Below are 71,112 nucleotides of genomic sequence, written 5' to 3' on the forward strand. Positions count from 1 at the left end.
ACATGGTTGTATATGGTGGGCATATGCAAAAATCTAGTGTTTTAACTTTTAAGTGCTAAGGTAAAACGAATCCTCATGTTTACTTGAACTATTGTGTTTGAATCACTACCAATGGTCGTCTTTGTAGGTCTAATTGATCGTGCAAAATGCGACCTTGAAAGAATAGCAAGAATGAAGAGATCCATAAGTCAGTGTTCCAATGTTTCGGAACCTGAAATCTCAGATAGAGAAGATGAATCAAACTCTAATATTACTACGTCTTCTAATGGGGAAAAGTCGGAATGTCTTGAGTACTTGCTTGAGAGAGTCTCTTTCCGTAAACAAAATTTTGTGGAGCGTGTGCATAAACACTTGGAGAAATATGATACTATTCTTTGGTATGTAGTTCCTCTCTCAGTTAGATTGTCTTTTGGTAAATATGGTCCCTTCTCCATATTTAGGACTTGTACTTATTAGCTTTCATTCTTTTTAAGGTCCAAGTACCCTTGGGACTTGCACTTTTGTGCTAAATCACAAAATTAATTCCAAAAATGATATATTAATAATGTGCAAACAATGCGAAAAATATTAATTTCACTTCGGCAATTCTTCTTAAAAAATTTCTAGTTCCAGATACCGATACTTGTGTACTATGTGTACTCACATTTACTTGAGGGTATTAGACTTTGTTTGTACATCTTGTGTGTCCTTGCATAAAAAACGTGTTAGGGCAATAAAATTTATAAAAAAAAGTTTAATGACCTAATAACTAAAACAAAAAAATATGAGTAAGCTGTACCACAGTAAAAGTCAAAGAAGGGAATGGAGGTTTGCTATATGACGTGTCAAATATTGACCACGTGACTGCAATTTGCGTTGCCTTTCAAGTGTAAAATCATGGTAAAATTAGATCTATGTAAAAGGATATCCGCGCAGGTAATGTTGTTGAACGCCGATAGGTCAGTTAGACGTAATGAATGGTAAAAGGTTAGTATGTGATGGTGATGCATTACATAACCATAAACGTATATAATCATATAATAATCGTTTCGGGTTATTTATTATACTTATGGTCCTTACCTGATAGTGTCCCAGTAAGAGACAAACAGACTTTACATACAATATCTCATGATACCAAGTTAAGTGATTGCATTTATGCAGTGTCCAACAAGGGTTTTCATGCGTCAGGCTTGAGAAAACAATAAAAATGAGTAATTGAGTATCAATGACACTTCGCCTAGATTAAAGAGGAGAATTTTTTGGGTTTTCATTGTGAAGTTGGTATGAAAGCCACGGGCCCTGCGACTTTACATACAATATCTCATGATACCAAGTTAAGTGATTGCATTTATGCAGTGTCCAACAAGGGTTTTCATGCGTCGGGCTTGAGAAAACAATAAAAATGAGTAATTGAGTATCAATGACACTTCGCCTAGATTAAAGAGGAGAATTTTTTGGGTTTTCATTGTGAAGTTGGTATGAAAGCCACGGGCCCTGCGACTTGTTCGGAAATAAGGGCTTTGAGAAGCTTTACATGGTAAGGGCCAAGACCAAGAGGGTGGAGTGCGCTTCTGCTTTCCCTTGTATTCAAGGAGATTTGACTTAATTTCATACTTGAGTTTAGATGTGCATTGGCCCGTTGAAGGGATGTTCAAGAACCTTTGGATTTAATGAGATGCATGCCTTGAACATGGCAATGGATCAATAAAGGATATAGATGTTGTTAGGTCAGAGAGAATGAGCTAGAAATCGAAGAGGATTCCAGCCTTCTCCCTGACCCTTACCCCTCGGTTTAAACTGGCTTGGAGTTTTTCCAAAGCATTTTCTCCAGCCAATGTTCTCTGCTTGAAATCCCATTATGAGATGTCATGGAAGGACTCTCCAGAGAATAGACTATTGTGGGTGTTGCTCTGTTCACTTGATCATATAATGTTATTGTTTCCTTCGTTACATCATTTGGTAAAGCTATTTAAATTCAAATTGAAAAATATAAGTACGAAAAACAAATTTCCGTTCATATATGCCTGCCTCTTGTGTTAAACTAGCTTTGGCCTGTATTTTGCAGTTTAAGCGTTTCAAAATGGATCCATCTGAACTGGGGTGACGAGGGATTGCTCACTTTGTTTGTTAACATTTGGAGACTACTTAGTCCGGTATGTCCTTCTCTATTATAAATATCCGTGGATATAAGAAATTTTCCAGTTCCATTGTGATGTTTGTTCTAATTTTTGGTGGTTCCTCTTATTTGTTTTGAATATCGTATTGTGGATAACAGGGTGGCATTTTCATTTTTGAACCACAACCTTGGAAGTCTTATAAGAGTAACTACCAAGTGTCTGAGGTAATTTTTTTGTCGGCTTCTCACGTTGTTCCTTTTGAAATCACCCGTGCTTGTTCGCTCCAGTAATTTTACTTAATGAACCATGTATTTTTAACTCATCAAGAAAATTGGGTTAATCTTCCTTTTGAATTGTAACTATTTCATCATTCTCTTATAATACTCATTTACCGTTAAGTTTAGCGGAAACTAAACCGAGGCATTGATTTCTGATCTTCTGCAGACAGCAACATATAATTACCACAACATTTTGTTCCATCCACGCTCTTTTCAGGAAATACTTATTGACAAGGTAATTTTGTGATCATCTATCTATGTTTTATGACAAGTTCATTACGGATGAATTTTAAGTTTGTGATTATACCTTAATATATATTGTTTTGCAGATTGGGTTCAGGACAGTGGAGAGCGTTGCATCCAGCTTACCAGGCAGTGCCACTGGATTTAACAGACCGATTTTTGTCTTTCGAAAGTAATTCACTCATCCTCAACATTTTCCTGCCACCAGAGAGATATACGGCATTGGAATCTTTTTTGCAGACAAAATGAGAATAGTGTTATAGAAAGGAAAATACAAGTCAGTGGCTAATGATCTTGCCATTTAAGTTCAGATCCAGGGAGTTGAAAACCTCAAGCAATTTCTATAAGTTGCTCTCGGGACTTGGAATCCTTTTGGTTCGGGTAAATGAGTATATGATCAAAATATATGCATAATTATGTCATTTTGTATAACACACCTGTGTTCTGTGTATGATGAAGAACTGCTCAACAAAATATGAAAATATAAATTTTGTTAATGGCTGATAGATTTCATTCTGTGCGGACATATTATCGAACTTAACCATCTCCCAAATAGCCTCGGCCTTGTCATAGCTTCCACCACGACATCGCTAATGGCTGAGAATTTTTTTTTTTTTTTATGGACATATCTTCCCTTAACATTAGGATTTTTTTTTTGTTTTGAGCCAAGAGCTACTCTTCAGTCATGCATGAAGGACAACTATTTAAATGCTTAAATATAGAAGAAGGTTGGGAACGACGAGAAGATGTGTATAGTCCATGAAGGTGATGGAGATCATGTGTAGGTAAAGTTTATTGTTCCAAGTATTACATGGTCTTTCTTTCAACAAAAAAAAAAAAAAAAAAAAAGGTATTACATGGTCTTTTAGATTAATTTTTTTTTTAAATTGGCTTTGGAAATGAATGTTATTTTTCAAATGGTAGCCAAGTGGATCCACACCCCCGGCCCCCTCCAAAGCCTTTTTTTATGAAAGCCCCTCCAAAGCCTTAAAAAAATTGTACCTCAACTTTTTTTATCTCCTAAAATATTAATTTAAATTTCAAGTGTTCATTTAGTTATTCTTATACATTAAGGTTTGAAGTAATCCCTGTCTCTTTGAAAAAAAATAGTATTAATTTAGTTTTTCTTATACATTAAGGTTTGAAGTAATCCTAGTTATGTAAAACATAAGTTAATAATATTATTAATTTTTTATTTTATAGTATTTAAGTTTTTCTATGATTTGAAAGACATGGTCCTAACTAATTAAACTCAACTCTCATAAAAAAAAAACTAATTAAACTCAACACCAATACAATAAAGTGTTCACCACCTTTTGGTCCAGTTGGACACTCCCTCTTAAACTTATGAAGTTGTGGGATCGAATCTTGGTGAAGTAGTTTATCATCCAAATTTTTATACCATTTAATTTGCTCAATAAATAAAATAGATATAGGAATAAATGGGCTTTCAGTCCCCCTTGGAAGGCCCTAAGGGTTTTTATATGACTTTTGCCCAAGATATCTTAATTGACTGTTACAATACTCATTCATACTCATGATGTATTATATTACAATTACGATGTTTCAATGCCATCAAATGTAACGACTCTTGAAGTCCAATCTAAAAAAAATGCAATAAAGTTACATATATTCAAATTGTTTATTCCATATTGCAAGTTCTTTTTTGTTACAAGATTCTATATCACAAGTGGAGAATAAAAACTTAATTTTGCTTTATTTCTTAGTTTCAAAAGTCACATAGAAATATTTTAAGTGAAAAGGTACGAACAAATCGTTGCGTAATTTAAGATACCTGATACTGGTTTGATAAACAATGACAAATAGAAAATAAGAACGAGAATTATAGGTCGAACTCGTTGATGATGGTTCAAACATAAAAAATATCCCTTTCTCTCTCTAAAAAAAACCTCACCTCTCCTTAGATCTGGTGAACCAGATCTAGAGAGAGAGAGAAAGAGAGGTGAGGTTTTCAAAATTTCTTTTTTTAGAGAGAGAAAGGGAATTTTTTTAATGTTTTTGAAGGTCGCCATCTGGAAAATTGGCCGATCGGCGACCTTCGCTGGTGAAGACGATGAGGTGGCAAGAAAGTGAGGTGGCAGAGAGAAATAATGACTGGTTAACGGTGTTATAATGGAATCTGAAAAGGGGACCATCTGGGTATTTGTGACAAAGTAGGGGACTAGGCAGGAAACCGATGACAAAGTTGGGTGCTATTTGGGAAATAACCTAAAAAAACGGTATTGATAAATCATGTAAGGACCTGATAAATCATGTAAGGACCGGATCTTAACATAAAAGACAGTTAAACAAGTCCCAAAACCAGTAACCGTTTCCTCCCCCTCTCTTTGGATTGAAGAAGAACAGGAAGAAGAACAGGAAGAAGAAGAAGAAGAAGAAGAAGAAGAAGAAGAAGAAGAAGAAGAAGAAGAAGAAGAAGAAGAAGAAGAAGAAGAAGAAGGGCTGGTCCTTTTTACTATTTATCAAGAGGGCTGGTCCTTTTTCCCTACTATTATTGTTTGTACTTAACATTAACATTATGTAGTTCCTCCAAGTTTATATTTATGTAACTGTAATGGTGTAGTTCCTCCATGTTTGTTTTATTTTATTTTATGAAGAAGAAGAAGAAGAAGAACATGAAGAAGAAGAAGAAGAAGAACCAGTAAAAGCCAAAAGATCCGAAGGAAGCGTAGAAGAACGAAAATAAGAGAAGAAGAACAAAAGGACGATTGATGAGGAAGAAGATGAAGAAATCATCAGGAAGATCAATATGATGACGATCCTAATGAAGACGAAGAAGAAGAAGAAGAAGAAGAAGAATAAGAACCAGTAGATGCCAAACCCATCTTTGGTGGCGGCGGTGTTCCGGTGATGGTGGCGATCCCGCGATGGTTTTTTAGTTCTTTTCAGTTATTTTTGTCGGATCTTTAGGATCCTTTTGTCAGATCTTTAGGGTCTCTTTTCTCGGATCTTTAGGATCCCATTAGTGTCGGTGTCTAGTCCAATTTCTCCCCCTTTAGGAGGCATTTGCATTTACAAGTATGTAAATAGCATGACGTATCCGAAAGAGAGAAATAACAATTATCTTCCTTGTATCATTGTGATTTATCACTATTAATGGATATGTATCCCTTGGATTCAAAAAAAAAAAAAAAAAAAAACATAAAAGACAGTTTTGTTCCAAATTGGGTACTTATTTGTCAAGTGCTATGATATTTTTTTTTGTTGCACTAGTATGATATGTGGGACCAAAGTTACTAACAAAAAGTTTTTACAAAATACCAAAATAACCTTTGTAGAGCCATAGATCAAAAACCAACGGAAGCAGCTCTCATTGGACGGCTCTGGTGAGAAAAAAACAGTATGTCCAATAGAAATTGACTACATCACTTTCTCCTGTGGTGAGTCAAATTTTTTCGAACAGTAACCAACAACCCAACCCAGGATTGGAGTGGTAGGAGGTTATAGTCTTCCACCTTCTAGATCATGGATTATTGGATTGGAGGCAGACAATAAAAATTAGTACTCCATAATTGAAAAAAAACCATCTTTGTCCAGCCGACCCCATAATGGACATTAAACAACATAACCCCACCCCACGAAAGACCTGTTCCAAAACTTGAAGCGACCCAAACTTCCTTCCTACTTGAACCAATTCTCACTCTCTCCTCTCTTCAATTAACGTCTTCTCTCTCTCCAACCCTTTCTCTCTCTGTAACAAAATGTCTGACGGAGGTTTAACTGTACTTGACGGAACTCGTCTAAGAGCCATCAATCTCCATCTACCACAAACAACTTCCGACTCTATTACTGGAGCTCAGCTCATTGAGATCGCTGAATCTCAAACTTCCTCATCGTTATTCGGCTTTTCATTACCGGATATTAGAAAATTCGATGCACTTAAACGTATAAACCTTGACGCCGTTACTGAACTCAACAAAGACCAAGCTTCTTCAAAACTCAAAGAGTACGTGATCGCTGTCGCTGATGGATTAAAAGGTGAATTTGAATCCGACAAATTGATTATGTTTTTGTTAGTGCTTTTAACTTTTAGTTTTGGGTTATTTATTGGGGAAATTTTGGTTGTTTTGGATTTAGATGAGCCTTTAATTATATTGGTTTTGGATGGAAACCCTCTTCGTTTGTTCTTGGAGGATGAAGATGATTTCGCAATGTTAGCGGAGAATCTCTTCACTGATTTAGATACAGATGATATAGGAAAGATCAGTAAGAGCAAAACTAAGGATGCTCTTGTTCATATGGGAGTTGAAATGGGTGTTCCAACTTTTTCAGGTTTTCTCTTTCTTTCTAATTCTTTTATTTTACTAATTTTATATAATGGGGTGAATCAGAATGTATTTTAAGATAGTATCTCTAATTTGTTCATTTATCTTAATGTTGCTTATAATTTCACCCATTTTTTTTTTGCAATAGAAAGAGAGGGTGAGTCTGGGGTACGTGAGAATAGTCCCGCATGGGAGAAGGGTTATCTAGCAACCATGAATATAATGTCTAGGTCCTCTCGCCCATTGTCAATTGGTTTTGAGTCGAATGACCACAAACTTAACAGGGTATAGTACCAGAATGAAGTAATGCTTTCATTTAATGAGAGCATTGTACTAAATGATGTTCATGTTTTCGTTGTTTTACTTTTACGTTCTGATTACTGTTGATTGGGCATGATTTATAAGTATACTTCGTCAAGTTATAGCTTCTGTGTTTAATGGATCACATGTTGCTTGGTCGCCGATAATGCATTTCCCATTTTTTATGTTTCATTAGCTCTAAATAGTTAGGCTTCATGTACCCTCTTCTCTAAGTTATTGCTCAAGCTCGCGAGCTCTTCTCTTTGGCGAGCTTCATTTACCTACAAAGTGTCTCCAAGTCCAAACTTCCATAATCCTAACATCTTCTTTTGTTATCGATTATTTATTGTGAAGGTCGTTTGGCTATAATTGTCTTCTCTTTCTTTTTAATTAAACCGGGTGTGTATGAACACTTTCTCTATCAAGCTGATGTAAACAGGGGTTCAAGGGTAAACTGGCACTCCCCACTCCCTAGCCTTAGGTCCTAGCAACCCTCATAATCATCGACACAAGCTGTATCCTTTTTAGGTTAAGGAGTTCTTAAATTAGTCTTTATTTTAATTAAGTTTTCTATATCTTCTATCAATATTTGTGGGTCTCTTAAATTAGGATTTACGGCTTTGTTTTAATTTGAAAAACATTTTGGAGAGGGTTTGTTCTCCTATGTGTAGAGGGTATGATCTCCATAGGAAGACGTTTTAGTTTGATTATTTCTTTCAGTAACGAGTTGATAGTTTAAAACTGTTATTACGAGAGAATGCCTATTCTCTTATCTCAGTCACTGGGAAAACCTCTATAGAAGCTCCTGCGTATAAATTTTCATGACAATCTGCTGTTTTTAGGTGTCACCACTGTCTGGTATTACTTCTAGATCATGGTCATTGAGTCCTCGATCAAAATAGATTCTCGCGAAGTCGAAATATGGTGACTTGTGGAGCTCAGTTTTATCCTTGAGTGAGATAACTTCGTTATTATATTCACAACTAACTTGTTAATCTCTGGATTGACAGAATTCCCTCGTCTAAACGACATCTTAAAGAAACACGGAGCTGAGGGGGGTGAAGAGTTAGGTCAGGCACAATTCGCAGAGCTACTTCAGCTTGTTCTACAAGACCTAGCCGATGCTCTAGCAGAAAAACCTATTGTCGTCATCCAGAATGTCAAGATCATCAACGGTTCAAAGCTACGAAAGGTTGGTTTTTTCATACTTACCTGTCATTTCTTTGCTTCTCGTTATCTTATAATAAAACACAAGGATGTTTTTCTGGCACAAGCGTTAGATCTGTATAGTGTAAATCTAGCCTTCAAGTTTGATCTTCAACTTGTAATCTTGCGGTTCTATGCTTCCATAACATTCTCTTGCACTATGTACTACAGTTGTATAATTAAAATCATTTTCGGATATAGTTAGTTAACTATTATGCTGATTTGACTATTTTTAATCCTTTAAAGTAGTATTTCGGACATTTTTTGGCTCGACAGTTGACACAATTACCACGCGCCAGTAGGACGCTGGTTATACCTAGTAGTTGTGAAAATAGAAAAGAGGGGGTGTTTACCCTTTTCTTTCATAATATCCCTCGAACTACAATATTTGTTTATAATATTGCTGTAAACGCTGCAGTTTTTGGCTGACGAGAAGCAATTGAACAATGTGATAGAGAAGATATTCCAGGATAAAGATGATAGCAGCAAAGATGGAAGAGGATACAAGCCAAGAATAAGAGGGTATCTTGAGAAAAATGGACAACAATTCGGCCTTCCACCAATTGAAGCCAATGAATCTGTGATTCTTCTTTTTGATCAGGTATTTTCTGATATAGGGAATAGCAAGAGTAGTTCTGACTTAGAGCAAGAGGAGTTTGGAGTACTTGTGAAGGATATTCTTGAGAAATTTGCAGAGGAACTTGACGAGAATCCCGTCCTTCATGACCTCAACAGTTAAAACCAGATTGTTATGTAGTTTATGTTGTTTGATTGACAGACTTAGAATATAAGATATCGTCGACTATCTATACTGTTATTTTAGTGTATTGGAAGATATGAACAAATTTGTAGTATTTGTATGAATTTGTTAACTTATAGTACTTACGTTGCTTTGACCTAATTATAGTAACATTACATTTGAATAAACGTGAGTTGAAATTCAGATTGCTATCAGAACAGAACTACCTCAGGGCCTGAGGCTGAACTGAATTTCCTTGAAATCAATTGAATATTTTTTTTTGGAATGTCAGCATACTTAAGGGGTATGACTCCGGGTCTTGAACCCTTGATCTAGAGGGTGGAAACCTACTTGATAACCACTCCGACCAAAAGTAGTTGAACAGACTCCACACTTGTTGCGCATCTGGCTTAGGACAAAAGAAACCCTAGATGCCTGGGCATATAACAAAAACGTCCCATGCATCCAAAGTTTCTTTTACATCATTAGACATATCACATATACTCATAAGTCATAACCACATCTTTCTTCTCTAAATCTCATTCATATTTTTTCTCTGCTCATCTATTTCATTCTTTTGTAAATCGTGATCCTTCTTTTTAAAGAGTCTTTGAAAAGATAGATATTTAACCGTCAAAATAACTATCCACTCCTTATAAACTCTCTAACTATTTTTCTTTCTTTCCTCTTTTCTCCCTTCAAACAACTCATTATAATCTCGGTTATTATTTTTAATATATTTTTATTACTTCAATATCAGTATAAGACCAAAATATTTCATAATTTTGTATAATATAAATATAAAAATTTCTGTGTCCTACGGGCACGGGCTATACCCTAGTGTTTGTACTCATTGTTTTTTTTAGAGGTGGGTTGATTGCTTTTGACTTGACAATCGAGGTCGGATAAAAATGTATAGCCCCTTACAATTTCGAAGATAATCCCTTGTGATCTGGAGATCATCTTCTGATCAACCATATGATTTCTCGAAAAACATCCTACTAGTGAAGAAGGGGTGAGAATCAGACAGGTCCATGGGTACACTTCCTAAGCTACACATCTGTTCTCTTGTGAAATTTTAAAAGGGGCTCTTCTAAATGTTAATGGCGCCTCCAAATTTGAATAGAAGTTTGTGAAGGAAACAACGCCTCTAAAACAACTTCCCACAGAACGACCAACGTCTTGGCATTTGACCGTTGTAATACTCACAAGTGGACAAACAGTCGATGTGGACGCCACGTCACAATTGTATTAAGAAAACGTCAATAAATACTCCATAGAGATTCACGTGAACAACTTATTCAACAACAATCCAACGGTTATAAATGTCATAAGATCTTCAGTCATTTTCTCGGTTATCCTTTCTCCTCTCCGATCTATCTGGCAGAAACTCGGAAATTTCATTTTCTTCTTCCCACTGTTTCCTTCATCCATCTTTGGTTGTTAAACTTAAACCGCTCCTCTCTAGTTTCTCTCTCTAACCTTCTCTCTAGTTTCTCTCTCTAACCTTCTCTCTTCTCAGGCTCGTTCATTTCTCTAACCTTCTACAAATTCCGGTCAAGTATCGTTTCTCCAGGTTTACAGAACGGATCTACCTTTCTCCGATAGCAATGGCGCAAGCTCTCCAAGTTTTAGTTCCTGTTTCTCCTCCATCGAATCGGACGTTTTATAACCTATCAGCTTACTCAAAACCTTGTTTATGTCCTTCTATTCGTCAGATTCCGGTGACAGTTCTAAGGAAGAAACTTTCGATCTCTGCAATTTCATCAGATCTTGAAAAATCTCAATCGTCTAGGGTTTTGGAGTCAACTAATGGGAAAACCGGTGTGCTTGAAGCATTTCAGACGGATTCAAGTGCGATTGAGGTAGATGCAGTGTCGGAGGCAGAGTTGAAAGAGAATGGATTTCGTAGTACAAGGAGGACGAAGCTTATATGCACGATTGGACCTTCAACTTGTGGATTTGAAGAGCTTGAAGCTCTTGCTGTTGGTGGAATGAATGTCGCTAGGATTAATATGTGTCATGGAACTCGTGATTGGCATCGTGAAGTGATTCAACGTGTACGAAGGTTGAATGAAGAGAAAGGATATGCTATTGCCATCATGATGGACACTGAAGGTAGTGAGATTCATATGGGAGATCTTGGTGGTGCTGCTCCTTCTGCCAAAGCTGAGGTATTTTACGATTCATTCCGTGATTTTAATTATGTTTGCTATTAAATGTTAAATGAATCGAACTTTGAAGCATGTGCTCGAATTGACATGATAAATTGTTTCGAAAATTCAGATAAGATTGGTGGTTTGTGAGAAATTTACTACATGGGTGTTTTTTTAGGGTTTATTGTTTTTAGTTTTATGTTAATTTTGAAGAAATTCCTGCCTAATTTTGAAGAATATGCTGTTTACATGGTTTAGAGAGTGGTAACGTGTTTGTCAGTTTCATATGTGTTTTCATCTTTTTGTTGTTGCAATCTTGCAGATGCGTTTTGTTGTTTGTGGTTGCTTTTGTTTGTCTTTATGTGGTGGGTGGGAGATTGATTTTTTATTTTTCTGACAAAAATATGTGTTTTCACGATTTTGTTGCAGTCTTGCAGATACGATTTGTTGTTTCTGATTGCTTTTAGTTGTCTTCATGTATGGTCGGAGGTTGATGTTGTGTCCCTGTGTGAGAGAATTTAAGAAAGAGAGAGAGGACTTAAATGTGGTTTGGGCACTTAGTCTTTCTTGCTAGTAAACTCATATCTGATTAATGTGAAACGAAACTAATTACTGTCATCAATTTGCACGAAAGGGCTAACTTCCCAAACACCCCCAAATTTCGAGCAGGACACGAGTTTAACCTCCAACATAGTTCCAAAGAAAATCCCCCCAAAACCGAAGTTCCAGACAGTGGCTTTTTGCTCTAATTTACCCTTATACTTTTTAGTTATTTTTCTCTCTTTCTTAATTGTTTATCTATCTTCCTCTGTCTCTCACCCATTTTTTCTTCTCGCTCGAGCTCGGACCTCAATTAATGGTGGGGGAGACAAAGTGAACATGATAATTAAATTGGAGAGAAGAAAATAACAAGTACAAAATATTATTTGAGAGAGAAAAGAAAACCACCAAGTGGCAAATGGATGGGACCATCAATTTTGGATTCATTTGGTTCACTGGACCAAATTGGGAGCTACACATTTGAGTTGACCAAAGTTGGAGAGCTTTTGGGAATCAGCCTTAAAAAGAATTTGTGTATAGTCTAGTTTAAATGTCGGGATTACTTCAAACATAACCTTTAGAACGGGATATTGGGTTTACTTGAATTGATGGGTGACAATTCAGAATATTGCCCACAAGTTGGCGGCTGATCTTCTGATTTAGTTACCTAAAAGTGATAAAACTAAAATCTAGCAAAGTTCCTTAGCAGTCTGCTCCCACGTTTTTATTTTGTTTTTGTTGTCCTCCTGCTCACTACTTCCAAAACGTGGTTTCAGTTTGTTGAATATAGCCTGTTTTCTTCTTGTAAATCCTAGAACTCGTGTTTTAGCAAAAAAGATCGAGGTGATTGTTACTTGGGAATAAAACAGTTCATAGTCGTTTTAAGGGCAATATTACCGAGTCCTATTCGTGGGTATGCTATATAGGAATGGTTCGCTATATCTTGAGTTGAGTTCTGATCAATCAGCTCTTTGACTATTCAATGTTGTAGGCGTGTAACTAAACATTGTTGAGAGCTTCTATTTGTGCAGGATGGCGAGATCTGGACTTTCAGTGTGCGTGCTTTTGACACACCTCTTCCAGAGCGTACCATCATTGTAAATTATGATGGTTTCGCTGAAGGTTAGAATTTCTAATTCTTTTATCTGTTTTGAGCTGCGGACATAACACGATATTGTTTTTGTTATCAGTAAAAAAAGGTGGATTTTCTATTCAAATTACAAACAGTCTCGGATTTGGTGCAGATGTTAAGGTGGGTGATGAGCTTCTTGTTGATGGAGGAATGGTGAGATTTGAGGTGATTGAGAAGCTTGGTCCAGATGTGAAGTGCCGGTGCACAGATTCTGGTCTCCTGTTACCAAGGGCTAACTTAACTTTCTGGCGGAACGGCAACTTGGTCCGAGAGCGCGCTATGCTTCCCACAATCTCTTCTAAGGTTAGTCCATCACTCCATCCACTAACCTAGCTATTCACTTGATGTCTAGCACACTTGCATGAAAATCTTTTTTGCTCATTTAAGCATCAACTTCTTGCTTGCCTAGATAATAGAATGTCTGGATTAAATGATTCAGTCTTTAACAGCTTAAGATAATTATCATTTATCTTTTTAAAGTATTTGTTGGTTATGTAAAATTTAAGTCTCCAGTTTTCCAGCCACCCATGTCTCTCTTTAGTGCTTTCCTACAAGTAATCATTGAGAGAAAATATACTTGTTGACTATATTTTGAGGTCTCTTTCAACCTCCTTCAGGCAAGGTTGGAGAACCTGGGGCATGGTTTGCAGTCATTTGATATATTTGCATGTCTTGGCTTTCTTTACAGGATTGGTTGGACATTGATTTTGGGATTTCGGAGGGTGTTGATTTCATTGCGATTTCTTTTGTGAAAACCGCAGAAGTGATTAATCATCTCAAGAGTTACATTGCTGCACACTCTCGTGACAGGTAAGCTTATAAGTTTCTCTGATCCAATATCTTATTTCTCTGATTGTCATGAAGTGAACTATTTCAAGCTTAATGTTTTCCTTGAAAATGGTATACTCTCCTTCAAGCGAAAGTCCTTTATATGTAGAAGAACCACAATTATGTAATTACACAACAAACAAGAGCCTAGCTTACTACATGAAGTGTAAGAAAAATAACAAGAATAACCCACCCACAGATTTTGCAGGTGACAGAATTTGAACTTATGATTTTCATGGAATTGGTTGTGCACTGCTCATAGTAGTAACCTCAATAAAAATCTTCCTTTGTTGCAAGTGTTTTCTTTTCGTGTCCTAATGCTTGTGTCAGTACCGAACTTTGAGATGGTTTTAAGAATGGTCACCATGTCTTATCTTCTCTTATAACAATTTAATTATATATGAACTCCTGATCTTTTAAGATGGTGAAAAGTGAATGTTTAGAACTCTTGAAGGTTATTAATTTTGTATTTCATCCAATTTTATCATATTAATTGATATCCAATATTATTATGTAGCAATATTGCTGTTATTGCAAAGATAGAGAGTGTTGACTCCCTGAAGAACTTAGAGGAGATAATTCAGGCATCAGATGGAGCTATGGTAGCAAGAGGAGATCTTGGTGCTCAGATACCGTTGGAAGAGGTCCCTTCTGCCCAGCAGAAAATTGTTCGGACATGCAGGCATCTGAACAAGCCAGTTATAGTTGCATCACAACTGCTTGAATCTATGATTGAATACCCTACACCCACTAGGGCAGAGGTTGCTGATGTTTCTGAAGCTGTGAGGCAGCAATCCGATGCTTTAATGCTTTCCGGGGAATCAGCCATGGGTCAGTTTCCAGACAAGGCTTTGACTGTGTTGAGAAGTGTCAGTTTGAGAATGGAGAGATGGTGGAGGGAGGAGAAACGTCATGTGTCGATGCAACTCCCAAACATTGCATCTTCATTTTCAGACAGCATTTCAGAGGAGATCTGTAATTCTGCTGCTCAAATGGGTAAGCACTATCCTGATTCTTAAGTTTGGTTTTCTAGGTTATTTATTATTTATGTGCATGAATTCAGTTCTAGATCTCTCTCATGGTAAAATAAATATGTTCCTTTATTGGCATTATTGCTAAAAATGTAGATACTTGTACAGGTATTACTTATTAGTATCTGACATATATGAGGATTGAGGTAGTATCATATATGGTCATTATTAAAAAAAGGTCGAACTATGTTATTATCGTCCACACATATATTTTCTTGTCTTAGTTAAGTAAGCCTTTAGTCTAACTGCATTTTTTCTCCTAGAGTAACCATTATCACATTACACACAAAATGTGTTAACCTAGAGGATATTTTATCGTGTGAACACAATTCTTTGCAAGTACACATAAGAGTATCTAAATGTTAGCCACAACTATTCTAAGATGACTAATGGTGATCATTTACTCAATTATGCTGTTGACATGAAATAACTAGAGTGTGTTACAATATTACAGCCAATAATTTGGAGGCGGATGCACTTTTTGTATACACAAAAAGCGGTCACATGGCGTCTCTCGTGTCACGTTGCCGACCTGACTGTCCAATCTTTGCGTTTACAAATACAACTTCTGCACGAAGACGTTTGAACTTGCAGTGGGGTTTGATACCCTTTCGCCTCAACTTTTCAGATGACATGGATAGCAACCTTAACAGAACTTTCTCATTGCTGAAGGCTAGAGGGATGATTAAGTCAGGTGATCTTGTTATTGCAGTATCTGATATGTTGCAATCTATTCAAGTTATGAATGTCCCGTGAAAACTAGTTTGATACGGAGTTTTTGTTCTTGTGCTTTGGTTTTCTTCCAAGTTTTTTTTGTGATAATGAAACTTCTGGCTGGTTAATTTATGAACATTTTGTTATGTAGTTATGAGTTATTATGATTGAGAATTAGATTAGGGAAACAAGGCCTGAAAATTTTATTAGATCACATGACATCTTGTAGTCTTACTCGAGGATGATTTTTAAGTTTCATAAATCATTTTCTTTTCGTTCATCATTGTGGATGTAAATTGTGATTGTAAAATACTAAAATCATTGAGTTGAACGATCATTGTACTTTTATGTTAGTCATATATCGTAAATTTTAACAATTTTTTTCGTTCCTTTTTCGGTTATTTCCGTTTTGACCTCCATAAGTGTTTGCCAGTTTTGCTCCCCATAAGGCAGGAGCCCCATTCCCGAACTCAAGTCCATAGCTCCCTGATATTCCATATCTCCTTCGGCTGAATTTCTCTTATATTCTTGAAGCTGCCATTCAGCTGCATCTTAAAAATCCTCTCAGAGGCCTCTAAATTGACGTTTATCATGTCTTGCCATACGTGATGGGGTCGTTTCCATGTTGCCGGAATACACTATCGCTTTCAGAACAGGCCCGCAACCTTGAGGACTCGAGACCGGTTGAATACCTAATATGCCCGCCCATACAGCCAGCGGGGAGGATGGCACTACTGGCAAAGACCGTCTGGCGAAAACGCCATCCAAAATGAAGTAATGAGTTGAGACATTCGTGAGGTCTCTATGTCGCCGTCTCATCAGTGAGCGTAGATTGATAGAGATGGCTTTTGTGCCGGTCAATCTGTATCCCAGCAGGAATCGGTTCGACTCTCTTTCATTTTGGTTATGGAACCAAGAAAGGGTATGCGCGTGCCCCTTACTAATATTATATAATTATAGGCTATCTATTAGTATGAAGGAAAAGCCCATTCCATTAGGGCCCATTCAGTTATTTTCGCAGTCGCCCTCACTGAACCGACTTGGATCTGAACTACGATTCAGATCAAGTCTTACCGAAATCGGATTTCCTTTTCGTGGCATATGTGATGAAGGCATACGATTTCTTAAGTAACAAGCTGTCAAAACTGCAATAGTCTGACTTTTCCAACTGCTTTAGTAAGGATATCTGCTAGCTGTGATTCAGTAGTTGTGTTCGCCCAGAGCAAAGAAAGCCAACGATCTTTGCTTGATAGTCGAGTCGCTCTTTTCGAACTTGAACTGGCTAAGATTCAAAAAAAGTTCATCGCGATGCCTATTGTATCGGCTTGACCTCTCATAAGCGGAGACAGAATAAAACGACCATAATAAAGGCGCTTACTGATTGCTCTTGATTCAACACACTTCCACTGTAGTGTCCGAGTAGATACTGCTACTTCCTCTCGAAGCATAGTTATTTGATCAGATCATTGAATCATATTTTTTACGGTATAGACGCTTATGACCTCCCCCTCTATGCCTTGCGGTAATGATACCTCTGTCTTTGCCTCTGTTGCTGGCTCTCTATCTCGCTTTCGAACGGTTACTAGCTTTGAAGTTTTTCTAAACCTCTCAATTCTACCCTCATGTCAATTCTGTAATTTCTTTTGTTCTCTTTGCCCACCTCACCTCAACAATTTTCACATCACCTTCTTCCAAGTTCGCCGAAAAAGGTTGTCGGAGTAGGTCATCGGCGACAATTTTTTCTGGCGACATTAATTTTTTTTTTTTTATCTTCTTCTTCCCCAACTATTTTCTCTATCTTCTCTTTCTCTCTCTTCTTTTCCATGTCTCTCTCTCCCTCTTCTTTTCTCTCTCTCCTTCATATTCTCTTTCTCTCCCTCTTTTCTGTTTCGGCGAAGGGAAACCCTTCGCTGGAAATCGTCTGGATCTGGGGGTCCCAAACGAAGAACGATTCCCTTCGTATCCCAGACGAAGAATGGTTATCTTCGTCTGGATCTGGGGGCTTCACCGGAACAAAGAAGAGGGAGAGAGAGAAGATGAGGGAGAGAGAGAGAAGATGAGGAGAGAGAGACATGGAAGTGAAGAGAGAGAAAGAGAAGATAGAGAGAGAGAAAAGAGTTGGGGAAGAAGAAGAAGATAAAAAAAATATTAATTTCGGTGGTGATCTGCTCCGGCGAACTCTTATGTGAAAGAAGGTGATGTGGAAATTGTTTAGGTGAGGTGGACAAATAGAAAAAAAGAAATTAAATTACAGAATTGTCATGAGAGTAGAATTGGGAGGTTTAGAAAAAAACATGGGGGCTACACAGGAAGTTGGGGGCCAAATCAAACTGTCAAAACGGTGAGTTGGTCAGAAATAGGAGCCAAAACGGAATTAAGCCTTTCTTTTTTTTTGCTTCAAAAATTTTCCCCTTTTGTCTTCATTACTTGTTTGGGGACATGTAAAACCAGTTGATGGCTAACTATAAATTGGTTCATATTTATGTTGTTGCATCTACAGTGAGCGGTTCATCTCTTTCCCGTAAAGTTTACCAACGGAATGGCCCGACACGACCCTTTTCTTGGTCTTGTTGAGTCGGCTGCTTGTTTACAGACTCTTGTCCGAACATCGCAGCCCGTTTATTAATGGGTTGTGCTGATCCGAACCCATTACTGACTGACTGGCCATGGTCGACACAGTATTGTTTTAAAGGGAAGCTTTATGCAAATGAAAAACACAGGTGAGAGATCAATCAGTATTGACCCAGAATCAATAGAACAGTTGAGAAAATGTCAAATTTGGTCGTAATTTGCAAATAAAAAACTTATGTTGGCAATATAAAATCAAAATAATTGCAAAACTGGAAGAACAATAAGTGCAAATTAAACATTTTTTAATACATAAAATAATGAACTTATCATAATTTGTACTTCCTAACTCTAATCAGAAATTAAGAATCAGACAAGGAAGGTTGATGAAACAACCTACTCAACCTAACTAACCCAACCACAATTTAGTCACGAACCACTATTTTGTCATCTTATATTTAGATAATAAAGTTAGGAACTGTCTATATTGTTCGGGTAGACATAATGTATGGTGTTTGCTTGTGTTGACAATTCTCAATAACAACTAGAGTTTCCTTTTTAAAATGAAAATGATTTGTTTAACTAATCCATGCGGGACCGTTCAGACTCATACAGTTGTAGTATTTAAAGTCAGTTAAATAGATACACTTATCCACAATATCTACGTAACAAATGACATCGAATTTTCCCATGACACAAACATAAATCTCATTTATTAAACATATATCGTTAAATTTTCAATACTTCTACTAATTTAACTACTTCTCTCTCCAGTTATATTGTCAAGCAACTTCTTTAGATAACAACTCATTATTCCTTCTTAAATTTGTGTTGGTCATGTTACTATTGGGGCAATAAGTTTTTTATTTTGACTTTTTTGAGACAAATGTTGGAGAAATTTGATAGATTTTAATAACATTTGAAGACATTTCAATATTTTTCTAGTATAAACTTTGAGTGACCTTCCTTTTTTTTTTTTGTTGAACTAACTTTGAGTGACCTTGGAAAAAAAATCTGTCCCAAAATATAGAATACATTCGTGGATATTTCAGTTAAGGAAGACAATATCTTATGTAACATTTTGCCTACGAATATCTATAATATTTTATGTGACATTTTCTTTGAAGCTTTTATATTTGGATAAATCTCTTGGGAATCTTGTCAAAGTGATGATGTAGCCCAGATATAGGTGTCATTGAAAATGGAACTGCAAAAAGACTAGACCAGGGAATGAAACTTTGATTTCGGTGAAAATTTTGGTCGGTCCAAAAATGGAAACATTTCATGGAAATATTTCAGTCAGTGTGGAAATTTTACAAATCTAAGGGTAAATATTAGAACTAATTTGTAATTGTAGGGATATATATTAGAGCTAATTTGTAATTATAGGGATAAATATTAGGGCTAATTTGTTAGTATGAGGTTTAATTTGTAACCACACAGGAATACCAGAGTTGAACATGAAAAAGAACGGCAAAATCTTAACATAATTTGTTAATTTAAGGGTGTATATAAAATTAAACTGTTATCTCAAGGGGTAAATTGAATAATAAAAACTTAGATAGTTATTGCAGGGGGTAAATTACTAAATCGAAATACTATATAGACTATTAAGTCAAATCACAGAAAACATCAAAATTCTATATACCGTGATACGACTAATATTCCTATCAAATGACTTAAAGAAATTAGGGTTTCTCTTGCTCGATAGTTTCATCTTCTTCTTCGTGTAGCTGACTCTCTTTCTCTCTCTAGATTTCAATTGATCTCTAAATTCCCTCAAAAATTCGTCAAATCTTCTTAGGGTTCTGATGATGAAGAGCAAAATAGTGAAATCAACCAGAAATTTGGAAGAGAACTTGAAGAAATTCGAAGAAAATAAGAAGAATATTTGAAGAAAACACCAAAAATTGAAAATTTCGATCTTTGAACAACTTCTTGTCGACATTTTGAAAAATATCGATCGAAATATGACAAGAAATACTTGTAAGTAGATTATGGTGCACGCACTTTGAAAAATTGAAATATTTCGACATTTCATTCCTTAGACTAGACTAATCCTCATTTATATTTGTAAGAGAATACTAACATATTATCTTTCAAAAATTAATTAATTCACCAAAATTATCTTTTTAAAATTAATTTGGTTTTACTATGATACATTTGTGATTATTGATAGGTATAGCAAATCATATTGACCAATTCCCAAAAAATTTAGTACTCTGGGTCAAAATTCCTAAAAAGTACTTTATCATTCGCGGCTACATGTTTACGTTATAGACTCATAGCATCTCCAACCTCGGGTCTCAGTCGGAGAGGTCCAAGCTCGGTTGGTTGGGGCTGAGCCCCAACTTGCCCCAACCGACTAGTTTAGCTGGCCAGAGTTTAGGGTTGGCTGGATTCCTCGACATGACCGTTGGGGGACATTCCAACGGTCGAGTTGGGATGAACCCTAGTCGTTGGATGTGATCTAACGACTTGATGTGGTTGTTGGATCACATCCGACGGTCTAATTTTTATTTTTTAAAAATATTATCCTTAAACCTATTTAGTTTTTATTTTTTAAAATCTAATAAGTTTTTTGTTTTGTTTTTTAAATCTAAGTAGTTTTTGTTTAGAAAATAATTATTTCGAAAATAGTTCAAACACGTGTTCCGCATATACAAAAGATCGCACACACTTTTCATACACCCACAAAAAATTCACGCAAGCGTTTCTCACATGCACAAATTTTCGACCTCAAGAGAAGATGGGGTTGGATCTAAACTTTTGAGACTAAACTGAGGTTGAAATTTTTGAGTGAAAAATTAGTTTTTTCGGCTTAAGACAGGTTGAGGCTGAAGTTTTTTTTTTTTGTTGAAGGAAAACAAAAACAAAGGAATTACATATTAAGATCCCACTTCATGTTCTCCATTGCCTGCCACGTCCGATTGACCCTGTGTTTCCTACCCCACTTCGCTAGAGCGTCTGCCAGGACATTTGTTTTCCTCGGGCTAAATTGAAAATGTATCTGCTCAAAATGTTTGAGGCGGGCGCGGATCTGTTCCATGTTATTTAGTGACTGCCAGTTGATGGCCTTGTTTCTGTCCCGGATATGCGTGATCAAATTGTTGTTGTCGCTTTCAATTATGATGTGATTGAGGTGAAGCTCCTCCTCCCATATGATTGCCTTCAGGATAGCCACACTTTCGCATTCTTCCGCTGTCTGTCCCCTGATGATTTCTGCTTTAGCAATCACGAAGTCGCCGTTCGCATCATGGATAATGTTTCCGATACCTGCCAGGTCTGTGTAGGAGTTGAAAGAAGCATCAACATTTATTTTGAGGAAGGGGTGTGGCGGTGGCAGCCACTGTGGCTGGATTGCATTACTTTTAGGATTCCGTATCTCGGGTGAGTTTGTAGTATAGCATTGAATCTGTCGAATAAGCTACGCAGGCATAATATCTTTCTTACCGAAACACCTCTCGCATCTTGCTTTCCAAATAAACCACATGATTTTTGCAAGGTTCTCCATTATTGCGTCATCCAGCGATGACCAGATCGTGATCCATTCAAGCACCGAACCAATGCCCTCCGTTCTGATGTTGTAGTGGAACCAAATTGCCCTGACAAAATTGCAATGAAGGAGTACATGGGTGGTAGTTTCCCATTCATCACAGAAGGCACAGCTATAGTTATTGCCTATGTAATTACCTATCTTGTCTTTAACTGGTAGACTGTTGGTGCAACATTTCCAGAGAAAGAGTTTGATTCTAGGTATAGTTCTGATGTTCCAAATGGACGCCCATTCAACTGTTTCGGGATCCCTATTGCCATTGCTCAAATACCTGTACATAGATTTTATTGTGAATTGACCCGAAGTTGTGAGAGGCCATACCATTTCATCTTCTGCTGACGGGTGTAGGTTTATGCTAAGGATAGCTCTGCAAATTTCATCATCAAAGTATCTTTGTAGCAGTTCCGTCTTCCAAATGTTGTTGTCTATCAGCTGGTCCACCGTGCTCAGCGGGCAGTTATTCTTGTTTTGTAGAGGCGGCACCTGGTTTGGGATCCAGAAGTCCTGCCATATATTGATTTTTGTGCCTTTGTTGACATCCCAAAAGATAAGATTCGAAAGTTTGCCGATAGGTTCTTCCAACGATTTCCAGACCCATGAATGATTTTGTTTAGGTGGAGAGGGTTTTGCCATGTTTGGGAAATATTTGTCTTTTAGAAGTTGTGCCCAGGGCGCGTTAGGAAATTTGAGTAGGCGCCATCCCAGTTTACATAGAAAAGCGACGTTGTCCAAAGCAGGGTTTCGGAGTCCAAGACCTCCGAATTTACGAGGACGACAAATTGCTGCCCAGTTGATAGTATGAATGGATTTTGTTTTTCCCCACCAGAATGACCTTTGAATGGTCTCTATGCGTTTGCTGATGCCCTTTGGAATGGCAAAGCATTGCATCTGATATCGGGGAACCGCCGCGGTAATAGTCGAGATGACTACTGTGCGGCCTGCTTGAGAAAGGAGATTTGTTTGCCACTTCGAGAGTTTATTCTGTATTTGAGCCAGCAGCGGCTCAAAAGTTTGTTGTTTCTTGGCCCCTATGAACAGTTTTGTACCCAGATACTTGTCTAGACTCGAGGCTTGGTGCACTTTGAGTGATTTGGTGATTAAACGTTTGAATTTGGGGTGAGTATTTTTTGAGAAAAAGATAGTGGATTTGTTGTAGTTGATGATTTGACCCGACTCCGAACCAAATAATGTAAGGATGTTGATGAGATTGGTGACGTTATCGAGGGTGTTCCTTCCAAAAATGATACAGTCATCAGCAAACAGCAGGTGATTAATAGTGAAGGTGGACCGAGGGGTGGAGAAACCGAGAAATTTGTGAGGGCTACCCGGGGAGTCAAGCAGCCGACTCAGTCCTTCCATGGCTAAAGCGAACAGGAAAGGAGAAAGAGGGTCTCCTTGCCTTAATCCTCTAGACACGTTAAAAGACGGACCAGGTCTACCATTTATAAGTACCGCCATTGAAGAAGAAGATATACAGGCATGAATCATTTTGATCCAAAGTGTGTCATACCCCAGGTTAACCATGATGTCCTCCAGGTAATGCCATTCAACCCGATCGAAGGCTTTAGACATATCCAGTTTTAACCCAAAGAAGCCTTTCGCCCCACGTTTATTCTTGAAGGAGTGGGAGATTTCCTGGCTCATGATTATATTGTCGGTTATTTGTCGACCTGGGACATAAGCGGCTTGAAAGGGTGAGATAATGTCCGGAAGTGTAGTTTTCAGACGATTTGCCAGGATTTTGGTGATGATTTTATATGTTGTGTTGAGAAGGCTAATGGGTCTGAAGTCGGCTGTGGATTGGGGGGCCTTGGTTTTGGGGATTAGGCATATATGAGTATGGTTTGTGGATGGAGGGAGAGTGGCGGTGAGGAAAAAGGATTTGACCATCTGGATAACATCTGTCTTTACTGTATCCCAATTGGTTTGGTAGAAGAATGGGGGAAAACCATCCGGCCCAGGCGCAGCCTCTGGTTTCAGGGAGAAAGTGGATGCCCGGATTTCCTCCTCGTTTGGGGCTTTAATGAGGATGGTGTTTTGCGAGGCGGAAATCTAGGTAGTGAACAGGGTTTTGATGATGCTTGTGGAGGTTTGGGAGGTGGTGGTGGAGATATTTTTAATGTTGAAAGTGAAGAGAGTGGAAATCTCCGATATTTCCGAGCACCACGAGTTGTCGTCTCTTTTGATGGATGAAATTTGATTTTTCCGATTTCTTGTGATGGCCTTGGCGTGGAAAAATTTGGTGTTCCTATCACCCAGTTGGACGTGAGCCACTCTGGACTTCTCCTTCCAGATGCTCTCCTGAAGAATATAAGCCTCCTCCAGCTGGGAGGTGAGGTGAAAAAAACACTCAAAGTTAGGCGAAGATTGAATTAGGGTTGTAAGGTTTTTGATTTTTTTCTCAATATGACCAAAGACATGTTTATTCCATTGAGAAAGTTTGATAGCTAGCTGGTTTAGTTTTTGTTGAATCTGGTAGTAGTTCATGTTCCAGTTTTCGAGGATAAAATTTTGACAATTTGGGTGGGACATCCAGGTTTTAAGAAATTTGAAGGGTTTGGCACTCAGATGGGATGGGGAATGGGTAGAAAGTAATATAGGTAGATGGTCAGAGCCCACCCCCGGAAGGTGTTTAATACGGGAAGACGGATATGTTGAGAGCCAAGCCAAGTTTGGCAGAGCTCTGTCAAGACGCTCTTGAATCAATGTGCCCTGGAATTGGCGGTTGGACCATGTGAACTGAGAGCCACTAAAACCTAAATCCTGAAGACCCATATCATGAATACTGGAGACAATCTTCCTAGCTATGAGGGGAATAGGTTTGGGAGGGCCACTTTTATCGGAAGGATACATGATGGTGTTCAGATCACCTATAACTAACCATGGGGTTTGCTGGTCTGGAGAAACATTCTGAAGAGCTTCCCAAGGTTTGATCTTGTCTTTATTATAGGGGCAGCCATAAAATCCAGTTAGCAGTAACTTCTCATTTTGTTCCTCAAGATGCAGAGACACATGTATCATGTTCTGAGTGGCATGGAGCACAGTAAGGTCAATATCCGTTTTCCAAAAAAGAGCCAGGCCACCACCTTTGTTAATCGGCTCAACCGTAACCTTTTTATAACTTTTATGGAGATTGAGCAATCTATCGATGTTCATGTTCATGCATTTAGTCTCGGAGAGAAAGAGCAGATCTGGATTGTGCTCTTTAAGTAACGTCCAAAGGTGTTTCCGATTGAGAAAATTGCCACACCCTCGGACGTTCCAGGCTAAAATGGATAGGGGGCTCAGGTGGGGGTTAATGGAAAAGACAGGTTCCGGGTTTCTCAAAGGGGCTCGACCAAATGAGGTCATCCCGAGGTGCGCAAAGGCGAAGGCCCACCCACAGAAACGAAGCAACAAAGACAAAGAAAAACAAAGAGGCACTACCACAAAAAACTAAAAAGCACCTACTAGAAACAGGTCAGGAACAGATAAAACAAAAGGAGAAAGAGAAGGCACCCCTACTAGCTAGAGGCACCCTCGCCGAACACACCTAAAAGGACCCCCCAAACCACAAAAGGGCCCACAACTAACCTGGTACACTAGGCAAGAAAAGCAAAAAGGTGGGGACCGAGCCACCACACTACCACTCAAGTGGACAAAACGATTCTTGCGAGTGTACCAGGGCACCAACAAAATCAAACCTGCAACAAGAAAATACAAAAACACAGACCCAACAACCAAAAAAAACACGAGAAGAAACAGGATTAGGCAGGTGGTATAGAGGCACCCTCCGCCCCTTGAGCAGTGATCAATTCAAGACTCTGGGACAGCACATTGGACTCTTCGAGAAGGCTTCTTGATTCAGCATCATCCACCAGCCGGGCTCGAAGCCGTAGGGATTGAGTGGATTCGTCGGATGAACTGATGGACAGATGGGAGGAGCCGGGTCTAACTCTCTTGCCCGTGGTAGTGATCCGCAAACTAACATGGTTATGGTCTCTAACAGGGGATGGTGGGGGTGCCCTGAGAACTGGTTCTTCCAGCCTGAAATTTTGAGGGTCAACCTCGTCGTCCTCCATGGGCTCGTAACTTGAGTCATCCCCATCATCTGAGTGAGGGACAGGAGCTAGTACAGGGCATTGGCCGATAGGGTATTCGATGATACGGCAATTTTGGCAAATCGCCCCAGGGAATTTCAGGTAACTGAGATTAATGGAGCATTCCCTATCGGCAAACAGAAAGTTTATGACTGCAAGCAGCGGAGTTCTTACATCATAAAGGAAGTGCACTTTGATAACCTTATTGTTTATGAACCCTAAACTTCTGGGTTTGATTTCTATTATCTTTCCCATTCTCTCAAAGATCACATCCAGGTCTTCCTTGTTTTGGATGGCTAAAGGGAGTTTGTATAGCGTACACCACATCGGTTCGAAAAATAAGTCGTCCACATCCTCATTGAGAGGGAGATCCACTTGTTTAAGCACCAATAACCTCCCCCTCATAATCCAGGGACGGCCTGCATTAAGGGTGTTTAGAACGAAAAGGCTTTTAGGTTTGATGAGGAAAGTATTGACCGGACCCTCCACCTGAGAATAGAAACAGTCCCTAAAGAACACCGATAGTGGAAACAACATCCTCCTGATCTGCGCAATGGAGGTGTCTTCCGGGCAGCACCACCGAGCAACCCATCCCTGGGTTGTTTCTTGAAGTTCATGATTAACGGATGGTTTTTGGTACCTGAGAGAGAGACGGCCTCGAGGAGAGATAGCGAAATGAGTGGCCATTAAAGGTAGGAATGAGTGGAAAAAGGAGAGTCTGTTGGGAGTTGAAGAAGGTATGATAGTGAGGAGTTTAGAGATGATGTTGATGGAGGGAATAAGATCAAGGAGGGGGGTTAAAAAGGACGTGAAGAGAAGAGTCCAAAAGAGGCAATGATCACCTTGCATGCTCAAGGATTGATTGAAGCCAACCACCCGTCTAGTCTACTCGTCGGACAAGGCGAAAGACATCCGGAGAGACACAAAGACTCAGACAAGAAGAGAGAGAAGACGCAAAAAACACAATAGAAAACTGAAACGACACAGAGGAAAACCAATCAAAGCTAAGTATAAGAGAGAGAGAGCATTAAAGACCAAGAATACGAAGAGATTTTCTGATTACGTACCTTTGAATTCAAAGTTGTGGCGTGAGTGATAACTTTCTTGGGTCAATTGTTCACCTGCATTGAATAAACCTCGAGTTGATGCTCCACCAACGAGAGTGGTTCCTTCTTGAGGGCAGCACACCTGCATGCAAGTAATAATTAGGTGGGTGGGAGGTGCGCCGGCAACGATTGGGTAGAGAGATAATCACCGGTCTGAGATAGTGATTATCTTCTGCCGCAATTAAGATTGTTGAGTTTCAAGGTGGATTTTGAGTGATTTTCAAGGAAGATGGGTGCTCGGAGGTGAAGAGATTAGGGTTTATGCAACTAGAACAAGATTTTGCATGAAAGATATTGTGTGAGAAAATATTTAGCACATTTTCTCTTCACTTACAATCCATAACCAGGGCATATGCCCGATCTTCAAACTTTTTGTAAAGTCTTACTAAATAGACTTTTTTTTAGCATAAATTATTATGGTTACTCCATTTCACCATTTGTACTTCTAATTATCACCTCCTACTAAAAGAGAAGACAAAACAAAAGAACACTCACTAGAAAGAAAAAGAGAGAAGATGGATTATAAAGCAACATCAAACACATGATGAAAGTGCTGAAATTTAAACAATAAAGATATCATTTACTTTGAAAATGAAAAAGTAAAAGTTTTCTTCATATTGGCTCTGAATAATTCAATTCACATTATTTTATTTGTCTTTTGATTTTCCTAAAAGTACTTTCAAGCCACTCATTGCTTTTCTTTTAGTGCGGCAAATAGTCTAATGTTGGTTACTACCAAACAAACAAACTTAATTTATTGATGATTTGTTTATGGAGTATTTTTCTCTCTTTCTCTTCCCTATAGATCAGGGGAATTTGGGATTTTGAATATTATTAAGTGAATTAATTTACTCCTATACTCTTAACAAAAAAAAAAGAATTAATTTACTCCTATAAGATAACAAACTTATCTAATTTAGAGCATTTTTTATGCGACAATCAATATTAAAAACTCTGAATGTCATACTGTATTCGATTTTCAAAGTTTTTCTTAATCCTATCCAATAAAAAATCACCAAATAAAGTCATGCAATCAGGTGATATGTCTTGCTAAAATAAAGTCATACGAGTCAAACGATATCGACCAAACTTTGCAAAAAAGAAAAAAACCCTAACGAAAACTTCTATTCAAGAAGTGTTTGCCATATATAAAGTAATTTCTTACATAAATACACTACAAGAGAATCACATTTTGTCTCTCTTTCTTCCACTTGAGGCATTTCAAAGCCTTCATGTGCAAGTTATGAGCCCTAACTTTAAAAATACAAAAGACAGAAGAAAATGAAGGAGAGAAACAAATATAGGAGTCAACAGGGTTTAAGGGATATGAGCTTGAGTTTGTGAAATAAGGTCATGCTTTTAACTCTCAAGGGGTTTCGAAGTTTAAAGGATAACCTGTTAGAGTAATCGAATCCGTTTTCCAAAACAACGCAACCACCTCCTGTGAAAAGGTTAAACCTTTGAACGATAAACACACTCGAATATAACCGAGTGGAGGTGAAGAAGATGATCGTCTCGTTGATAACCGAGAGAGATGGAGAAGGGATGATGGTCTCGGGTATAACCGAGATGATATGTGACGACTCTCGGGTGAAGCCGAGTGTGATAGTATGGATACCCGGGTATAACCGAGAGAGAGAAGAATGGAGCTCTCGGTTGTAACCGAGGATGATTGATGATGATTAGTGAACAGTTGATCGTGAGAGAGGGAGAGAGAGAGCTAGGTAAATACCTTGTTTATTAATACTACAACTTGATTGATTACATTGTCTATGGAGATACATATTTATAGGTTTATAACTTAGGAGTCTTATAAAAACTAAAAACTAAAACTCTATCTTTATCTAATGTAATCCTAATAGAATTAGGATTATCTAATGTAATCCTAATAGAATTAGGATTAATGAAGACCAACCCACTCAGTTGTGACCGAGTGGAATTGACTCTCTAACACTCCCCCTCAAGTTAGAGCGGGAATGGAAGTAACGCCTAACTTGCCAATAATGTTCTTGAACGGTTCTGCCCCGAGTGGTTTTGTGAAGATATCTGCTAGCTGAGTATCTGAACTTGTAAAGCGCGTGGCAATGACGTTATCTTTGATCTTCTCACGAACGATGTGGCAATCGATCTCAATGTGTTTGGTACGCTCGTGAAAAACGGGATTATCAGCAATGTGGAGAGCGGCTTTGTTGTCGCAGTAAACTGTCATCGGGTCTGAGTGATCGATTCCAAAATCAAGTAATAAATACTTGAGCCATTGTAATTCGCATGTGAGGATGGATAAAGCTCGATATTCTGCTTCTGCCGAAGATTTGGCAACGGTGGGTTGCTTCTTTGATTTCCATGAAAGTGGGCTAGATCCCAACATTGTAAAATATCCTGTAGTTGATCTACGGGTCGAAGGACAACCAGCCCAGTCTGAATCACAGTAACCTGTAATATGGAGAGAGCTGTTTGCGGATAAAAATACTCCTTTATCAAGGGTACCTTTCAAGTATCGTAGAACGCGATGAGCGGCGTCTAGGTGTACCTGACTAGGTGTTTGCATGAATTGACTAAGGTTATTCACAGCAAAAGCGATATCTGGCCGTGTAACTGTTAAGTAGAGAAGCCGGCCAATAAGGCGACGGTAAACTGACGGATCTGACAATGGTGTACCGTCAGTGGGACGAAGGCGGAGTTTTTGTTCCATAGGAAACTCCGAAGGACGTGCAGCGGTCAGTCCAGAATCTTTTAGAATGTCAAGTGCATATTTTCGTTGACATAGAAAAATGCCTTGTGAAGAACGAGATACTTCAATACCAAGAAAGTACTGGAGACGTCCTAAATCTTTTAGTGAGAAAGCATTGTTTAGGAATGATTTTAACTGGGAAATAGCATGATTATTATTTCCTGTGATAATGATATCATCCACATAGACTAAAACATAAATCTGAGTGGAGTGGGAACGAAAAGTAAAAAGCGAATAATCGCTCTTAGATTGAGAGAAACCACGTTCGATTAGAACGGAGGAAAATTTGGAAAACCACTGACGGGAAGCCTGTTTGAGACCATAAAGGGATTTATGAAGGCGGCATACTTTAGACTCCCCCTTAGACGAAAATCCGGGGGGAAGTTTCATGTAAACCTCCTCATGTAGGTCGCCTTGGAGGAAGGCATTATTAACATCCAACTGATGGAGAGACCAGCCTTTAATGGCGGCGAGAGAAAGAAGAACTCGAACAGTTACTAGTTTAGCAACTGGAGCAAAAGTGTCATTGTAATCTAACCCCTCTATTTGGGTGTAGCCTTTAGCCACTAAGCGAGCTTTATAGCGCTCTATGGAGCCATCGGGCTTGAATTTTATTTTATACACCCATTTACAACCGATAGGCTTCTTGCCGGGTGGTAAGTTAGTAAGAGTCCATGTTTTGTTTTCTTCCAAGGCAGAAATTTCCTTGGCCATTGCATCCTTCCAATGAGAAGATTTCATTGCCTGGGTGAAAGAAGTGGGTTCGGTTGAGGACAAGACCGAGGAAAGAAATTGTTGATGAGAAGTAGAAAAAGAGTTGATGGAAAAGTAGTTTTCAAGTGGGTACTTGACGGTGGTGGTATTGGAGCAAACATAGTCTTTGAGGTGACTAGGTGGATGGCGTGACCGAACCGGTCTGCCGGAATCAACGACGGAAGAGTCGGAAGCGGGAACATCGGTCGCGGGCAGGGGCAGCGAAGGGACCGAGCTGGGATTGATGACAGGAGGTTCTGACGGCACCCCTGAAGTGGGGAGTCCGTCAGAATTTTCTGTCGGCACCCCCGAAGGGGAATTAAGAGGCCGGGCTTCCGAAGACGGGTCAGCAGGGGTGTCTGGAGGCACCCCTGAAACAGAGTCGGTAGCAGGGACGACAGGAACAGTAGGTTCATCGGTGAACCTGCTGCTGTCGGACAGTGAGTTGGGAGCAGACTCGTTAATCATCGGAAAATTAAAACTACCGTCGTCATCGATAGAGAGGGACGGGGATGGATCGGTGAGAGGAGGTTGTGCCGGAGGCGGAGAGGCCATCGGAAAGCGGTTCTCGAAGAATGACACATCTCGTGAGATAAAGATACGTTGAGTAGAGATATCGTAGATACGGTAACCCTTCTGTCCACTTGGATAGCCAAGAAAGATGCCGGCGGAGGACCGGGCGTCCATCTTGGTTTTTACCAAAGGGATACGGGCATAGCAAAGGCATCCGAATACACGTAAGTGTGAAAGATTCGGAGGAGCACCCATGAGAATTTCATGAGGGGATTTCCCATCAAGAATTGGTGTGGGTAATTTATTTATGAGATAGACGGCGGTTAAAACGCATTCTCCCCAAAAGGAAAGAGGGAGGTGAGCTTGAAGTCGTAAAGATCTAGCGACTTCAAGAATGTGGCGATGTTTTCGCTCAACAACACCGTTTTGTTGAGGCGTATAAGTGCAACTACGTTGGTGGGTAATCCCTTTTTCAAGAAACCAACTTTGGAGAGAATGATTCATGAACTCAGAACCATTGTCCGATCTAATTGTTTTTATCACACAATTAAATTGTGTATGAACGTAATTAGAAAAATTCCTAATTAGCATAGTAGAATCCGATTTAGAACTTAGAAGGAATATCCAAGTACAACGAGAAAAATCGTCAACAAGGGTCAAAAAATAACGACACCCGGAGGTGGAGGGAACCGGAAAAGGACCCCATATATCGGCATGAACTAACTCAAATATATGAGTGGAAGAAGTAGTGCTAGTAGGAAAAGGCAATCGACATTGCTTAGAAAGCGGGCATATATCGCACGACACTTTTTTCGATAAGAATTTAAAATTCATACATGGAAGTCTAGAATTAAAAAACTGAAAACGAGAAAAAGATGGATGGCCTAAACGGCAATGCCATAAAGAAAAAGACTCATGACTAGATGTATCTCGAACTAAATTGGAAACGGAAAGAATTTGACGCTCCGTGCGAAGGAAGTAAAGGTCGTCATGAAGACTACCATGCCCAATCTCCATCTTCGTTGTTCGGTCCCGAAAAAGACATAAGTCATTGTCAAATAAGACGGTACAACGAAGAGATTTAGAAATTTGAGATATAGATATGAGATTAAATTGAAAAGATGGAATATGAAGCACATCTTGTAAATAAAATCTATTGGAAAAATAGACCGAACCAATATGGAGAACCTTAACTCTTGATCCATCGGGTAATCTAACAAATAAATCCGGAGGAGCAAGAGAATAGGAAGAAAACCGTGATAAAACGGAACATATGTGTTTAGCGGCACCGGAATCAATAACCCAAGGAGGGTGAAAAGAAGAATAGTACTTACTTGTAAGATTGACGTGGGGGTCTTTAGTGGTATCGTGAACTTGAGAAGTTTCAGAAGCTTCGGGAGTAGTCATGATCAAAAAAAAAAAAAAAATAATGGCTCTTATACCATGTGAAAAGGTTAAACCTTTGAACGATAAACACACTCGAATATAACCGAGTGGAGGTGAAGAAGATGATCGTCTCGTTGATAACCGAGAGAGATGGAGAAGGGATGATGGTCTCGGGTATAACCGAGATGATATGTGACGACTCTCGGGTGAAGCCGAGTGTGATAGTATGGATACCCGGGTATAACCGAGAGAGAGAAGAATGGAGCTCTCGGTTGTAACCGAGGATGATTGATGATGATTAGTGAACAGTTGATCGTGAGAGAGGGAGAGAGAGAGCTAGGTAAATACCTTGTTTATTAATACTACAACTTGATTGATTACATTGTCTATGGAGATACATATTTATAGGTTTATAACTTAGGAGTCTTATAAAAACTAAAAACTAAAACTCTATCTTTATCTAATGTAATCCTAATAGAATTAGGATTATCTAATGTAATCCTAATAGAATTAGGATTAATGAAGACCAACCCACTCAGTTGTGACCGAGTGGAATTGACTCTCTAACACCTCCTTCTGTCTTTGGCCATTTATGTATCTTAAGTTGCTTATTTCATCAAAAAAAAAAATGTATCTTTAGTTGCGGAGATAGTTAGGTTTGTACAAGCTTACAGGCAAGTCACAACATTACCAAGGTCACAAATTTTATTTCGGTCTATCTGCAAATCTTTTGACTGCAACAAGAAGTTTGTACAAGTTTATACGGTCTTCCCTTCTGTTATTACTTTTATGTCTTTATATTTTCTCTTTTAAAAATAACTTACCCTTATAGTCAATATTCAACAAAAGGAAGTGTAACAAATTTCAACCTTTGCAAATGATGTGAAGCTTGATCTTTCATGGATTTTTTCTAACATTTATAGTCTCTTGTTTTTACATGTATTCTACATTTTATAGATTGATCCCAACTCTATTTTTGTTTAAGTGTAATCCCAGTAATTAAAAAATGTGACAAAAAGTACTCTTACTACACTTTCGTTCTTATTCTAGAAATAATTTTGGGGTTTTTGAGTTTACCCCCTCACCACTAATTGGTAATTGAATTTACCCCCCTCAATAATGGGTAATTGAGTTTACCCCCTTAGATTTACTATTTTTGACAAAGACACAAAAGTTGTGTTTGACGTACGTGAAATAAATGTGACTACTAAGGGCAATTATCCTTCAATATGATCCTCGTAGTTACTCCACCTTACTTTATTGTTTGATTTGGTCAGTAATAAGATTAGCAAATATTGATTTTGGTTGTCATTTATGATTTTATTATCCTATGCCAAACATGTCCTTAGTATATTTGCCAAAAATTATGAACTCAAGGAGGGTAAGCTCAATTACTGATTACTAAAGGGGGTAAATTCAATTACTAATTAGTTTTGAGGGGGTAAACTCAAAAAACCCAATAATTTTCGTAGAAATAAATACGTTATTGTTTAATAAGATCAACTGAAAGCTTCATCAAAAAAAAAAGAAACTGAAAGCAAAAGAAAAAGAGGAAAAATATTTCTGGAAAAGATAGTCTATTTGTTTCCTTAGGGCACCTATTTGATTTAAAGTTGGACTTTGGCCAAACCAATGGATGCCAAGAAACCAATATCCCAAACGTGCTATAAGAGTATAACAATAATAGTTGCTCACTTTAGTTTTAACTTTCCCTTTGGTCATGAAGAAAATCAAGCAGTCACGGAAGTGTTATACCTTTGAAATCAACTTGAATGAAAAACTCTACAAATAAATGTCTGTTTGAGAATTGAGATAGATTGCTTCTTAGGGTTTTAGCTTCAATCTTAAACATATGTACATCCAAAGTCAAGCCTAACATAAAATGAACGACTATTTCAACATAAAAAAAAACATAGAATGAACAACAATGGCATTTTCCTCCATCTCTATCTTTACTAATACGCAATTGAAATGCTGAGCTGACCATAGGCCGAATTGTGATATGGCCGGCCCCAATTGGTCGGCCATTTCTCTCTTCCGAATTGTGATATGGCCGGCCCCAATTGGTCGGCCATTTCTCTCTTCCCATGGCCTGACCAATTGAAACACGCCACGTCTCCGTTCATCCCCTAACTCCAAATTGCGGATCATTTAGTATTTCTTATCTTCAAAATGAAAACATAGGGAAGCTCCTATTCTAGTTTTTTTTTTTGTTTGTTGAAGGAGCTCCTATTCTAGTTGCCATTTTGGCTTAAAATCCTCATTTAGTGGTTGGTTTTCTAGAAGAGGAAACAACTGAAATTTTGGTTGGATCTTGAGATCAAAGGTCAACACTCATGACTCAACCAAACCACCCAAAAAAGAAATTCAGAAATACTAGAACATTGATCCCAAGTGAGAAGATTGTTAAGTCGGTGATCATCTAATTCAAAATCAATTTACAATGAGCGAAAAGACCTTAACATTATGTTCTTGGTTGCTGGATATCTAGTACGGGGAACTATTCTCACGAAGTTTAATACAAACCCCAGCCCTTCACCACACCGAAAACTATACACAAGTACATAAACATAAAACACTTAAAATTTGATCTTCAAAGATCTTAAGAACTTTGAAGATCGAATAAAAGGTCTGAACGGATAATCCCCACTTAGGGAGAGAGAGAGAAACAGAGTAATGGGATAAAATTAAGGAACTTAGGATATGAAGATAATCTGTTAACTTCATTGCTTTCTTTAACTTGTGAATTGTATTTAAAGTTTCTTCATTGAATCATACATTTATATACCCTTACTATTGAAAAACATGAAGGGAATTAATTTGTAAGCTGATTTTAAGTTTTCATATTGGAGTAATTTTCTTTTAACAATTCTAATTCTCTGGACAAAAAACAAGAAATCAAAATTTTAGGGTTTTGATTATTTGAGAACTGAAGCTAAACCAGTAACGATCTTACCATTTTTCTGAGTATTCTTAGGTTTGATTGCTGGTGGTTTCCATGGTAAATCAACAACCTTGATATTCTCTGTTTCATTACTAGGGTTTTCCTTTGCTGACGCAGATTCCCCCAAATTCACTTCTTTCTCCTCTTTCTCGACGATTAGGTCAAATTCACCAGAGAAATTCTTTGTCTTGATCAAACTTGAACTGCTTGAATTATCAAATTTTGAATTGGTTTCGATCTCTGAATTTGATTCTGTTGGCTTGATTGGAGAAGATGAAATTGAAGTTGTTCTTGAGTAAGGAGAAAGCCATTTAGCTCTTATATAATCAGATTTTCTCCATGGAGGTAAATGCATTCCTTTCTTCTTCAAACTCTGTTTTGCTGATTCAGAAACAATCGAGATAATTTGTTGAAGACGATCAGTTTTTCCGACGAAAATTGACGGTAGAAATTGAAGTATTGATCTGTAATTTTTAGTTGATCGAGCGATTTCGAATTCCGATCGAAAATCAATGTCAATTAGTAATCTATCACCATCAATGATCACATCAATATACTCATATTCTCCTGTATTGAAAAATTCAATTTAGGGTTTCCATTAATATATTCCTGTAAAAACGGGACTTTTATAGCAAATAATTAAAATCTAGTATTTTATAAGGAAAGAGAGCAAGAAGATAGGGTTTAGAGAGAGAAAGAGGATAGGGTTTAGAGAGAGAAAGTATTATACCAGCTGGATAAGATGAAGATTTCTCCCATCTAGATTTACAGATTGAAGCATCATAACCTAGAATCAAGAGTCCATCTGTGACGATTTTTCTGAAATCTTCTTTTCGTTTGCAATTCTTGTTTTTCTCTACGATTTTAGCAGTATCGGCTAAGAGATTTCTCTCAGAAATGCTAGGGCAAGGAACTAAACTCTGCTCAAAAACGAAAACCAGATCTTAATAATTTGATCTCAAAATCAAACAAATTTTGGAGATTTGAAGAGGAATTAGAGGCGGTGATAAATTACCTTGAGAATTTCATAAACATCGCTGCCTGATGAAGATGATCTGATTGAATCACCAAAATCACAGCAAAATTCAGATTCATCATCAGAACTATCAGTACCATTACCATTAAAGCAATTACAACTATTCCGATTCCATTTCGTTTCTGTTGTTATTGTTGATGATGATTTCTCATTATTTTCCTCCATGAAATTCTGCACCATTTTTGCCAAAATAACAGAGCTTGGCTCAAAATCTCCTCCTCCTGCATCTTTACTTGACTTCGTTTCACCAAGCCCTAGTTTTTCTGCTGGTGAAATCCTCAGAACATTCGGAAACTGACGTTCAAATAATCTCTTAATTCTTGATTTCACTACAGGTTTTGTTGAATCGTTTCTGATCGATCCATTTGATGTTTCCGATTCGATCGGTTGAATCTTCATCTGGAAAGGCATGGAAGAAACAAAATTTCCTTCTCTTTCCACTTCGATTCAGATAACAGAAATCAGTAAACCTAGATTTTATCAGATTTGTATTTGGTAGATGAGCGAAATTCATACACATTAAACAATTCTAAACAACAAAAAAGAGCAATTGATAACTTTGTTTATCAGATTATTATTGTTATTATAACAGTTTGCTTGTGATTAGAGAAAGAAGAACAGAATAACTAATAAAGTGTTTTAGTAATGTTTGGTTAGGGTTTGGTAAAAAGGTTCCAGCACCGGTGAAAAAGACAATTGAGTTAGAAGTTTTGGGGGAACACAGATATGAATAGAAGGCCGGATTATTCTTCATTTCCGGCTATCATTGTTCAATTACTAGTGTATATAGCTCCGGCGATGTAAATGAAGGCGAAGAGAGAGAAAGAGGGGATAGAGTGAAGTGAAGGAAGAGAGAAATTGAGAAAGTTCTTTGGGTTGTTGTCTGAGTAAAGGACAGAGGGAAGTTCAGACGGGGCTGTGGTTGCTTTTATAAAAAAAAATTGAGGAGTGACTGGTAAAATCAAAGGTTAATTAATTCTGTTTTCGCCCCCAATTTGTGATCAACTCACAGTTTTGGCCACAGAAGTGTCCGAGCACCCAAAAGCCAAAAAGATTTCGATTTTTTCGGATCTACCCTTATGGCATTTCTGTAAATATATTCTTTTGCTTTCTTATCCACCTCACGTGTCCTTTTCTCCTCCACTTCACTCCTTCTCTCCTTCACTCTATCCTTTCCTCTGTCTCTAATGACTTCCAACAAAACAACCTGTTCAAAATACCCTTCCTCTACTGCTTAAAATTTTCGAGTGTAAACCCATTTGTAGAAGGTGAATAAATCGGAACCCTTGACCAGATAAAAGAAATTTGCAAGGAAGAACTCATGTATCCTAACTCTTCTTTTGCCAGGGTTAGATCTTGAAAACCCTAGTCTTCTAATGCTAAATAAATAACAACATGTACAGAGAATCCTTGCTTTATGAGGTAGAGATCCAGTTTATTAATTTCAAATAACTGTCAGACACTTATGGAGGCCAAAGCAGTGAGTTTGTCACAAATTGGGGGTCAAAACAAAGGTAATCCTCAAATCAAATATGCCAAGTCGAGCTTCTACAGATCTCTATAACAAGAGAGAAGAGTATCTTTTTTAGGATATACCTACATATTCAATAACTAAAATTACACCTCCCAAATTTATCTCCAAAAGTTGAGATTATATCTGTTTAATTTCTCTTCAAACCCTCTTCAATGACGAAGATTACCCTCTTCATTTCTAGACGAAACCAGAGCTCTTGCGAAGGGGCTCATCCTCTTTCGCCGGAGAAGATAAAGTATAGAGAGAAGAGAATTAATTGAAAGTTAAAAAGAAGAGAGAAGAAGAAGAAGGAGGAAGAAGGAAAAAGAACAAAAAAAAATTATTTCAAAGATTGTTTGAAAATTTGGCCACCTGATGACTTTTTACCGACGACCATCTTGGGTTGAAGAAGGTGGGGTGGAGGAAAGAAGATGTTGAGGCGGGAGAAAGAAAATGATGAGGTAGAGAGGAAAGAAGTATGAGTTTGATAATTAAAAGAAAATTTTTAATTACAGAAATGTCATGAGGGTAACAATAGAAGACTAGACAAATTTTGGGCGCAAACCAAATTCCTAGGCACAATTGGTGCCCAAATTGAAGCACATACACTTAAGGAGACCAAAGAAATTGGTCACAAATTGGGGCCAAAAACAGAATTAACACTTTTTTGTTTAAGGTTCGGGCCATTCAAATCCCTGGAATCTCTACAATCTTCAATATTTTCTACTCTTAAAACTGGGGGTGATGTTAATGATGGTTTTGTTTAGGGTTTGGAAAATGAGTTAACGTCGTAATTAATGACGACATATAGATTTTGCAAATTTCCAATGTGCCTCAAATGTTTTGAAATTTTGCAGGGTTTATATGCTTTCACGACCCAAGGGTTCTCAAATTTTTTTTAGGTGGGACCTCTTATAGAAAATCAATCTGACATTTACATATACAGATTTTGTACCATTTATTCTGCGAGTTTTTTTAAAGCTTCCAACAAAAGCACAAAACCAATTTGACACGTAGTATAGATTTTGTACCATTTGTTTTTTGTGATGTATGTACTGAATGCTCTAACTTAAATTTATTTTCACATGCGCACCTTACATAACATTTTTATTAGAACTACGGGTTATACTCTCGTATTACGATACTACTACGTGGATGATCTGTTTGTTTACTGTGTCCACACTGGTCGTTGTTTTTGAGAAACAAGAAAGGTTTCTGAAAGAAAAGGTGGATACTAAAAAAAAAATCACCAAACGCACCCAAATTTATCTCCAAAGGGTATCCTTTTTAGAATATAACAAGAGAGAAGGGTATCTTTTTTAGAATATACCTACATTTTCAATAACTAAAATTACACCTCCCAAATTTATCTCAAAAGATTGAGATTATATCTGTTTAATTTATCTTCAAACCCTCTTCAATGACGAAGATTACCCTCTTCATTTCTAGACGAAACTGGAGCTCATGGAAGGGGCTCCTCCTCTTTCGCCGGAGAAGATAAAGTATAGAGAGAAGATAAAGAATTGAAAGGAAAAAAGAAGAGAGGAGAAGGAAAAAGAACAATTTTTTTTAATTCAAAGATCGTTTGAAAATTCGGTCACCTGATGACTTTTTACTGACGACCATCTTGGGTTGAAGAAGGTGGGGTGGAGGAAAGAAGATGATGAGGCGGGAGAAAGAAAAAGATGAGGTGGAGAAGAAATAAGTATGAGTTTGATAATTAAAAGAAAATTTTTAATTACAGAAATGTCATAACGGTAAAAATAGAAAATTGGACAAATTTTGGGCGCAAATCAAATTCCTAGGCACAATTGGTGCCCAAATAGGAAACCCAGGCACTTAAGGATAACAAAGAAATTGGTCATAAATTAGGGCCATAAACGGAATTAACACTTTTTTATTTAAGGTTCGGGTCATTCAAATCCCTGAAATCTTTACAACCTTTAATATTTTCTACTCTTAAAACTGGATGATGTTAACGATGGTTTTGTTTGGGGTTTGGAAAATGGATTAACGTCGAAATTAATGGCTACATATAGATTTTGCAAATTTCTAATCTGACTAAAAAGTTTTGAAATTTTGCAGGCCGGATTTATGTACTTTCACGACGCAAGGGTTCTCGAATTTTTTTAGGTGGAACCTCTTATAGAAAATCAATATGACATTTACATATCCAGATTTGTACCATTTATTCTGCGAGTTTTTTAAAGCTTCCAACAAAAGCACAAAACCAATTTGACACGTAGTATAGATTTTATACCATTTGTTTCTGATGTATGTACTGAACGCTCTAACTTAAATCTATTTTCACATACGCACCTTATATAACATTTTTAATAGAACTACGGGTTATTCTCTCATGCACTGGTCAGTGTTTCGGAGAAACAAGAAAAGTTTCCGAAGAAAAGGTGAAAAATTAAAAAAAATCATCAAAGGCACCCTAAGAGCACATGAGAGTGAAGGCAAAGAGAGAGAAAAAGGGGATCGAGTGAAGTGAAGGAAGAGCGAAAATGAGAAAGTTCTTTGGGTTGTTGTCTGAGTATAGGACAGAGAGAAGTTCAGACGAGGGGTCTGGTTGCTTTTATAAGAAAATGGAGGAGTGACTAGTAAATCACGGGTTAATTTCGTTTTAGCCCCCATAAGTGTTTGGGAGTTCGATTTGGCCCCCAAGAGAAACTCCAGTCCCAGCATGTCTTAGGCCGAAAAAACCATTTTTCACCCAAAATTTTCAGCCTCAGCTCAACCTCAAAAATTCAGCTCCAGCCTCAACCTCTCTTGAGGCCGAAAATTTGAAAATGAAATTTCCCAATTTACTTAATAAAGTTCAATTAAAAAAACATCGATTACAACTAATAATTGATTAAAAATTTAAAACTACTTAAATACGACTAAACAACAATTGAAAAATTAAAGATAACTAGAAGGGGTTTCTTGGGTCTCGTGGTTGACCGTTGAACCAAGCTTCTCGCGCTGCTATAAGCATTCGTGCACCATGTTCGTCGAGAAACCTAGCATCAATCCTCAATAAGTCTATCCCATATTGTCGGTTCTTGTGTTCCTTATCTGCTTGTAGATACTCCTGTTGAACCCGTAGAGTCTCTTGTTGAACCCGTACAGCTTCCATCAAAGTTGTTGTTCTCTGTTGGGATTCTTCATCTTTTTTTCTCAATATTCCTCATTTTGAGTTTTTGAAGCAGTAGAATGTGTGGATGGTTCTCCAACTCTTGCATTTGCTTTAGCTTGTTTACGTCCGATTATTCTTTCCTCCGATGGATTGGTATTAGAATCTCTTTTGCCGGATGTTAACTCTCCTGGCATATCTGCCATCAACTTGTTGTGTATCATCAAAATTTTGTAAACAGGTTGGAACCTAAAGCCTTTTCCTTGGTGATTTTTTTATACATGTCAAATGCTCTTTGTAACTGAAATAAACAAAATATATTTTAAGTATATATTATGAAGTGAATAGATAGAAAAAAAGAAATTAAAAAGTTTAAAACAATTACCCAGTTATAATCGTTTTTCCCGCTTTTTGGAACTTTATTTATTAGCCTCAAAGTAGATATAAAACTTTGACATTCCGAGCTTATCTCACTGAAACGAGATTTACAACTTCTAAGTGTGCGTTGAAACTTTGCACTCGCATTATATTCATCCGATATTTTTTGCCAAAATACTTTATATTTTTGACAATTTCCGACAACCGCATCAAATGTGATTTTCAAATAACAATTAACAAGTAAAATATCTTCATCCGGCTTATATGGTTCCCGTTTAGTTATCTTTGTTGAAGTCGTCCCTTCTTGCACGGAAGAATCCTCACATACTTCATAATCATCAACCCTTAATTGAGCCGACGAGTAAGTTTAGGGGACAACCGTTCCATATAACTTTGGGTTTCGAATCCGTTGATGTCTAATGGATCCATAGCCGATGAGTTCTTCTTTCAATATTGCGAGGTTGAGTAGCTCTTCATTCTACTCAGAATTAGTTCAGAAGAGATCACTCAAAACAACAAGAAAGGCTCAGAATCTCACATAGGTTAAGTCTCCACTAATGATCGATTAAGTTCTCTCAGAAAAGTCAACTCTTCAACTATCTAATACTCACATGGCTAGTGCACAGACAACCCCAAGACTCGAAATTCGTGAAACAACCTTTAATAAAAGCACAGTACAACCAACTAGACTCTATGACCATTAACAAACAAAAACAACTAGACTCACTTTTTCAGTCCAAAAATTTAGAAATTTTGAAAAATTTTAAACCCTTTTGAATTTTTGAAATAAGGACTTAGCAAAAAGTTCAATCCCCTATCAAAAACTTGATGGGCCTAGAAAGGCTACCCTAAATAGGTCTACACCCGCAAGTGCACGGGTGTTAAGTTGTAATAAATTTCGGTAAGACCGGTTCGTTCCTCAGAGACTAGTTAAACCTATTCTAAAATTAGGAAGTAATAAGATTTTAAAATGATTTGGTTTTGGTTTTTAAAATAAAATAAATAAAATTTTAAAATAAAATTACGGAAATGAAAATAAACAAATGATACAAGGAACTTAAATGGGGAGAGGTGAAATGGGAGAGAGACTAAGGTTTCTGAATTCACCACATAAAATCATTTTTAATACTCCCTTCGTCCCAAATTAAGAGTCCACTATTCCTTTTTTGGATGTCCCAAATTAAGAGTCTCATTCCTAATATATCATATAAAATTCCTTACTTTTACATGAATACCCTTTCTTTGATACTTTTAATATATGGTGCATTAATTAAGCTAATTACGATATTTAACAGTTTCCAATACAAAAGTTGGTTTTTCTTTGAAATCTTTCAATTACTTTAAGAAAAGTTAATTACTTCAAGAAAAGTTACATGTATTTCTAGAATGGAAGTTATAATCCGTGTATTGCTTCAGGAAAAGTTGTCAAATAAATAAGGGTAAACTTGGAAGAAGAAAAAATATGAAAATAAGTTGGATTACCAATATGGGACTCTTAATTTGGGACGGAGGGAGTAATAAATATTAAGTCAAATTAAATCACTTTCTTTTTATAACTCATAATTTCGGATAATGAACTATCCTAATTCCGGGAGATGTTTTCGTTAAAACTCGATTAAAATTTTGAATATGGTTTCATCATTGACCCTAGACTAGAGGATTTGATAATCGTAATACGAGATTAAAGTACATATAAAGAATAAAAGAGAAATAGGGAGAAAACTAAACTTTCGCTGGAAATATTTCCTGTCTGCAGCCAAACGCACCCTAAGGAGCAGTTTTCCTTCTGTTTTTACTGTTTTCCAGACAAGCAGACCCTTAGGGAAAACGATTTTCTCATCTTCCCGGAATCGATTTCTCTATTGGAAAATGATTTTCCATTCAATTTTCTCATCTTCCCCAACTATTTTCTCTCTCTAACTTTCTGAAATCTCTTTCTCTCTCTACTATAGCTCTTCTTTTCTCTATCTATATCTTATATAATTGAAAATGAGAAATCTATAACAATGAAATTACAAAAAATCGACAATTTCTTTATAAACCAAATAAATTACTGATTTACTCTCTCTCTTCAATCAAACTCTCTCACTCTACAAATCACTCTTTCTACTCTGTTTTTTTATCTTCTCTCCGTCTCTAAAAGTTATATCATTTAAGCTTCAGAGGAATTGAAGAACAGAGCTTAAAAGATAATTGCAACCGAGCTCTCTTGTTCCCAACCCGAGATGATCCATAAGATGGCTCTCTTTTCTTCTTTTATAAAGTTCAGCCGAGTATGTCAAAGAGAATATATTTCTCTGTATGTTTCCTTCTTTGATTCAATAATATCATCCTTCTCTCTCTCTACCACTATCAGTCTTCATCTCTCTCTCCTCTCAATCCAACCGAATCTCTACTGTCTCCCTGTTTTAAAAAGCCTTTTTGAGTTAACAGTCCAAAAAGGACGGTGTGAATGTGAGTAAGGCCCTAGGCTTTTTGGAAATAAGGAGGGGGTCCAACGCGTCAGATTTTGGTGGGCCCGAGATAAAAAAAAATACAGCAGGAATTGGGGGAATTGTGCCTAACTATTTTAATACCCTAATACCCTTTTTATCTTTATCTTCTTTATTCACATCTACATCTCTCTCTCTCTCTCAAATTTATACAGTTCTCTCTTCTTTGTCTCTCTCATCATACTCTCTCTTAGTAAAGCAAAGAAATTCTGAGTTCCGATTAAGTTCAGATCGGATGATTTTTTTTTTTTTACGGTGAAAAGTTCTGATCTAGAGTTATGGATTTAAAGTTGCTTGATTTTGAATGTTAAGGAATTTAGGTTTCATTTCCCCCAAATAAGTCTTCATGAAAGGGGGAAAACAAGGAAAAAGGACTCAGCTATCCGATTTCTGAACGGATTTTTCACCTGTTATTCACCCCTTTATTTGTCCAGTTTTGGGTATTTTGTTTTTTCTCCTTTCTTCCTCTCCATCTTGTTTGTTTTTTGGATTTTGATTTCTGTTTGTTTTGCTTTTGGGTTGTTTGAGTCTAGTTTTGGTCAAATATAAGATCGATTTTCTATTTTAAAATGAATGAAAGTTTAAATCTTTTGCATGAGTAGTTTTGAGTTGAACTCTGACTTTACTCTAATGGTGAATGTGTTTTCATGATTTAAGATGGTTTTGATATTCTGTCATTTAGGATTTGAGTATCTAAAAAGTCAAGATTTAAACTTCAGGCTCCCGTTGACGACGAAGATGAAAGGTTTTCAGATACAATTAAGCAAGACAAATCCAACCCTAATTTTATTGCTCCTTAACCTTCTTCATCAACCAAACTTATAGGCTTTAGGAAACTGTACCAATTTTTGTTAAATTTAACGTCATAGATCTACCTTTACGTGTTGAAATGTAGTGTACATTCTTCAGTTCCCACCACATTTTACCGTTCCTTATCCGTTCCCACGTTTCTTTGTTATGTGGAAGTTCACTGTACATTTTCTATTTTCATTCGCCTCATATTTCTATCTTTTTCCTTATTTTGTCAAGGATGCAACGTGAAATCTTTTTCTTAAACAGAGATTCATAGATTTTCGAGAAATTTCCAATTTAGGTTTAGAAACAGAGCTTATAGTGAAGAATGAAGATTTGATAAATGTTTAAATTTCCAATTTAAGAGTTATCCTTAACTTGATTTGCGTTGACTATTTTATTTTTTTTTACTAAAAAATTCCCGGTACAAAAGAAAATTTCCAGTACCTAACATCTTAAAGTTTCCTTCAAATATTTTACTAGTGTCTAGTACATAACCAAATAAGAATTACATAAAATAATTCTCGGTACATAAGAAAATTTCTAATATAAAAGTGTCACGTACATAACCAAAGGGTCAGCACATAAAACAATTCCCGGTAAACAAGAAAATCCCCAGTACAAAAGTGTTTAGTAAATAACCAAATGACTAGTAAATAAAACAATTCCTGGTACACGAGATAATTCCCAGTACAAAAGTGACCTAGAAATAAAAAAAATGTATAGTACATAAAACAATTCCCGGTACACAAGAAAATTCTCAGTGAAAAATGTTTAGTAAATAACCAAATGTCCTGTACATTTCAAAATTCCTGGTTCATGTTAAGAAGGCAGAGTACATAAAAAGTTATACTATGCATCGTAAATTCGTAAATGTCCAGTAAATATCATTTATATTATCACATTTAGATGATTATGTAGGGTCATAGAGTCACACTACTTACCATCTTAAAGTTTCCTTCGAATATTTTACTAGTGTCCAGTACATAATCAAATGGCTAGTACATAGAACAATTTCCGGTACACAAGAAAATTCCTAATACAAAAAGTGTCTGATACATAACTAAATGACTTGTACATAAAAAAATTCCTGGCACAAAAAAAATATTCCCAGAAAAAAAGTGTCTCGTACATAACCAAATGCCTAGTACATAGAAAAAATCCTAGTACACAAGAAAAATTCGAGTACAAAAGTGTCTAGTACATAACCAAATGGTCATAAAACAATTCCCAGTAAACAAAAAAATTCCCGGTACAAATGACAATTCCTAGTACAAAAGTGTCCAGTAAATAAAAAAATGTACAATACAAAGAAAAATGTCCCATAAATTTTCTTTGAAAGTAATTTATGTTTTGGAAGGAATGTCTTTCCTTCCTATAAACTCTCCATCATATAAGGAGAAAATATTTGAGAGAAGGAAAGAAGTTAAGATTGGAGAGAGAAAATATGTTTAGAATCAAATTAATGGAAAACTACCAAAAATATTGGAAACAAAGTAATGAAAAACTACCAAGAATAAGAAAAATTTCTCTTTGTACAGTTTGTTATCAAAACGTAATTGTTACTAAACCAGAAAAAAAAATTTAGTAGTAATATCTATTCGTATTTCCTAAAAAAGAAAAGAACTTCAAGATTTAAAAAAAATTATTTACTTAAACAAAAGAAAAAAATCACAAAGATATAAAGTATTTGAAGAGAAAGAGAAAAATATTTGTAGAAAGAGAAAAAAATTAATTTAGATTTGAGAGAGAGAGAAAGATGGAGAGGACGGCGTTAATTTGTTAATGTAGAGAGAGAAAGAGGAGAACACAGTGTGGAGAGAAACGTGAAACACGGGATGGCATTTTTGTAATTTCGGGTGGCAATTTATGTAAATAGGAGTAAAAATTTTGTTATTATTGTAATTTCCCACAATGATTTGACTAGTGGACCTGCCCCTCATACTTTATGTGCAGTGGGCCTGCTTCTTCTTTTGGAGAAAAAAATGGACCTTTTGCCCAACCCCTCTTTTAAAAATGGTAAGCAAATCCTTCTATGATATCTTCAATATGATTCTCTCGATCTTATATCTTTATGCAGCTTTGTCTTCCACGCCATGTTCACTCACTCTCTAAAAAATCATAACCGAGACACTTTCTCTCTCTCTCAAATATCTTGTCTCCAGCCCACACGATTCTTTCCTTCCATTCTTTGTTATCTCCCTCTATCTCCTCAATCGAATCAAATCTCTCTCTCTTTCTATTCCGAAAATTTCCTTCTATCTTTGTCTTTCCAATATATCTCGAGTTTCCTTCTCTGTTCTTCATTTGCTTAAATTAGTTAGATAAGAGAGAGAGAGAGGATTTTCCATAAATATTTGGAACCAGCCAATCGGTTACTGGGCTGATGTGTCGGCTAAAAGGGAGATGATCCGATGCTTCGCGGATCTGCTTAAGAAGATATAACGGCTTCAAAGATGGTGCCATGTGGTCAGAAATAATAGCAGCCGTCTGATCTGGATATGAGTCCGAGATGAGTTAGACGAGTTGTGCGTTCGGATGCAAGGAAGCGTGAGTTCCTGGAAAAACCCGATACACCCTCAATGTTGCCCGAAAGTATCCCGAAGGGATTTTCAGTCGTGCGATCTGATTCGCTCTTGCGTGGCACGTGTCTTGGGAAGGTCTTTGCTCCACTTTAGTCGACGGCCTTTGACCCAAACTTTGACTTGGATTATCTTTCGGATCCGGACTCCGATTCCACTTCCGCTTTCGCCGATGGATTCGTATTGGAATTTAATTTCACATGAGCACTAATATTGACCAGAATACCCTTGTCATTAAAATGACCAAAATGCCCCTCAAGTATGTCTTTATCACGATGTTTTCGCATCGAACTCCGTAAATGAGACCTGAGAAAGAAAATCAAACAAATCATCAGAGTAACCGCTCGAATTGGACTAACTAACCCGAGTTAAGAGATTCAGATGGGACATTTTCATGTCTCATCAGAAAACAAATGAAAAGATAGAAAAAATTTGAAAGAAAGAGAGAAAGAAATTAAAAGAGATATAGAAATGGAGAGATGAAGAGAGTGAGATGAATTGGAGAAGCCGTTGGAGCAAATCCAACGGCTAGGACCCCAACCGACCCGCGCTGGAGCAGCGGGCTGAGGCCAAAAAATTTGAATTTTTGGCCTCAGCCCGACTGTGCTTGGAGTTGCTCTAAAGGCTAAAAAAAACATTTTTTTCCAGATTTACCCTTGTGGCATTTCTGTAAATATATTGTTTTGTTTTTTTATCCACTTCATGTGTCATTTTCTCCTTCACTTCTTTCATTCGATCGAATATCTCCAATGACCTTCCAACAAAACAAACCTGTTCAAAATACCCTTCCTCTACTGCTTAAATTTTTTAGATATTCATTGTTGAGGTGTAAACCCATTTGTAGAAGGTGAACAATAGAGCCCTCGACCGGAGCAAAGAAATTCGCAATGAAGAATTCATGTATTCCAAAAAAAAAGTTTGCCATGGTTAGAACCTGAAAACCCTAGTCTTCTAATGCTAAACAAATAACAACGCGTAAAGAGAATCCTACCTTTATGAAGGTAGAAACCCAGTTTATTAGTTTCATATGATTGCCACAGATCTAAATTAGAAGGTAGAATACCACAACCTTGTTCTACTAGATCTGGGAAGCATTTCGGCGAAGGTATTGCTGGAGGGAGAGGGAGAGAAGAAACACAAAAGGGAAAGAGAGGAAGGGAAGAAACACAAAAGGCAAAGAGAGAGAGGGGGTTAAAAGAGAGAGGTGTTGTTGATGGTGTTGCTGCAGCGAGAGGGAGAGAAGAAAAACAAAAGGGAGAGAGACAAAAATAGGAGAGAGGTGTTGCTGGTGGTGGGAGTAAGAGAAGATGAAGAAAAAGTAGGCCGCTAGAGATGCTACCTTTGGTCGGAGAAGAAGAGATAAAGTGAAGGAGAGAAAAAATGACTTGTAGGAGAGAAGGACGGTGGAAATAATATATTTAGAAGAATGCCACAAAGGTAGATATGGAAAAAAAAACATTTTTTTTAATATTTTGGGAGCCAAAACGAACTGTCGAACACTTACGGGGGCCACAACGGTGGGTTGGTCCCAAATTGAGGGCCAAAACGGAATGAACTCTAAAATAAAAAAGGCCACGTCGAACTTCCACATATCTATATCACAAGAGAGGCGGATGTCGCTGTTAGAATATACTCATATCTTCAATGGCTAAGATTACACCTCCGAAATTTATTCCCAAAAGTTGAGGTTATATCTCTCAAAATTCATCTTCAAACTCTCTTCGATGACTAAGATTACCTTATTCATTTACAGAAAAAACCAAAGCTCCTGCGAATGGGCTCCTCCTCTTTCATCGGAGAAGAGGAAGTATAGAGAAAAAAGAAAGAAGATAGAGGAAAAAAGAAGACAAAAGAAAAGGAGAGAGGAAGAAAAAGAAAAAAAAAAGGAACAAGGAAGAGATAAAAAATAAGATTTTTTTTAAGTTGAAAGGTCGCCAGACAATTTAGGCGTTTGACGACTTTTTACCGACGACCATCTTGATAGAAGAAGGTGAGGTGGAGGAAAGAAAATTATGAGGCGGAGGAAAGAAAATGATGAGGTAGAGAGGAAATAAGTATGAGTTTGATAATTAAAAAAAAAATCAATTATAAAAATGTCATAAGAGTAAAAATGGAAGACTGGACAAACTTTTATGACCAAATCAAATTCCTAGGTACAATTGGGGGCCAAATGGGAAGCTCAAACACTTATGGAAGCCTAATCAGTCATTTAGTCACAAATTGACACTTTTTGTTTAGGGTTCGGGACATTCAAATCCTTGAAATCTCTACAATCTTTAATATTTTCTACTCTTACCCCTACAGCCGACGTTGATGACGGTTTTGTTTTGGGTTTGGTAAATGGCTAAATTTCGTAATTAAGGATTTCATATAGATTTTGCATATTTCCAATCTGACTCAGAAGTTTTGAAATTTTGCCGGGTTCATGTGCTCTCACGACTTAAGGGTTCCCAAATCTTTTTTTAGGTGGGACCTCTTATAGAAACTCAATCTGACATTTACAAATACTGATTTTGTACCATTTACTCTTCGAGTTTCTTAAAGCTCCCAACAAAAGCACAAAACCAACCTATTATAGATTTTGTACCATTTATTTTTTCATATGTATGTACTTAAATCTATTTTCACACTCTTCATCAAAAAAAAAATCTATTTTCACACATACACCTTACTTAACGCTTTTAATATAACTGTTTGTGCTCAACGGACACGGGTTATACTTTCGTATTAGTTCGTGGACGATCCCTTCGTCTACTTTGTCCACACGATATATATATATATATATATATATACATAAACAAAAGAGGAAGATTAAATTAGTGGAATTCCTTTGGCACTCTTGATTTTGTAAAGGCATGGGCTTTCCATGTTGATTAATATACTACTACAATATTTTTTTTATTTGAAGTCCAAAAACTGAACCCAAATAGAACCTAAGAACTACAATAAAGAAAAGTCTACATATTATTTTTCTTCAAGATGTTTAAGTTGCCCAAAAACCATTGTAATGGACTGAATATTCAGATCTTGAACCTAGATTTCTTACTTAAACGCGTACAAATTAGCAACTAATTTGAAATAAGTAATCATCCAGATAGGGATAGTATTTGACTTAGAGATTGTTTATTCGACTGGAAATTTGACTGAAACTTACAATAATGTTTCAAAAATCCAACTAAGTCAAGGCAAAAAACCCAAGCAACTAGTAACCTTTTATACACTTTCTTGATTGACTGTCATCAAGTCTTGTTCCATTATACTAAAACAAAGCTTATCTCTAATTGAACACCACATTAGTTATATAATCTCACTGTTTGATCAACTGAGATCTTACTTTGTCTTTCCTTCCATTTCCTCCTTGTTTTTCATTGACAAACATAAAAATGGAATCAATAACACCAACCCAATTTGTCGAAGCTGCACTCTCCTGCGACGGTCCTCTTTCATTATCTTATAAGCATCCTAGCCTTGTGTGGGTTATCTGTGATCAATTTCTCTCGTTACTCCGAAACTTTCCGTCTCTTAGACCTTCTATTGATGCATTTACACATGATGATGGAACTACGGTCAACCTTCTTAGTGCAAGCGGGTCTCTTCCCGTTTCTCCTGCAATTTCCCTTATCATTTGGATTCATGAAAGCTATCCTTTTTGTCCACCCCTTGTGTTTCTTTCTACATCAAATTCAGCAACTCAAATTCTTCATGACCACCCTTTGGTTTATCCTTCTGGACAAATTTTATCCCCTTACCTTCAATTATGGACATACCCACGATCGAACCTTTTGGATTTTGCGCGGAATCTTGTTAGAATATTTACTTACTACCATCCTTTCTCTCCACCAGTCTCCCCTGTTTTGATTGATCCTTCTCTCGTCTCAAAAATGGAAGCCATTGACTTTCTGTATATCACTCTTCACCAAGATATTGTAAGCTCAAATGTCAAAGCAGAGGATGATATAGAAGCTCTATCCAACTTGCAAGCTGAGCTTAATTTCCGAGCGAAAATACTGAAAACCACATTATGGACATTTGAACATGAGAAATCAAGTTTGAAAGAAACGGCGAAAGAGATGACAGATGAAGCTGACATACTAATGAATTGGTTGAGTGTTAATGGTTATAAATCTTCCATTCCTAATGGCGAAGACAAGATGAATGATGCATTTGAAGCTGAAGATGAAAGGTCGGATCAAGTTCTAGACTCCATTTCAGAAGACAAAGCCATTGAAGATCTTCTATATGTACTCGACGATGCAGTGAAAGAAGGGTTAGTACCGGTGGACAAATATCTTAAGCAAGTTAGAACTTTAGCAAGGGAGCAGTTCTTTCATAGAGCTAGCTATACTAGTTAAAATTGGAAGCTCAAACATACTAAATAAATAGCTTGGTTTATCACATAGAGTACATCGAGCATATAATCTTTACTTTCACTTTTCCATCACTGCAGATTTGTGATCTTGTGAGTAAATAAGATGAGTCGAAGACACAATTTCATTCCTTCGGGTTAGAAAGTCTCGGCTTACCCACAAAATACAAGAAGATGAAATTAAAGAACAGGAAAAAGTTACTTTTCTCACTAAAGATTGACATTTGACCAACTATAAGCGAACCATACAAGTTGCCATGAGACTCTGCTTCAACTTCAAGGGTATGAGGGTCCCTCAGAGCACGATGTTTAGTTAAACTAAAACTGAGTCGTACGACAGAGAAAAGGATAGTCAAAGAGGGCTGTGGAATTAGTCCAAAATTGCTAATAAAATGATACAAAGTCTATATAAGTTAGGAATTCTTTGGTCAGATTGGTCATTAAGACATTAACCAAATTAACTAATCTAATGGCATTGGTTGAGTCATGCTAAAGATCATTCGAGAGTTGGTTTCCCTTCACGGATAGGACCAGTGCCCTTTCAATGAACCCTTCTTTGGTATTATACAGTTCAGACACTTCACGACCATGACATTCCGTTGGATATTTAGAATACTACTATATCTCGATAAATTCGATGATGATTTTATTATGATCCCTAAACTTGTAGGGTTACTAGAAATTCATGGTCTATTTGCGATACTTAACAAGTCCGGGAATTGTCAAGATCGCCATCCACACACACAATCCCAAAACTAGGACTAAAACAATAAAATACTGATATATCATATCAGTGGGTAAAATCCGACCCCATACATGGTTTTATCAGTTTTGTTTAACGGGAAATGATAAAGTGACTTACAATTTGGTACTTAGAGGATGACATGTTTCTTCATTTGGAAAGAAAAGCGGTCCCCACCGTAGTCAAACTTTGAAAAAACCTTGTCTTTTAGTGAATTCCACGTCATTATGTCATCCTCTAAGTCATCCTTTAAGTCACTCTAGCATCTCCCTTGTTTAACAAGACTTAACCTTGAGGAATGAGAAGAGCCATTATTGCAGGTTTCATCCCGTAGGAACTATCTCTTGGATAGTCCGAGTATTAATCGAAAGAGAGAAAGAGATGTTTAACTATAGTAAAGAAGAAGCAATTAGACATTAATATTTCTCGTGTATTGATATGAATGAGGTTTACATGTATTTCAAAAATGACAGAAAAAGTGAAAATATGTTTAATAATGGAAATTGGAATTTAAATGTTATTAATATGTTTTTTAATAATGACATTTGCAGGGCAATACTCAGCATCAATCTCAATCCTAATGAAGAGGATAAAGCCATTTGGACACTGACAAAATCAGGTAATTTCACGCTTAAATCCATGTACAATTTTTTACGCAACAATTCAATGTTTAACACTAATGACCAGATGGACTGGTTCTTTATATGGAATATGAACACTATCCCAAGGATTAAACTATTTCTATGGAAATGTTGTACGAATAGCTTACCAGTCAGAGCTAGAATTGGCAAGTTCATTGGAAATAATTACTCCTGTACTAACTGCAATGAGGAAGAGACTATTGATCATGTCATGCTTCATTGCCCTTTTGCGAAGGCAGTCTGGTTTCATTATAATGTTAGAACTGATCATATTGAGACCATTATGCAATGGATTCAACAATGGAAGTCCCTTGAGGAAGAAACTATTAATCTGTATGCTAAAATTCTATGGTTACTGTGGAAATCCAGATGTGAGAACTGTTTTACGACGAATAAACAGAATCCAGTCCAAACGATAGAAAGGATAAACAGCACCACTACAACCCCACTCAGAACAGAAAATTGCATCACCACTAAGAGTAAGGAAAAAACGGATATACATACATGGAAACCTCCTACGGCACCTTATATTAAAATCAATGTAGATGCCTCTTTTATGAACCTTACAGAACAAGCAGGGATTGGTTACATTATGCGTGATGCAGATGCCAAAATTTTAATGGCAGCAGCAGATACTGTACGAGGACAAAATGCGGAAGAATGTGAAAGCTTAGCAATATTATATGGGCTTCTAGGAGCGAGGCAACTACAAATTGCTTATGTGCATCTAGAAAGTGATAACAAGTCAATAATCCAAGCTATCAACGGTGATGAAGGAAGAACTCAATGGCAATCTCAAGATATCATCCAACAGATCAAGAACATCAAAGATAAATTTTCGGGAATTATTTTCACTTATGTGTCTAGAAATGGTAATGGCTATGCTGATGCTTTAGCTAAATGGGGACGTACTCATGGGTATAAGAAAATATAGAATGATGTAGCATCTTTCTTTTCTGAATTTTAAGTTGGCTTGTAATAGACGCTTTATTTTAATGGTATTTCCCTTCATCAAAAAAAAAAAAAAGTGAAACCGGAGTGAATGGTGACGTGGGGACCCACGTCAGGATCATTCAATGCATTTCCAGTTTTAAAGAGGTGAGAACATGCTCTTTGGTGTTAAATATTTGGTCCCTCTATTATCTTTTAATCTATGTCCTAGATTACCCCAAGTCCAACAATTCCGATTTATTCTAATCCAAATAACTTTTTTCTCATATTCTCTCTACCATAAACGTCTAAAACGTTGCTACCTCTTTATTCTCACAACATTAAAGGTTCATGAGTTAGTTTGGCCTATTTTGGACTAGCTTTATGATCAAAACTTCTAAGGTTTTTATCAAAAGTTGTTTGTCAAACTCTTGAGACTATTTTTTGAAGAAAATTATATTGTTCTTAGTTCTTACCATCTTCTCTCCACCACAACAGTCCAAAAGAACGAGATTTACCTGTTGTTCATGATGTTTGTTTACAAAAAAGAACAAAGATGAACTTTAAAGATCCATAAAAGTAAACATTAAAACAATTAAATCTTTTAAAATTAGACAAGAAATATCTATCAAAAGTACTCCAATATCCTTCGAAGTGAAAATGCAAAACTAATTAAATATTCTAAGCTCGTCAAAATATACTATCCATCTCCATTCCTTTCAGTACTATCATCCCCACAATATGTTTCCAGTGAAAAGAAAGTTTGAGGTCGGTAAACTCCCATCAATAACTCCATATTAGATTGTATGTATGGACACAATAGAACAAGTCAATGACATATAATGGATTATATGAAAAGATGAAATACATATTAAGAGTTACAACATTACCACATGTGCAGGCTAGGGGTGGGAATCAGGCGGGCGCGGACGGGCTCGGGCAACAATGAGCCGGACTCGGGCGGATCGGGCTCGGATAAGCCGAGCCCGCGGTAGGGAGTCGGGCGGATCGGGCCGGACCAAACACGCCATATTGGTGCCCGTAGCCCGTCCGAACCCGGCTGCCCGAGCGGGTTCCAACGGTCTCGGGTCGGACGGGCTCGGGTTATTTTATTATATTAAAAAAAAATTTATCTTATATATATTTATTTATTTTATATAAAAACAAATAGTTACTCAATACCCAACCTCTTTTTGTGAGGAAAGTGAAAGAGATACTTGAGACATTTGGGAAGATGGATATAAATAACTCTTCTCCAAGTAGTTTTTCTCTTGTCCCAAAGGTGTGGGACTAAAACATGATCCATCACAAAACAAGAATTGAAGATCACTTTTTTTGCCTCCATTCATCTATTTAGTCTCACACCTATCATATTCTCTCATCTTTTCATCTATTTATTCCCACACCTCTCTATTTCATCGTTCCAACAGATTAGGACTTGAATCACTCTCACCACCATCATCATCTTGTCAAGTTTTATCTTTCTTATTTTTCTATAAACCTTCAATCAGTTTCAATTTTTCATCCAACCAAGTCAAATCTATATTCTTACTCTTCTCATCAATACCCAAACTAGTATTACTACTACTATGATGCATTTTAATCACAATGCCATCAGATTTTCCATATCTCTGGGATGCATTTTAATCACAAAGTGCCATATCTCTATGTTCTAATGAAGTTTTCAAAAATGATCAAGAAAAAGTGCTCTGGTCCATATACTTCATATTTTGGTCTTAATCAATTTCACCAATTATTTGGCCGTAGTTGCTCACTTATCACCGATGAACAAATAATGTACCATAAACTTTCTTACTAGCGAATAACCATAAAATATTAAACAGAGCCAATCTTACATTGGCAAACAAGGATTTGATTTATAAGTATATGTAGTGCTATCTGAAAACGTTCATACCTTTGTTTTGAAACTCATAGGATTAAATACAAGTTACTTCATATGGTTGTGACTTTATAAGTATATGTAGTGCTATCTGAAAACGTTCATACCTTTGTTTTGAAACTCATAGGACAAATATAAAACATGGGATTGATTTTTGTACAGGAAGAAATATGAAAACCTGAGAAGACAGTGCAGGAGACTTCTAAAACGGAATAATGAGAGCTCAAGATTGAAAGAGAACAGTAGATTCTTTGAAGATTTTTTATTGAAGAGAGAATTCAAGAAACTAGCTACTCTACCACCTGGTGTTGGTTGCTTGTATTTCTTCTCTTTACTTTGTTGCTTCAAATGAGGTGGTGGGTTAATAATACTATTTGATCTTATGTTAATATCTAAACTCATGTCTTTCTTGGATTGTAAACTTGGAATAATTTGGTGTATATGTGCAGATCATGTAACCTTGGAGTTGGGTAACTTTGTCCAACCCTACTATAGTTTTTTCCCCACTTAGTGACTTAGACCATCTCCATCAACTATAGTTCCCAAATGTGAATATGGTCTGACAGTGGTGAAAAAGAAGGCTCATGACTAAATTATTTGGGTGCCTAACTATATATATAAGAATCTATGTGACAAAAGAATTATATGCTCATTCCCTGCAACAATTCTATAGAGAAGGTGACATTTTTGTGAACATGGACCACACCCCACCTCTATAAGAAGACCCCAACTCTTCTTTATTCTCCATAATTCAACACAAACACTCACCATTGAACGAAAAACCATTACAAACACAAACAAGAAATAGTCTTATATTTGTGTTATTACCACTACTCGACAAACAAAGAAAGATGAAAATGATGAACAACTCAAGTACTCAACAATGGAGGATCGAAGAGAAAGATTACAAGAGAACTTGGGGGAGTTCTTAGGGAACAAAGAGGAAGACTCTATATCATAAGAAGTGTCAAACCATTCGAAATATTTATCCAAATATTTTTGTGTTGAAAAATAAAATACATCAAAGTTAGGAGAAAAAAAACATGGTCATAGAGACCATTTGATATAGTCAATTACTATTGACCATGCCCCATAGTTAGTGAAGGTCACAAGAAGGCCAACATCACACAACAAACTTTAAGCAAACTTCATAATGTTAGTCCCACACCTTTGATCAGTTAGAGAGAAGCAAAGGGGAGAGGTTACAAGTTCTCCCTCTTTGATGTTCAATCCTAAAGCTTTAAGTACCACATTAATGGTCTTATAGATAGAGATGCAAGAATAGAGGTTATAAATAACTCCTTCATTTGCTTTTCTCAAAAGGCTTTTAAAGGCTAAAATCATTAACTCATAACTTGAGATACTTTCAATAATCATATAATTAAATGTATAAATGTTCATGTTTGGGTTTTTTTCTTTTTAAAAGTTGTACAAATTCATCTTTATTCTATCTTATGACATTAGACCCGATTACTTCTTCATTGCATTTATTCATAATAATTTTCTTCTTTCATTTAAAATAAGAGATTCACTTCACTTCCACTTCTCAATAGGTGATGCAAGACTAATAAATAAAATAGACTTAATGTTTTGAGTGAACCTTATTTTCTATTTAATAAGAGTCTCAAATACATGTTCTAACTGTAAATAGGTGATGTGGGACTAATAAAGTTAAGAGATTTTTGTTGTTCTCTTTGGAGACTTAGTCCCACATTGAACATCTAGAGAAGAATTCATATGGGGTTGTGATTATATGAATCAAACCACACTTCTTGGATTGCAAGCAAGTTAAACCTATTTAGTCCCACATTGTTGGGGGTGAAGATGAAGGAGAAAAGGGAATGGTTATATATAACCTCTCAAACACTCTACAATACGAGCCTCTTCAAGGCCAAAATTTATGTAAGTTCCATCTCTTAAGTCCCTCACTATTGGGTCAAAGATATGGGAGTAAGGCTCTTTGATGGCCAAACGATTTTACCCCTTGGATCAGTTTAAAACATAATCTTTATATGTTTGATCGGGCGGGTTTCGGGCATCACAACTCGGACGGGTTTCGGGCATCGGAACTCGGGCGGGTATATCAGACGGGTATAATGGGTCGGGACTCGGATTTGAGGGTATGTCCGAGTCCCGCCCTATAAGCCCGATCCCAACGGGCCGGACCTCGGGGTATCAGACCGTTTTCCCAGCCCTAGTGCAGGCGTTGTGAAGAACGTGTTCTCTTGCGTATCATTACTACCAAGTGTACCATCTAGCGTAGTTTGAAGATCACAACCCGGATCATGAAAGAGCATTGTAGAAGGTGTATACTAAATATAAAAAACGACCAGAGTTAGAATAGAAACAAAGATACATTACAACAAACCGACATATGATGGTAAGAAATAGAAATTACCATGTGGGTAGGCGCCTTAAAGAACCTGTTCTCTTGAGTAACAATACCACCAAGGGCACTTCCTTTCGTTGTGTTAAGTTTAGAGATAGGAGTGGTATACTAAAATTAAACAAATATATATAAGTAAAAGTTGAACAGGCATAAAAGTAAAGAATCCATAAGTTGAGGTATACTTACGCGTTTCTTTGGTTTGTAAACTTTCTTCTTAAATCTTTTCTCTCGAGGGTCCCCCTTCGCCTTATGTGACACTTAGGGGTGGGAATCGGGACGGGCGGGTCGGGCTCGGGCATAGCAATACTCGGGCACGGTCGGGTTCGGGCAACCTTGCTAAATGACCACTTCATTTTTCGGGCGGGTCGGGCGGACAAAATGTCTTCCTTAGTCCGCCATTGCCCGCCCGTGCTCACTTAATTAAACGGGCACATCGAGTAACGGGCGGGCATAACTCGGGTAGTCCGTTTCCCCTTAAAAAAATGTAATTCATTTATATATCTCTAAATGAGAAATTCTTAGCCTAATCACAAGTGTGTAGCCCAAATGAAGCTAACACTAACCTTGAAACCTATTGCAAGGCATGAGGCTTGATTTAAATAGATGGTAGAAGTGTTGAACATAGTTATAGAAGGTGAAGTTTCTTTATTTCCTCACAAATGGGCAATGTGGTACTATGTTCTTTCTCAAGAATATGAGTTTTCATTTTTTTTCTTTAGTCCCACGTAGAAAAGCAACAAAGTTGAGGAAAGTTTTGAGTGTTATATGTAGGTTTCTTGGGAATGAATCTTACATGCACTAGTTGTTAGGTGCCCAGCTCCCCATGAGGGTAGTAAATGAGCACTAAGCGGGCGGGTTATCGGCGCAAGGTTCTCACCCGTGCCCGCCCGTTGTTCACAACTCGAACCGGTAGGTAGAGCCCGACATCGGGCATCGGGCCCCGATTTACTAATCGGGTTTCGGGGTACCCGCGGGCGGATTCGGGCCAACTGTGACGCCCCGTGTTCCGAATCACGGTTTGCCAGGCAGTTTATAAAAGAAACTCGGCCTAATACTAACTCAAACCAGTTTCAAATATAAACCCAAGCCAAAACTCTAATCACGGGTTACAAATCGAGAACAAACACAGCGGAAAATCAAATATAGTTTAAACCTTTCGAAAATATGCTCGGAATATATATGTAACCCAAAAATAGTTTTCATAAAGATAAAAACAATTTGAATTCATGTATATGAAAAATTCACAGAAGAGACTGAATTTGGACAGAGTCTCCTCTATAAATTGAACATATCAAACCTGAAAAACCTGTCAAACATTCATACATATCTCATAAACTTCTAAATATCAATAACATCAAATAAAAAGTGATAATGTGCATACTATTTACATGTGTACAATCGCAAATAAGTGAGAGAATGATCCTAACTATTCTAGATGATACATATATAATATTAACGTTGTGATTATGTTGAAAATATAATAGAAATTACAATCTTACATAATGTGAACCGTCGAAGTAAACTATGTCACTCCGGATCACCAATACCTGCAACTGAACAACAACAAATAGGAATGAGATAACCCGAAGGTCAGCTCAGTAGGATACCTAGACATCCTACCCGCACCACACACATCAACATTTTAATACATTCATAGTTATAAGTGTTACATATATACAGATATATATACAGAGATATCAATATGCACACGAAGCAAAGCAATATAGCAAGATAATTCTTCTAGCTTACCAAGATCACGACTGAATACGCCCTCAGTCAGGGTCACCTACTATTCGGCTAGGAAGAACCGTTCGGCCTTTGTTAGTGCGTAGGCAGGCGGCGCCTTATCGAACGTTTGACTACTGCAGTGTACACATGGATCCACGTAATACCCCGGTAAGAGCTTCCGTAACTCTCCCTTCGTCATCATCGCCCATCGGGCTGGCTTGTGATCTCAATACGCATCGAATAGTAAATCTCACCCAAACAATGATACGCTTAGAATATGTCATGACTTACCCAGACGACTATAAGAGCATCGTCGTGTAGCAGAGCCATATACCCACGAAGATACAATTATCTCATCTTGAGGCGCGTCCTATCTCCGGCCAGATCTGACGCTTCCTCGCAAGGTAACTCATTGACCATTCGAAGAATACCCAAACAAATGCATGAACATATAATAATATTAAATGATCTGATAGGCTCCCAAAGCTATAAGAACAGAGCCCTCCTAAAGGTCCCATCAACCCAAAGGAGAAGAGCGTTCTCATGTCTCAAGGTAGGGCAAACCCTGTTTAAAGCCAAGCTTTTACAAGTGTCCACTTTCAGAGAATTAGTATTTTCTTATTAAGAAAACTCGGGTAAACACCCTCTCTCATTTCGGTGAAAACATTGTAAGTATCAATCACAACATAATTCAAACCACACACACCAGTGGTTTAACAGAATAAATAAACAAGCATGGCATTGGGTCAGTCCCCTAATCACTCCAAGGGTCGGAATACCCCAACTCCCATCCTCTCCGGACCCCATTCCGGGTAAACTAGAATGGTCGTTACCAAACGGCTGGCCACGCACCGAGTGTAACCCTTGACATAATTCATGGCTAATCCATAACATAAAATAAACAAGGGGACCAACCAATGCCCGTGGTAAAACAACCATTACACGTAACACAGATCAAGTGATTCCGCCTCCATGTTATACACGCAGCTCAAGCGATTCCGCCACCACGTGTTTACAATTCACACAAAACGATCACAGAGATCAAGCGATTCCGCCTCCATGTGATTATTTTTCAGAAAAACCAATTTGTTTTGAAAAGAGAAACATCCATAACATAGAGTACACCACATACATACATATCATACCACATCATATCATAAATTGAACTAGAGAACTATAAAAAGAAGAAAAATGACTATATATATATAATGGTGAAACGGGGAATACCCGTGCTCCAAGTAAGATTCGTAGGATCCTACCTCTTCTTCGCTTCCAATGGTGCTCCTGCCTAAGCTCCACTTCTCCTCGAGCTCCCTATTGCAGTTCATTAGTCCTACTGAAATATGAAAGGGCAAAACGGTCATTTGACAGTTACATAACTGTCAAGAGTCCTCTTGCAGAGCAAGAATGCATAAAATGAATGAAACTATACTAGAAATGTCCTATCGGCACTAAAGAGATCACTGAGACGTCCCATCGAATAGCTGAAATACAAACAAATTAACCAACCAACTTCCCACCAACTCTATTTTACATTTCCAATACCCCATAAGCTGACAAATTATATAACGAACCAAATTCTATGAATCTTGAACTATCAAATCATAAAATGAACCCAATATTACGAATCCATAACTCAAATTTCATTTATGTGAAATACGAAAAAGTTCGGGTATCCATCTCTATTCCAATTCATTCCTAAAACTAGCCCAAATACGAAATTCGAACCGTAAAATAATTCGACAGCAACCCGTCTATATATAGACACCCAAAATAGTCCATAATATTCTAAACATGTGTCTGAACACAAACCATTCGAAGAAATATAACTATAACTATCCCAAATAGCTCTAAATTACGAACCCAAGAGATATTAGACCCAACTATACAGTTATCGAAATAACTATCGTAAACCCACCAAAAACGGACGAAATAGAAAATTCTAAACGGATAGATATGTAGAACAAGTTGAGTGGAATTAATTACCTGGAACAAGTTTCATTGAATTCCGACAACCGATGACAAACTAATTAGATCGAGAAAATCGAAGTTTAAAACCTAAACTTTCCACCGAACCTATTATTGATGTTGTTGGAAGGAAATGAAAAGTGGGTTAATGGAGTAGGACGTGGGCAAGTGGGCTGGCTTTAAAGAAGAGGGGTTGAGCAAAACGTCCTTTGTTATTTGGGAAATAAGAAGGAGATCTTCTGCAGATAGAAAAAGAGAAGCAGGTCCAGTGGGTCAGAGAAGCAGGTGAGATTACAAAAATAAGGGAAATTTTTCTCTTATTTACAGAAATGACCACACGAAAATGACAAAAATGCCCTCAATAAATTCGGAATATCTCTTTGCCTTCTTTTCTCCGCACGTCTTTTCCCTCTCTCTACACGTAATCTTTTTTTCTCCTGTTTCCTTTCTCATTATTTTCTCTCTCTATAAATATTTTTTGTCTCCCTCTTTAACTACTTTCTCTCTCTATGTTTTAGGTAGGTTTTGTTCTTAAAATCTCAAAGTTTCTTTCTTATTTTGGAGAGATTTTTTCTAAATTTTAAATCGTATTTTTCATTCTATTTATATTTTTCTTTCAAAGTTTCAAATTTTCCTGTTTTTTTTTTCTTTACAATTTTTCTCTCAAAATTTCGAATTTTACATATTTTTTACTCTATTCTCCACTTTCTCTCTCTACCATCTATTCTCCACCGCCATCCTTTCCATCTCTCCCTCTCTATCAAATCTAAACTAAATTCTTTCTCTTTTTACAAATATTTCTCTCCCTCTTTAAATACTTCTCTCTTTGGGATTTTTTTTCTTCTATATTAGGTATGGTTTTTTCTTAAAATCTTTAATGTTCTTTTCTTTTTTGTATAAACGTTGTATTAGTTTTTGTCAGATTTTTCTTAAGATATCACGTTGCAACCTTCACAAAATAAAAAGATAGAAATATAAGGCGAAGGAAACTAAAAAATGTACAGTAAACTTTCACATAACAAGGAAACGTGGGAACTGATTGGGAACGGTAAAATGTAGCAGGAACTAAGGAATGTACACTACATTTGCGAATGTACTATAAATAAAATAAATTTAATGTACTTTGTAACATTTACTGGACTTTTGCTCATGTACTAATAGACCTGTGTATGCCACACAAATGATTTGATTCTCTCTATATTTTTTGTTTCCATATATTTTTTGGCAGTTTTCTATTGATTTGATTCTCTCTATATTTTATCTTCTTTTTAAACATATTTTCTGTCTCCAATCTTAACTTCTTTCCTTCTTTCAAACTTTCTCTCCATATATGATAGACAATTATAAGACATTCCTTCCAAAGAGTAAATTATTTTCAAGGAAAATTTATATGTCATTTTCTTTGTATTGTACATTTTTTTTTATTTACTGGACACTTTTGTACTAAGATTTATCTTCTCCGCCGAGAATTATTTTACGTACTAGCCATTTGGATATGAACTAGACACTTTTATACTGGGAATTTTCTTATGTACCGGGAATTGTTTTATGTATTGACCATTTGGTTATGTACTAGACACTTTTTAATGGGCAATTTTCTTATGCACCAGGAATTGTTCTATGTACTAGGCATTTAGTTATGTACGAAACACTTTTGTACTGAGAATTTCTTGTGTGTCGGAAAATATTTTATGTACCAGTCATTTAGTTATGTATTAGACACTTTTTGTACTGGGAATATTCTTGTGTACCGGGAATTGTTTTATGTACTGGTCATTGGATTATGTCCTAGACACTAGTAAAATATTCGAAGGAAACTTTAAGATGTTAGGTGTGACATTTTATGCACCCTACATTTCTATATTCCAAGACAAAAGATGTGTAGTGAAAAATGATACAAGGAACTTATCAATGTGTAGTAAATATTTTTGTGCACATTAAATTGCAATAATCCCTGAGAAAAAATTAGTCTGCGACCTACAAAAAGAGACAAAGTTTAATAAAAGAGAACTAATTACTGTACAGTTGAAGAGAAGGGACTTAAGATATCACGTTACAACCTTCACAAAATAAAAAGATAGAAATATAAGGCGAAGGAAACTAAAAAATGTACAGTAAACTTTCACATAACAAGGAAACGCGAGAACTGATTGGGAACGGTAAAATGTAGCAGGAACTAAGGAATGTACACTACATTTGCGAATGTACTATAAATAAAATAAATTTTCTTTCAAGTAATCTTCTAAATACTTAACACATTCGCGAATATATATGACATTTACTGGACATTTAAGAATGTACTGCGTGGTGGAAGTTTATCTTCAACCTATGGTTCTCATGGTTGTAATGCTGCCTCTCTCCCCTAATTTCTCTCCCATAAATTCTCTTTCTCTCTAACTACTTTATCTCTCTAATATTTTTTTCTCAAATCTTAACACTCCATATTTTTGTCTCACTTTTATTACTACTTTAGTGATCTAAAAAATCACAGATTTCATTCAATCTCTTAATCAGAACTCAAAAATAAATCTAACAAATCTTACAAATAAACCTAAGTATCACACTAAATAATAGACCAAATTAAACGAGATATTCGGTCCGGTTAAAAAAATTATAGAGTCTTAAACCTTTGATTTTTGAGAATCCCTAAATTTGGAATTTCGATGGAGAGAAGAAAAATAGATTTCGCAATTTCCTTGATCTGTGTGGTATAGAGTCTTAAATCTTTGATATAGAAACAGAATTGTTTCCAAGCTATGAATCCTTGTTTCAGAAGCAAAAAAAATTGGCCATAAATTGGCCTTCAATTTCTCTAAATCAAGACTTCTACTGAAGAAAAAATAACTCACTCTTCCTTATGATTTCAGGAATATTTATCAACAAACAAGAAAAATAACAAATCTGGAAAGAGATTGAAAGAAAATGTGATAGAAATTCAGATCTGATAATAAAAGGATTAGTAGAGAGAGAGAGAGAAAACATAAAGAAAAATGAGTCAGAGAGAGAATGAGAACGCAATGGGCGTGAAGGGTACAAACGGAATTATATAAGCAATGATGGCACTTTTTGCTTTGAGCCCAACAAAACTGACAAATCGGACCTGCACCCCATTTTTTTTCTAGCTTAGATCCTTCACACATTAGGAGGCCATATCTTGGATCTTTGCCCAAAAAATCCTTTAAAGAATTTAAATTGCATGGGGTGCCACGTGTCAGCCATTAAAGTGGCCAGCAAAATTAATTTGGGTTAAGTCCCTAAATTCATATATCTCTCGCAGATAAGTCCAACTATATTAATATCCCTCTAATTCAACCTCCACTAATTACCTTATGAACCTGAATTTAACCTTTTATTTCCTTTTCCTCCCACAACCAACCATGAAAAATTATATGATACTAACCGGATCACAAAGAAAACTAACGAATACATAACAATAGCCAAACAACGTCCGATCTTTACATGTGACTAGTCAAAATCTATTATTTCTCGAGATATATCCAATGGGCCGTCTGAATCAACTGAAATTCGAAACCAACTCTTGAAAATTGCCTACTTTGTTGGACAATCCAACTCGTCCGATTCTCCGACTTGAAGGTCAGGGCGCTACATCTCGCAAGCGATCTTTCCAACAATTTCATGTTGAAATTCTCTAAATTTTATAAGAGTGTACTTTTCTCTCATTTATTTTTCTATTTGGAATGGACTCACACATGGCATTTCCAAATTATATGACCTAAAATTTTCTTTAGCCTCTTTTTCAACTTTATCCTTTAAAGCTAAATTGTATTGTTCAACAAAAAGTTGTAAGGTTCTTTTTGGACCCACATATCCATCAAAGAAAACATTCATACTTTCACTACGTTGGGTACTAGACATTCCTGCTCAAAAGTGATTTATCACAAAAATTGGTACCCATCATTTTCTCTTTGTGTACAAATCCTCCAACCGATTATTATCCTCTAGCTCATATTGTTCTATCATAAGCCTTCACCTACGCTCGAACTCTTCTGGACTAAGTGTGTCATAGACGATCTCACTAAGATTATAACTTATCGAGTCGAATTTTTTGTACCTTTTAAGTTTTTCAGGTACTTTCTTCATTACATGCCAAAGGCACCATTGATGTCTTGTATTAGAAAATACGTTGGCAATTGGATTCTGCATAGCTTTTCTTGATCTGTGATAATTGCATCCAGAGCTTTTTCATCCATACATGAAGGCCAAGTCCAAAACAACCAAAAGAACGTTTATGTGTCTTCATAAGACAATAAACCACAACCCAAGAGAATAGATTTTCCATGATGATTTACTCCAACAAAATGAGCAAAAGGAAGACCATAAGTATTTGTAAGGTTAGTGGTGTCAAACGTCACCTGGTGGGCCTAAAAGGTTGCCCTAAAAGGTCTCCACCCGTAAGTATACGGGCGTCAAGTAATAACCCGGTAAGACCGGGATCGATCCACGAAGATAGGAAGGTAATAAGAATACCGAGAAAGTCTAGCCCACCGGTCTAGGTGTCAACCACTAACTCAGACTAAAATGAAAAGATGATAATTGGGATTTTGATTGATTTATAATAAATAAACAAATAAAACGATCTAATCTAAAAGTGAGAGGTGAGAGAGATTCAGGAAAAATGGTCGAGCAAGAATAAAGTGAGGAGGATACCTCGATCCACAAAGTCTATAGTGACTAGTACTAATGATCTATAAGCATAAAAAGTTAGTTAACTTCACCCATTTACTTGGATGGGTCAACGAACTCTTGGTTTAACTCAGATTCCAGTCCATGAACGGTCTAAAAATCCGGAAGATTTTATCATTAAAAGCAATAAAACTCGTGTCACATCAAAACATGTATCACGAGTATCCGACTACAAAAGCTAGCTAGACATGGTGGAGCACATAATAAACGAGAAGAAAACAAAGAAAGACACGAGTTAAGATGAGAATCTCCCTATTCGATGAGGCGCGAGACTAAGATCGACGGGAAATATATGTCTTGAAGTGCTGTCGATCTCCCTGTAAAAGAATGCAGGAGTCCCTTTAACAGAATACACTAGGTGTCCTCTCAGCAGAACTTGACCTCCCCTTAACAGAGTGTCATCTTCTTCCTCAAATCACAAAATACCATGAAAGCTTAACTAAGCTTTCTCTCACTAGAAATTTTCTCACCAAAACACAATCAAAGATTAAGAAAAGCAAGACAAAAGAGTTCCAAGTGAAAGCCCTATGGTTTCCGGCCAAAATGATGGCCGGAACACCACAAACAAGTCCGGCCGAGAGTATGTATTTCCGGCCAAGAACAGTCCGGTCCCGAGTTATTGTATCTGTCCCGAGCTATTGTAGGCCGTCCCGTGCTGCTGTTGTTGCGGCTAGACCGAGCTGTTCTTCAAAATCCCGAGTAGATGCCTTGCTGTCCCGTACCCGAGCTGTAGATCCCGAGTTGGTGAAGGAGACGAGTTGTTGCTGTTGAAGAGCTGCTGTCCCGACCGGAGCTGTAGGTCTACCCGAGCTGCTTCTCTGTTTCAGTCGTGCCGGCCAAAACTTTGGCCGGAGTTTTGGCCGGCAACCCCTTCTTTTTTTCTCTCTCCCTCTTTTCTTTTCTAAAGGCACCCCAAAGACTAAAACTCTCTAAAATCAGTCACTTGGTGGGGGTGCCTACAAGTTTCTTCATTTGTCTCTTTTCTTTCAACTCTTGGGCCTTTGGGCTTTTGGATTTTGGGCTCCCTTAAGTAACCAAGGGGTGCTTGCATAATTGTTTCTACTTCTTCTAATTTTCAGAAAAGACAAAAATGTCCTTCGGCTTCTTTCCTCCGTAACTTTTCCATCCCAACTCCGATTCGACTTCCGTCTTCGCCGTTGGGTTCACCATCGACTCCACTTGCCACTTAACCTCTGATTTCTGCCAAAATTACCAAAATACCCCTGGTCTCTCTTTCCTTTCGGTCTCTTCCACATGAGATAAAATCTGATAAATGTTCCGTTTTATTCCGAATGAAGCGTCAAACTCCAAATAAGGTACCTACCAAGAAAAACTTATAAATAATTAGAAATAAATCACGAAAAGAACTAACTCATCAAAGTTAAGTGATCCAAATGTGGCATTTTAACGCCACATCATCACCACATCTCCGAATTCTTTATATGGCTCTCTACTCCTCCTGTCTGCCCAAAATAGATTACGTAACCGCGCTTCATCATCTAAATCCATCGCAAAAATAAAACTATTATTTTTTCTTTGCATTGCTAAAAAATATTGTTGAATTGCAACATTATCTCCATCTCCAAGACGTAACATCCTCGCTTTTTGGATGTAATTTCTGACATCTCTTGCATTAAATGTGACGTTCTCATAACCACTAGATGTGACCACTTGTTGCATAGAACTTTGGCAAAGTCTAGTACCTGCTATATCGCAAATTTCTAGTTACCTAGCCACATGTGGACTAATCTTTCTATTACATCTGTAGTGACGAACTTTTCCAGGACTTCGGATATGATTATGTTATAGATTTACAATAGTAGTTTCTCACTTTCCATTATCTTGTAACTTAGCACGAATTTTAGCTTTGCACCCACTTAAACAACTAGGTTGTGGAGCTACAAGATTGCTTGCTTTCGACTTATGTATTTCGTTCTTACCACATGCTATCGTAACATATCTCATAATTTCAAGATGTTTTTTCTTAGACTTTTTTTTTATTGGAAATCCCACTTTTTTTGCATAACTAAGACAATAGTCATATAATAGATCAATATTATCAAATTCCATCCCAGATCTAGGCACTTGTTCTTCTGATTTAGAACAAACATCTTTTTTGCCGTCTTTTGATGCCAAGTCAAAAACATCAAAATCCTCATTATCTAAATTCATTCCTCTAAACACTAAATAAAATTTCAAACTATGAAAAAACTAATCAATTCATATGAATCTCTCACTTCTATTGGATTTTGATTTTTATTAAACATTCAATAATTTAAACAAACAAAATAACATAATAAATATTTAAATAACAGTAGAAGATAGACACATACCTCAGAATCCCCAACTAATAATAAAGAAACTCTCAAGAATAAAAAAAACCCTTGTTTTGTTGGAGCTTGAAATAGGGAAGAACAATAAAGTTTTCTTCAAAAAATAATTTCAAGAGTTAGACAAATAATTTTTGATAAAAATCTTAGAAGATTTGATCATAAACCTATTCAAAAATAGGCCAAACTAACTCATGAACCTTTTAATGTTGTGAGAATAAAGAGGTAGCAGCGTTTTGGACGTTTATGGTAGAGAGAAGATGAGAAAAATTTTATTTGGATTAGAGTAAATCTGATTTGTTGGTGCTAATCTAGGGTCCAAATTAAAAGATAATAGAGGGACCAAATATCGAACAGAGGTATTTAAAGGATGAAACACCAAAGAGCATGTTCTCACCTCTTTAAAGCTGGAAACGCATTGTATGATCCTAACGTGGGTCCCCACGTCACCATACACTCTGGTTTCACTTATAGTTTCACTTTTTCTATCATTTTTGCATGTATTTATAGGCTAAGGAGATACAATTAGGGTAAATCTAGGATAACCAGTACAAGTATTTGATGCTAATCTAAAATAACAAGGAGTCTTCTGGAAGGTGGAACCGGTGGGATCGATTCTTCTTGGCCGACCAGGTTGGTCGGTGCGGGTATATGGATCGGGTGGCCGATCCATATCCATGACTCTAATACTCTCCCTCAAGTTGGAGCAGAAATGTCAATGATGCCCAACTTGCCAATAATAGATCTGAAAGCTTCTACACCTAATGGCTTTGTAAATATGTCTGCGAGTTGTTCCAAGGAGGGAGTGAGTTATGGAGAAATCAATTTGCCTTTAATCTTTTCACGAACCAAATGACAGTCGATTTCTATGGGCTTGGTTTGTTCGTGAAATACCGGTTTTTCTGCAATGTGAATTGCAGCACGATTGTCACAATGGACAGGCATGGGAGATGAGTGATTGATCCCCAGATCTAAAAGTAGAGATTTGAACCATTGAAGTTCACAAGTGAGAGCGACAAGGGCTCGATATTCAGCTTCTGCGGAGATCGAACGATTGTGTGTTGTTTCTTGGATTTCCAAGAAAGTGGGTTGGAATCGAGCATGGTGAGATAGCCGGTTGTAGATCGCTTGGTGGTTGGGCAGCCAACCCAGTCAGAGTCACAGAATCCAGAGACAAGGAGGCGGTTAGAAGAAGAGTGTAAAATTCATTTTCCAATGGAACCTTTGAGATAACGCAGGACTCGGTGAGCAGCATCCATATGTGGGGACCGAGGGTCCTGCATGAATTGACTAAGACTGTTGACCGCAAATGTGATGTCCGAGCGAGTAAACGTTAGGTAAATAAGACGACCGATAAGGCGACGATAAACTGTAGGGTCTGGAAGAGGTAGACCATCCGTTGGACTGAGTTTGGATTTCTGATCCATAAGGAAATGAGAGATTTTAGAGGCGGTGAGTCCAGAATCCTTAAGAATGTCAACAATGTACTTTCGTTGATATAAAAATAAACCTTTCGAAGATCTAGATACCTCAATACCTAAGAAGTATTGAAGACAACCAAGATCTTTGAGAGAGAAAGCGGAGTGGAGAAATGATTTAAGGGAAGAGATTGCCGCATTATTATTCCCTGTGATGATAATGTCGTCGACATAGACTAAGACATATACCGATGTGGTACCTTTACGATACGTGAAGGGAGAGTAATCGGAAAGTGATTGAACAAATCCCCTTTTTAGGTGAATAGAGGAAAATTTGGAGAACCATTGGCGAGAGCCCTGTTTCAGGCCATAAAGGGATTTATTGAGGCGACAGACACGTGTCTCCCCCTTAGGTGAAAAGGCAGGTGGTAATTTCATGAATACTTCTTTATCCAGATCTCCCTAGAGGAAGGCATTGTTGACATCTAGCTGGCAGAGTGACCGTCCTTTGACGACCACAATGGACAGAAGGACCCTAACATTGACTAACTTTGCAACAGGAGCGAAAGTGTCAATATAGTCGAGTCCTTCGACCTGAGTATAGCCTTTCGCAACGAGTCGAGCTTTGTAACGTTCGATGGACCCGTTCGCGTTGAAATTGATTTTATATATAGACCCATTTGCATCCAATGGGTTTCTTCCCATCCGGGAGATGAGTTAAGGTCCAACTATTGTTGGATTCAAAAGCCTTGATTTCGGCTGCCATGGTCTCCCTCCAATGAGTGGAGGTCATAGCCTTTTGGAAGGAAGTAAGTTCCGAATGAGACAGAACGGATGTTAGAAATACCTTATGGCCTGGAGAAAAGGAGGCAACCGAAAGATAATCCTGAGAGGATA

General features: G+C 37.1%; 6 protein-coding genes across 11 annotated transcripts in view; 5 read left to right on the plus strand and 1 right to left on the minus strand.

The window, feature by feature from the left end:
* LOC147566447 (S-adenosyl-L-methionine-dependent methyltransferases superfamily protein) overlaps positions 1-3,121 on the plus strand; it is a 6,035-nt gene extending 2,914 nt beyond the window's left edge. For all 3 annotated transcript variants that reach the window (XM_086652952.1, XM_086652951.1, XM_086652953.1), the window contains exons 5-9: positions 128-377; positions 2,045-2,132; positions 2,255-2,320; positions 2,541-2,609; positions 2,704-3,121. In XM_086652952.1, coding sequence (XP_086509078.1) covers positions 128-377; positions 2,045-2,132; positions 2,255-2,320; positions 2,541-2,609; positions 2,704-2,793 — 563 coding nt within the window. In that variant the 3' untranslated portion in view covers positions 2,794-3,121. The remainder of the gene's footprint in view (positions 1-127; positions 378-2,044; positions 2,133-2,254; positions 2,321-2,540; positions 2,610-2,703) is intronic.
* Positions 3,122-6,186: 3,065 nt separating this feature from the next.
* On the plus strand, positions 6,187-9,352 carry LOC147566448 (calcium-binding EF hand family protein). Its single transcript, XM_086652954.1, has 4 exons — positions 6,187-6,616; positions 6,716-6,910; positions 8,214-8,395; positions 8,828-9,352. Exons 1-4 carry the CDS (start codon positions 6,340-6,342, stop codon positions 9,146-9,148), a joined length of 975 nt encoding a protein of 324 aa, XP_086509080.1. The 5' UTR covers positions 6,187-6,339; the 3' UTR covers positions 9,149-9,352.
* Positions 9,353-10,037: 685 nt separating this feature from the next.
* Positions 10,038-15,902, plus strand: LOC147566449 (pyruvate kinase isozyme A, chloroplastic-like). The gene is made up of 6 exons (XM_086652955.1): positions 10,038-11,322; positions 12,876-12,966; positions 13,089-13,279; positions 13,665-13,786; positions 14,322-14,800; positions 15,290-15,902. The coding sequence occupies exons 1-6, from the start codon at positions 10,759-10,761 to the stop codon at positions 15,589-15,591; spliced, it is 1,749 nt and encodes a 582-aa protein (XP_086509081.1). The 5' UTR covers positions 10,038-10,758; the 3' UTR covers positions 15,592-15,902.
* A 19,043-nt stretch (positions 15,903-34,945) lies between these two features.
* On the minus strand, positions 34,946-37,243 carry LOC147566450 (uncharacterized). The gene is made up of 3 exons (XM_086652956.1): positions 36,201-37,243; positions 35,916-36,105; positions 34,946-35,752 (listed from the first exon to the last, which is right to left on the minus strand). Exons 1-3 carry the CDS (start codon positions 36,630-36,632, stop codon positions 35,160-35,162), a joined length of 1,215 nt encoding a protein of 404 aa, XP_086509082.1. The 5' UTR covers positions 36,633-37,243; the 3' UTR covers positions 34,946-35,159.
* Positions 37,244-50,271: 13,028 nt separating this feature from the next.
* On the plus strand, positions 50,272-51,496 carry LOC147566451 (protein ELC-like). Its single transcript, XM_086668418.1, has one exon. It carries the CDS (start codon positions 50,483-50,485, stop codon positions 51,449-51,451), a length of 969 nt encoding a protein of 322 aa, XP_086524544.1. The 5' UTR covers positions 50,272-50,482; the 3' UTR covers positions 51,452-51,496.
* A 1,210-nt stretch (positions 51,497-52,706) lies between these two features.
* Positions 52,707-53,860, plus strand: LOC147566452 (uncharacterized). Of its 4 annotated transcripts, XR_015237430.1 has the most exons (3): positions 52,707-52,826; positions 52,972-53,327; positions 53,427-53,859. XR_015237430.1 is itself a non-coding variant. In XM_086668409.1 (2 exons), the coding sequence occupies exons 1-2, from the start codon at positions 52,847-52,849 to the stop codon at positions 53,780-53,782; spliced, it is 870 nt and encodes a 289-aa protein (XP_086524535.1). In that variant the 5' UTR covers positions 52,833-52,846; the 3' UTR covers positions 53,783-53,860. The 4 variants fall into 4 exon arrangements, 2 of the variants coding, with proteins under 2 accessions (XP_086524535.1, XP_086524537.1); XR_015237431.1 differs by having other exon boundaries at positions 52,713-52,826; positions 53,218-53,860; XM_086668409.1 differs by lacking the exon at positions 52,707-52,826 and having other exon boundaries at positions 52,833-53,327; positions 53,394-53,860.
* The last annotated feature ends 17,252 nt before the right edge of the window (positions 53,861-71,112 follow it).

This window comes from Eschscholzia californica, unplaced genomic scaffold, assembly GCF_041429995.1.
Source record: "Eschscholzia californica isolate CP2 unplaced genomic scaffold, dmEscCali1.0.p SCAF_1, whole genome shotgun sequence".
NCBI classification, from domain to species: domain Eukaryota; kingdom Viridiplantae; phylum Streptophyta; class Magnoliopsida; order Ranunculales; family Papaveraceae; genus Eschscholzia; species Eschscholzia californica.

What these genes read in the sequence shown, in the direction of transcription:
- LOC147566450 (XM_086652956.1), bottom strand. Translation starts at nt 36,632, where the DNA reads ATGCCTTTCCAGATGAAGATTCAACCGATCGAATCGGAAACATCAAAT. An exon ending in ATGTTTATGAAATTCTCAAG is followed by an intron (nt 36,106 to 36,200) that starts GTAATTTATCAC and finishes GTTTTTGAGCAG; the next exon opens with AGTTTAGTTCCTTGCCCTAG. An exon ending in ATCTTCATCTTATCCAGCTG is followed by an intron (nt 35,753 to 35,915) that starts GTATAATACTTT and finishes TTTTCAATACAG; the next exon opens with GAGAATATGAGTATATTGAT.
- LOC147566452 (XM_086668409.1), top strand. Translation starts at nt 52,847, where the DNA reads ATGTACAATTTTTTACGCAACAATTCAATGTTTAACACTAATGACCAG. An exon ending in AAATTGCATCACCACTAAGA is followed by an intron (nt 53,328 to 53,393) that starts GTAAGGAAAAAA and finishes AAATCAATGTAG; the next exon opens with ATGCCTCTTTTATGAACCTT.
- LOC147566448 (XM_086652954.1), top strand. Translation starts at nt 6,340, where the DNA reads ATGTCTGACGGAGGTTTAACTGTACTTGACGGAACTCGTCTAAGAGCC. An exon ending in GGGTGTTCCAACTTTTTCAG is followed by an intron (nt 6,911 to 8,213) that starts GTTTTCTCTTTC and finishes CTGGATTGACAG; the next exon opens with AATTCCCTCGTCTAAACGAC. An exon ending in ACGGTTCAAAGCTACGAAAG is followed by an intron (nt 8,396 to 8,827) that starts GTTGGTTTTTTC and finishes TAAACGCTGCAG; the next exon opens with TTTTTGGCTGACGAGAAGCA.
- LOC147566449 (XM_086652955.1), top strand. Translation starts at nt 10,759, where the DNA reads ATGGCGCAAGCTCTCCAAGTTTTAGTTCCTGTTTCTCCTCCATCGAAT. An exon ending in CTCCTTCTGCCAAAGCTGAG is followed by an intron (nt 11,323 to 12,875) that starts GTATTTTACGAT and finishes CTATTTGTGCAG; the next exon opens with GATGGCGAGATCTGGACTTT. An exon ending in TAATTCTGCTGCTCAAATGG is followed by an intron (nt 14,801 to 15,289) that starts GTAAGCACTATC and finishes ACAATATTACAG; the next exon opens with CCAATAATTTGGAGGCGGAT.
- LOC147566451 (XM_086668418.1), top strand. Translation starts at nt 50,483, where the DNA reads ATGGAATCAATAACACCAACCCAATTTGTCGAAGCTGCACTCTCCTGC.